The sequence below is a fragment of the Oncorhynchus keta genome, chromosome 24 (assembly GCF_023373465.1).
Source record: "Oncorhynchus keta strain PuntledgeMale-10-30-2019 chromosome 24, Oket_V2, whole genome shotgun sequence".
Lineage (NCBI taxonomy): Eukaryota > Metazoa > Chordata > Actinopteri > Salmoniformes > Salmonidae > Oncorhynchus > Oncorhynchus keta.
The window spans coordinates 44,681,219-44,753,307 of record NC_068444.1 but is presented as its reverse complement, the minus strand read 5'-3'; the positions used below and the strand labels follow the sequence as shown (position 1 = coordinate 44,753,307).

General features: G+C 41.6%; 2 protein-coding genes across 4 annotated transcripts; one reads left to right on the top strand and one right to left on the bottom strand.

The window, feature by feature from the left end:
• Positions 1-15,609: 15,609 nt before the first annotated feature.
• Positions 15,610-34,883, top strand: LOC118357598 (V-type proton ATPase 16 kDa proteolipid subunit c). The gene is made up of 3 exons (XM_035734874.2): positions 15,610-15,886; positions 33,535-33,718; positions 34,022-34,883. The coding sequence occupies exons 1-3, from the start codon at positions 15,814-15,816 to the stop codon at positions 34,224-34,226; spliced, it is 462 nt and encodes a 153-aa protein (XP_035590767.1). The 5' UTR covers positions 15,610-15,813; the 3' UTR covers positions 34,227-34,883.
• Positions 34,884-45,825: 10,942 nt separating this feature from the next.
• Positions 45,826-65,920, bottom strand: LOC118357597 (TBC1 domain family member 24-like). 3 transcript variants are annotated; one of them, XM_035734871.2, is made up of 9 exons: positions 65,836-65,898; positions 62,249-62,298; positions 61,966-62,119; positions 60,263-61,377; positions 58,997-59,155; positions 48,891-48,954; positions 48,383-48,478; positions 46,471-46,738; positions 45,826-46,217 (listed from the first exon to the last, which is right to left on the bottom strand). In XM_035734871.2, the coding sequence occupies exons 4-9, from the start codon at positions 61,249-61,251 to the stop codon at positions 46,054-46,056; spliced, it is 1,740 nt and encodes a 579-aa protein (XP_035590764.1). In that variant the 5' UTR covers positions 61,252-61,377; positions 61,966-62,119; positions 62,249-62,298; positions 65,836-65,898; the 3' UTR covers positions 45,826-46,053. The 3 variants fall into 3 exon arrangements, with proteins under 3 accessions (XP_035590764.1, XP_035590765.1, XP_035590766.1); XM_035734872.2 differs by lacking the exon at positions 62,249-62,298 and having other exon boundaries at positions 65,836-65,920; XM_035734873.2 differs by lacking the exon at positions 62,249-62,298 and having other exon boundaries at positions 65,811-65,913.
• Between the last annotated feature and the right edge of the window lie 6,169 nt (positions 65,921-72,089).

Here is a 72,089-nt window from a genome sequence, read left to right as displayed (position 1 = left end):
TTTTAATCGTTGCTATGGGAACGAAGACATGTTGAAGTGTTGCATTTTGATTTAAGTGGGTTGCTAACACAACGTAAGTGTAACGCAACACTTTTCGTGTTATATCACGCTGAAATCAATAGAACAGGGAGGTAAACGATTGAACAGTGCTACACCCAAAAGGCCACATGGAAGAACCTCTACATGGTTGGTTAGATGAATGGCAGATGTTGATTTCAGAAGGATGCCACCACGGAAAAGGTAAGAAACCACTTTCAGTAAGTTATCCTCACCGAATCACGACCTGCCATAAGATATCAACAGTGACAACAGCTGGCTGCTATTTAAGTCATAGTTGACTGTCAAATCAGTTTATTGGTGTGGCCTGTGACTTTTTACAGAGAGAACTTCCTGAATTATCCATGCCATTTCAGAAAGAAAATTATACCTGCGTTCTAAGTCCTGCGACCCCAGCGCCTATGACAAAAATCAAGAGTACAAAAGATATTGATCGGTTTTAAGCAACCGATTGTGTAATTTTGTTGACTTTTAAACATCACCAATCTGAGGTAAAAACTATGTGCAATTCTCCACAATTTAATGTGGTGAAAACATCTGCTTATGATGTTACCGAGTTACAGTTCGTATGAGGAAATCAGTCAATTGAAATAAATGAATTAGGCCCTAATCTATCGATTTCACATGACTGGGAATACAGATACCTTAAAAAAAAGGTAGGGGCGTGGATCAGAAAACCAGTCAGTATCAGGTGTGACCACCATTTGCCTCATGCGACATATCTCCGTTGCATAGAGTTGATCAGGCTGTTGATTGTGGCCTGTGGAATGTTGTCCCACTCCTCTTCAATGGCTGTCTGAAGTTGCTGGATATTGGCGGGAACTGGAACACGCTGTTGTACAAGTAGATCCAGTTCATCCCAAACAGGCTCCATGGGTGACAAGTCTGGTGAGTATGCAGGCCATGGAAGAACTGGGACATTATCAGCTTCTAGGAATTGTGTACAGATCCTTGCGACACGGGGCCGTGCATTATCATGCTGAAACATGAGGTGATGGCAGCAGATGAATGGCACAACAATGGGACTCAGGATCTCGTCACGGTATCTCTGTGCATCTTAATAGCTATCGATAAAATGCAATCGTGCTCGTTGTCTGTAGCTTATGCCTGCCCATACCATAACCCAGGGATGTAAACAAATGTGTGCACAACATTTGAGAGAAATAAGATTTACATGTAGCTTTATTAATTTTGTTCAGTATACACAGGGCCGGTCCTGGCCGACATAGGAGAGACAAATTGCCGCCCCGGGCAAATTTTGAATGTCAGACCAAAAACGAATGTCCATGGATGTGGAAATTAAGACTAGTCCGGACTACATCAAACAATCAAAAAGACATCCAAAAAGGTGTCAGTACGTGCTTACTAAGATACAGCCTACAGTGTCACACGAAATGACATTTTAGTAATGCCCATCTATGTGGTAGGCCTACCGTTTGTAAAACACCCCAAAAAAGGCAGGTCCAGACAGGACCAAAAAAAAACACATCAGCCTGTGCTGAGATGTAGCCTACCATGTCTGCCTGCCAATATCCTTTTTTGAATGCCCATCCATGTGGTAGGCTCACTGTCTGTAAAGCAGGCCGTTGCATTGGCTTTATTAGTCCTGATTCCTGTGACTAATCAATGTGGCTTTTTAAGATCTGAATATCTGCTACCAAACTTTATCAGGAGTTATCCTGAGCCTATTTGCAATGTGTGGGAAATGCCGAAGTATTCTCTTATTCGCTATGATCAGCTCGTAAAAAAATGATTGATACAAGCTTGAAACTACTGACCATGACAATTAAACCCACGCGTGAATCTCCTGGACAGCAGTTATGACTAGCCTGATTGTCCATTCCATATTGTCCATTTTACTTGTTTATTAACATTTCAGCACATTTTTTATTTGACTGGACACCATTTAGGTTAGGCTATTCGATCTGATTATCCAACATGATGTAAAAAGTTTCCATCTCATTACATTCTATACAGAAAAGGCCACATACTCTTTCTACCATATGTTATATCAGCTACATGATTCATGTTAGATGTCTGTTTCCCTGCCGTTGGGCTCTAGTTATCACATGGCGGTATCAGCGCTCACCAAAAATGTGCAAATGCCACTGGTTGAGATAAATTGTCCTTGGTTTTTGGGCAGAATTGAGAGGTTGCATGTGTTGTTGGAGGTTCGCCTTGTTCAGTTTCTCTGTAGCCCTCATCCATCTGCTGCCATAGATGGCCACCTAATCCTGCCTAATGAGCGGTCCAACCCAGAGTATATGTCCCGTCACAGTGTGAAACACTCTTTAACGAAAATGCATCGTTAACCTGCTACGAAAATCACTTCCGGTCGTAGCTGTATCGAAGTGGCATGAAAGGAGTATGTCCCATGTCACGGTTAACCCATAGGTTAAAGTTAGTTAATCAAATCTTTGGTTACCCTCGATTGCATTGTTGACTTCCTGGATGAACACCTGCAGTTTCATGACCAGCGTTGCCACGTGTGCATCTGCCTTCCCAGGAGCATCCTTCTGCATCTTGAAGGCCCCATTCACCCAGTCCTTCACATCGAAATCATCGTCCAGAAATTTGGAGAAGTCCATTTTGCTGTCTGAAAAACTTCAGATAGCTGGTGAATGCAGGTCAAGAGAACCCAACGCTCTGTGTGTGGATTAAAACAAATTGGACACTGACAGGTTCGATAACTACCAATAACATTAACTATATGGCTGATATATTTATCAAATACTAGCTACATGTATATTACAAGTAACACTCACCATTTCACTTCTAAATGTGACATGCTCATAGACTTCAAATGCAGGTTAACGTTAGCCAAGTCTGGGTGATGAAGATCTGCTTCTTTTCATTTGAAACAATCTCCCCATTACAGGTTTAGAAACGAACAGAAAATAAACAGCCCATGAGAATGAAATGACCATAATAACTAAATAGAGTTTGAGCAAAGCAACTGCCTCCTCCAGAGTTATTTTGAATGGACTAAAACATCTAAAAAAATAAATCGGATTTTCAGTTTCGATGACAGTAAATTCCGGTTTGAGCTCACTCAATGACCTTCCCCTGGAAGCAAATGACGATAAATGGTTCCTATATCGCGTCCCCATTGCAATGATCTCTGCTCGACAATGTATCAAGAGGATATAAAATATTTTATTAAATATTAATTCAAAGCATCCATGAGGTTAACCTTCACCATCAATTATAACATGTGTAGATAAACAAACAAAAATACTGAGGAACGAATTTATTTGTGTTACACTCGAAGTCCCTTAAAAATCAAATCCTGCTTCATGGTGGCCTTTTTTGATGAGGCAGCCGCAAACCAACTAGACAGGAGTATAATTCCCTTATACTTTGCTCGAAAAAAGGAAAATAAATAAACAAATACCCTACCATTTTACCCTAAATTTGTTAAAAACATACCACCCTACTCTAATATTTAAACCTGTCTTGTGCTACTTCAGGCCAAATGCCTGAAAGGGCAGGACACCATCACTCAAGACACCCTGTAACTCTTCTGATGTCAAATCTTGTACACCCAAATACATATCTGCAGCTGCCACCACAACCTCTATTTTCTGCTATTTAAGTCTAGGGACTTTCCATCCCTGCAGTACAGTTGATAACCATTGCAATGAATGGCAAAAGTCCAATATGACTGAAGCACATATCACTCGTTGGCCTATCCCTCTGTGTTGATACAGATCTACTACTCACACGTATCCTCTCAGGATCCCTCCACCATGGTGCCGGAGGGGATGGCTGCCGTTTTTCGGGCTCCTAACCAATTGTGCTATTTAGTGTGTTTTTTCGCATTGTTTGGAATACATTTTTTCCATAATGTTGATTCTACCGTCTCTTATGACCGAAAAGAGCTTCTGGATATCAGAACTGCGATTACTCACCTCGAACTGGACAAACATTTTTTCTTTGAGTCGAACACAAAGGATATAATGTTGCTCCCAGTCAAGGCCCAAATCCCCGTCATTCACATGAAGAAAATAAGGAAATACAGGGGGCGGAGATCGGGGTGACTTGTGAGAATTTGTTGGCGATTGGGTAACCCGCCTCTACCATCCGTTTTATTAGCCAACGTGCAATCACTGGAGAAAAAACTGGAAGAGCTTTGTTTGAGACTATCCTGCAAATGGGACATAAAAAACAGTAATACCTTATGTTTCACTGAGTCTTGGCTGAACGACGACACTGATAATGTACAGTTGGCTCGGATTTCCATGCATCGGCAGGATAGATCAGCTACATCTGGTAAAAAGAGGAGTGTGTGTCTGTTTGCCAATAACAGCTGTTGCGCTATGTCTAAAATTAAGGTAGTCACGAGGTATTGCGTGCCCGAAGTAGAGTTCCTCATGATAAGCTGTGGACCACACTATCTACCAAGATATTTACTACCATAAACCGACGCTGGCACTAAGACTGCGCTCAACTAGCTATAAGCAAACAAGAAAATGCTCATCCAGAAGTGGCGCTCCTAGTGGTCGGAGACTTTAATGCAGGCAAACTTAAACCCATTTTACCTCATTTCTACCAGCATGTCACATGTGCAACTTGAGACCACCTTTACTCCACACACAGAGATGAATACAAAGCTCTCCCTCACCCTCCATTTGGCAAATCTGATAATAATCCTGTCCTCCTGATTTCTGTTTACAAGCAAAAATTAAAGCAGGAAGTACCAGTTACTCACTCAATACGGAAGTGGACAGATGGCACGGATCCCACGCTACAGGACTGTTTTGCTAGAACAGACTGGAATATGTTCCGGGATTCATCCAATGGCATTGAGGAGTACACCACCTCAGTAATCGGCTTCATCAATAAGTGCATCGGCGACGTTGTCCCCACAGAGACCATACATACATATCCCAACCAGAAGCCAAGGATTACAGGCAACATCCGCACCGAGCTAAAGGCTGGAGCTGCTGCTTTCATGGAGCAGGACACTAATCAGTACTCTTATAAGAAATCTATGCCCTCAGATGAACCATCAAACAGGCAAAGCGTCAATACAGGAAGGACTAAGATTGAATCCTACTACACCGGCTCTGATGCTCGTCGGATGTGGCAGGGCTTGCAAACTATTACAGACTACAAAGTGAATCCCAGCCGCGAGCTGCTCAGTGACGCGAGCCTACCAGACGGGCTAAATGCCTTTTTATGCTTGTTTCAAGACAAGAAACACTGAAACATGCATGTGACCTCCAGCTGTTCTGGACAACTGTGTGATCATGCTCTCAATAGCCGATGGGAGCAAGACCATTAAACAGGTAAATCATCTCAAGGCTGCGGGGCCAGACGGATGACCAGGACGTGTACTCAGAGCATGCGGGGACCAGCTGGCAAGTGTCTTCACTGACATTTTCAACATCTCCCTAACCAAATCTGTAATACCTACATGTTTCAAGCAGACCACCATAGTCCCTGTCCCCAAGATAGCGAAGGTAACTTGCTTAAATGACTACCGCCGTAGCACTCACGTCGGTAGCCATGAAGTGCTTTGTAAGGCTGGTCTTTGCTCACATCAACACCATCATCCTGTAAACCCTAGACCCACTCAAATTTGCATATCACCCCAACAGATCCACAGATGACGCAATCTCCGTCGCACTCCCCAACTGACTGCCCGCGGGCCAAATCTGGCACGCCAGCAATATTATTTTGCCACTCAAAGCCCCCAAAATGAATGATGAATATTTTTGTTCATCCCCCCCAAAAATGTATATAGATATATAATGTTTTATCTTGGACCTGAGATGCAAAAAGTCCCAAATGCAATATCCCAAGAGGGAAGTGACCCTACCTAAATAATGCAAAAGTTACAATTGCCCTTTATTCATGAGGAGAGAGAATGCAGGAGACTGTCAACTAATAAAGCAGGCAGCGGACCATTTTTTTTAGGAGCTGAAATGTAAAGCTGCAACCGCAGCGCAATCAAAAGGAGGTGAACAGCGCCTGGTGCTGAAATGTAAAGCTGCAACCGCAGCGCAATCAAAAGAAGGTGAACAGCGCCTGGTGCTGAAATGTAAAGCTGCAACCGCAGCGCAATCAAAAGGAGGTGAACAGCGCCGGGTGCTGAAATGTAAAGCTGCAACCGCAGCGCAATCAAAAGGAGGTGAACAGCGCCTGGTGCTGAAATGTAAAGCTGCAATCGCAGCGCAATCAAAAGAAGGTGAACAGTGCCCAGTGCTGAAAATATAGCTAACTTATTATGCAAGTGGCGCCAACCAACAGATGGAGAAAAACTACACCAGTCGAGTAATTCATTTCAACAATAATCTTGATTTTAATTTGAGTTTACAAACAACAAGAGGGCTTAATTGAAGTCCATTTTTTTTTCAGAGCGAAGGCCCATATAAAATAACTCAACTGGCTGAGGTAGGCTATGTGGCTTAACAGCATCTTTCACAAGAAAAACAAATTGGTCTAATAGAAGAGTCTCGGGACAACCTGCTCCTATAACGATGAAACAAACAGAAAATACTGTCAACATGAGACCTAAAATAGCCATGGATACGCACTAATAATAATAATCATCACAATAATGTTATCAGCCTATTTGACTATTTCTTAAATACTAAGTTACTTACTTAATGGGAAAAGTTGTATTTCCCCTGGACACGATCTTGTGGATGTCGGGTGAGCACGGTGGCGGTTCTAGCTTGTATGGCTCCCTGGGCGAACCCCACCTTCAGCGACCCCCCACCCCCAAAAAGCACCATTCTGCACTATCTGACATTTGGAACAACACACATAAATAATCAATCATTACATTTAAAACTATATAAACATATACAAAAATACGATTCATAAATATAAAAAAGAAATAACAAACACAAAGAAACAAATTGTAGTATACAAATAAAAAATAGAATAGAATTATTACACTATTACCCGATTGTTAACAAAAAACACACGTAAATTTTACAAATCCTATACCACACAAATAGAATAACACACTTATAAAGAGGAGAACCTGATTATTACACTATTGCACTTCAAACAAGAAACACACAAACTAAAGTGCACAACTAATTGCATTGGTACTGTACAAAGTTAGAGGTGCGCTATTTGAAAGATTCCCCCGCTCCGCCTACCTCAGACATCTGAGTGGGAGACCATCCCAAGCAGTAGCCTGCCCAGCTCAAACTAGAATCAGGGCTCCCACTCCGTCAAGGTTAATTGACCCACAGTCCCACGCGGTGACATGATATCATTGACGCGACGTGTAAATGAGCGATAGAAAACCGATCGCACAATTGTCACCATTTGGAATATTATTATATATATTTTTTTATGTTTGTCAGTTGTTTTTAGTTTTTATTATTATGTAAATATTATAAATTTGTAAAAAAATATATATGTTTTTGTCATAAAAAAAAAAAAATGTATGTAATATTTTTTGTAAATGTTTATGTAAATATAATTTAAAAAAATTATGTTTATGTAATTATTTAGATTTTTCATGTTTATGTAATATATATATATATGTTTATGTAAATCTTATAATATATTTATGTTTATGTAATCATTTAGATTTTTATCATGTTTATGTAAAAAAAAAACGTAAATAGTATTCTTTTTTTATGTTTATGTAATTATTTAGATTTTTATATTTTATGTAATAATTATATTTTTACGTAATATTCTTTTTTTTAATGTTTATGTAATTATTCATATTATTTATGTTCATGTAATAATTATATTTTTATGAAATATTTTGTCATTTTTATGTTTATGTAAAAAATGTAAGTAATTGTATGTATATTTTCTAATGTAATTATTATTATTTTTAATGTAATTATTAAAATTTTATGTTTAAGATGTTATTATTTTTATGTTTGTAAAAAAAAAAATAATGTAATATTTTTATGTTTATGTAATTACTATTATTTTTTGTATGGGCGCCTCATGTCGCCCCCGGCAAGATGCCGCACTGGGCGGCTGCCCATGTCGCCTATGCCTAAATCCGCCACTGGGTGAGAGGGATGGGATTTTGATGCACAGGCAGGATGGAATTTTGATGCACATGACTTATGTGGAAGCCGGTTCCTGTTGTGAGTCTTCATTGCGTTCACAGAGGAGGACTCGCATGTGTAAGTCGATCCGAACTTTGTTAGCACGTTAATTTTGCTCTGGAATTCAATCAGCACAGTTTGAATTGCTGCCTCATCCATCTCATCGTTTTCTTAGTGAGGGAGGAGAATTCCTCACCTGGGCGGACTGTAAGAGGATCACGTACATACGCAATTATATCCTTGGGCATGCTGTAGTCTTCTAATCTGGTGCAGAAGTTGTGCCTCAGCTGCTTGATGAAATCTTCCATCACCTCGGTACAATGCTGCGGCCTGGTACCTCAGCCTGTCATTTCTTCAGTGTGCTGAAGTTCAGTAGGCTTCCAGAGGACAAGTACAAATCGAACAACTCAAGCTTCCTAGTAAAGCTTTTTCCACCATGTCCACGACTGTTTTCCCTCTTCCTTGTAACTGCAGATTTAACCCGTTTAAGTGACAGAATATGTCAGCTAAGAAAGCTACATTAGAGAGGAATTCCTCAATTTCCAGAATACGAAGGTGGTCAGCTGCTGCCCTCATTTAGCTTTTTCTGACAAAATCCACAACCTGGTCATGCAGCTCACAGAATCGCTCTAGAGTTTTTCCTTTACTCAGCCAGCACATTTTGTTGTGAAGCAGGAGCTCATGGTGGATAGCCTCCTCTGATTCTGTCACAAGCTTACGGAAAAGACGGTGTTGTGTGCTTGATGTCCCCCTGACAAGTTTGATTATGCACACTACTTTATCCATCACATCTTCCAGCTCACCGTTTAGTCTGGCACACAGCACACTCTGATGGATGAGACAATGCACGCTATTCATTTGTGCGGCAATTTCCTTCATCCTGCTGACCAGGCCCCTGTGTCTGCCCACCAAAGCAGGAGCCCCGTCGGTGACCACAAAGTTGACTTTTCGAATGATAAGCCATGCTGCGTAAACAATTCTTCCAGCTTTGTGAATAGGATGTCCCCGGGGGTGTGTCCTTTGAGGGGACTATGTGCCAGTAGCTCTTCTTTAAAGACAATTCCATGAACACAACAGACATATACTGTACACAAAACTGTGCTACATCGGTGTTGTCAGTACTCTCATCAATAGCCTGGGAAAATTGCTCAGTCTGACTGAGCCTCTCCAGAACAACCCTGTGGACTATTTAAATACCTCTGCGTCTGTGAAGGGCATGCTGTGTTTGGTTAGAACCCAGGGCGCTTTTAGGGAGGCACTTGTGACTTTCTGTTGTTGGGCCAGGCCACGAAGGAGGATTCTGCTGCTGTATTGTAGCTTGTAGTTAAAGCTTCAATTTTCCTGTGTCGCCCTCGAAGGCCAGCATCCCGGAGTCGCCTCTTCACTGTTGACGTTGAGACTGGTGTTTTCCGGGTACTATTTAATGAAGCTGCCAGTTGAGGACTTGTGAGGCGTCTGTTTCTCAAACTAGACACACTAATGTACTTGTCCTCTTGCTCAGTTGTGCACCGGGGCCTCCCACCCCTCTTTCTATTCTGGTTAGAGCCAGTTTGCACTGTTCTCTGAGGGAGTAGTACACAGCGTTGTACAAGATCTTCAGTTTCTTGGTAATTTCTCACATGGAATAACCTTCATTTCTTAGAACAAGAACAGATGGACGAGTTTCAGAAGAAAGTTCTTTGTGTCTGGCCACTTTGAGCCTGCAACCAAACCCACAAATGCTGATGCTCCAGATACTCAACTAGTCTGAGATTGCTTCTTTAATCAGGACAACAGTTTTCAGCTGTGCTAACATAATTGCAAAAGGGTTTTCTAATGATAAATTAGCCTTTTAAAAATCAGCTGTTTCCAGCTACAATAGTCATTTACAACATTAACAGTGTCTACACTGTATTTCTGATTAATTGTATGTTTTAATGTACAAAAAATTGCTTTTCTTTCCAAAACTCAATTTTCTTAACTGCATTGCGTTGTTTAAGGGCTTGTAAGTAAGCATTTCACGGTAGGGTTGTATTTGGCGCATGTGACAAATAAAATTTGATTTGTCCCGTCTTCCTCAACTTTCTTCACTGCCTCCGCATAGAACACCCTCTGCTCTACTCTAACCCTGGTAACCTCAACCTGCTTCTCTCATACATTTCTGATCCCCAGCCCGATGGGCGCCCCTAAATGCTACACGTTCTTTTGTCTCATGCCCTTCTGCACCCCTAGGAACCTCCCTCCTACACACTGCTGCCACAAGCCCATAAGCTTGACACCTGTAACAATGTAATGTATTCGGCACATAAGCTCGTATAGGATAACTGAAATATCCTAACATCGCTTTGTTGGGCAGAGACTCAACATCAAAACTCAAGTGAACAGACTGACCACCTCGGGTAGCCTTCAGCGATTCCACAGCACCCAACTTCTTTTTCACCCACCCCGAAACCACAAATGGAACAGCCAAAAGGCAGGTGTCCAATTTCTCCAAACGAGTAGATAAACCGACGACCAGTGCACCCTACTGGGTATCATGGTTGTGTCGCCGGCGGTAGCTACGTGGCAATTATTTTCTCTCACATGATTTTATTTCATGTAGGACAGCAGCCTACACAAGAAATAACTAATATTGATAACCATCTAGATGTCACCTTGACACATACATGTTGTCTACTGCTCAATGGGGAGGGCACTTTCTACACACCCATTCCTTTCCGAATGCATACTACTTTCCTTTCTACACACCCGTTCCTTTCCGAATGCATACTACTTTCCTTTCTACACACCCATTCCTTTCCGAATGCATACTACTTTCCTTTCTACACACCCATTCCTTTCCGAATGCATACTACTTTCCTTTCTACACACCCGTTCCTTTCCGAATGCATACTACTTTCCTTTCTACACACCCATTCCTTTCCGAATGCATACTACTTTCCTTTCTACACACCCATTCCTTTCCGAATGCATACTACTTTCCTTTCTACACACCCACTCCTTTCCACATGCCTACTACTTTCCTTTCTACACACCCACTCGCCCTTAGTCTGGTCGCCATAGTGGGATGCAGCTAACCCCTATTTCACAACTAGTGATATAGAAATCTACAAACAAGGTGACAGTAAACATGTGGTCCCCAACGAATGATGCAATTGGGCCAATTATTCAAATGTATGTTGCGTGCATTAATGAGAGAGAGAAAAAACAACCAAGTATTTTTTCCCCTCACTGGAAATCTAAACGTAATAGCTCACAATGGACAGGAAGTCAGAACTGACTCCACTGCTTCATAGGGAGATGCAGTTACGGTTTACTATAGCACCCCCTTTGGGCCAATCAGTATAATTTTGTAAATATCTCATCTCCATGGCAAGATGTATCATTGACCCAAGTTTCATAAAAAATAGGGCCAGTGGTGTCTGAGATATTGCGCGCGACACACATACTTACGGAAACATAATCATAGTCCCCCTCCCCCCATTTCATCATGGGAGAAAATAAATGTGATTATTCCTCTTTTTTTATATAAAGAAAAATAAACACATGCCAACGTTATTAATTGTCAACTGTATAAGTATGGAATGTATGGAGGATGAAAAAAAGACAGTAAAGGGAAAAGAGGAATCGCATTTTGATGGCTCCGACGCAAGACGCGTTTGGACTACAAATCATTCGATTACAAGGAGAAAACTAGCGGCGCAACAAACAGAGAAGCCTCTCTCCCAGACAAGCTAAAAAAAAATCAACGCTGATCCTCCTACGAGGGCCCTCACTGCTGTAGAGGACTCTGAGCTCTCATTCTCTGTGGCCGACGGGAGTAGGACCTTCAAGGGTGTGAACACTCGCTTGAAGGGGACGCGGCCTACACTGCATCCCCGGCCGCATCCTCAGAGCAGTGCAGTTGTGCAGTTGCAAGCCGTAGTCTGGCTTTTTTATGTCATTTTTGAGTAATGGCTTCTTCCTTGCTGAGTGGCCTTTAAGGTTATGTCGATATAGGACTTGTTTTTACTGTGGATATAGATACTTTTGTACCCGTTTCCTCCAGCATCTTCACAAGGTCCTTTGCTGTTGTTCTGGGATTGATTTGCACTTCTCGCACCAAAGTACGCTCATCTCTAGGAGACAGAACACGTCTCCTTCCTGAGTGGTATGACGGCTGCATGGTCCTATGGTGTTTATACTTGCGTACTATTGTTTGTACAGATACATGTGGTACCGTCAGCCATTTGTAAATTGCTTGTGTCATGCACAAAGTAGATGTCCTAACCGACTTGCCAAAACTATAGTTTGTTAACAAAGAATTTGTGGAGTGGTTGAAAAACGAGTTTTAATGACTCCAACCTAAGTGCATGTAAACTTCCGACTTCATCTGTATATTCTTTATTCCACTCTATTTTAGTCAATGCCACTCCGACATTGCTCATCCTAGCATTTATATATTTCTTAATTCCATTATTTTAGATTTGTGCGTATTGTTGTGAATTGTTAGATACTACTACACTGTTGGAGTAAGGAACACAAGCATTTCGCTACACTCGCAATTACATCTGCTAAATATGTGTATGTGACCAATAACATTTGATTTGGTACAGTTCTACTACTCACACCACTCCTCTCGGGATCCCTCCCCCTTGACCCATCTACTTTCTTCACTGCCTCAGCATACAACACCCTCTGCTCTACTCTAACCCTGGTAACGTCAAACTGCCTCTCTCTCACTGGACATTTCTGATCCCCAGCCCCATGGGAACTTTTACAATTAACACATACCGCTTCTTTCCCCAATACTAAACATAACTTTGTCTCATGCCCTCCTGTATACTTCTCACACCTAGGAATCTCCCTCCTACACACTGCTGATTCATGCCAATAAGCTTGACATCTGTAACACTGTAATATATTTGGTACAAAAGCTTGCACTGAAAAACGGATATATCTTAACATCATTTTGTCGGGCATAGACTCAACATCAAATCTCAAATGAACTCACAACGACTCGGCTGTTTCTCCACTCACATCACCCTGTCTGTGTCGCACCAAACGACAAGCATCACAAACACCGGGAATCTTCCCCTTCACTTGGTCCTCTTTCACATGTACCGCTACCCCAGTAATCACTCCTTTCAATTGCGCCCTTCTCTTGAGAACCAAACAATTCACATCTCGTTCTCAGTCGTTTGACGCAGAACGCCTGCTCCTTCTGACCAACAGAAACACAAACCATTATCACAAGGCCACTTCGGGTTACCTTCAACGATTCCACAGCACTTAACTCTGTTTTCACCCATCCTGAAATCACAAATGGATCAGTGGAAAGTCCAAGGGTCTTCTACTGTCACAGACTCATCTTTATCCTAACCCTCTGTGCAAGCCTCGGGCTCTGAGAACTTCACACCTACCACCTCCGATACATCGCCCTCATTCACATTGATTTCTCCTCCTGTCTTTAATCTGGTGTCGAGCTCACTCTGCTTAAACTTTCTACCATTCTTCTTCATCAAACCATCTCCCTTTTTTCCTTCATTTTGAACCAATTCAAGCTCACCCTCTTCCAACCTCTCTCTCTTCGACCTCCTCTCCTTCTCTTATCCCTCCATTCCTCCTCCGTAATCCAAGTATACGTCTGCTTACGATAATACTGCACTTCTTCCTACATACATCTCATCCTTGCCCTGTCAAGGTACACCATTCCCCACTCGCTCCCACCCAAACACTGTTTGCCTCCAGCTGCTGTCGCAGTTGGCTACATAAAACAATGATACAAAATAATCACAAATGTTTGAGGTGAAAAAGTACACATTTCCTGACTCATAGCCAATTAGTACTTTTGACAAAAGCCCATTCGGCCGTACACTTTCAATAAAACAACGAATTTGTCCACACTTTGCGGATTTCTGAATCCTGAATCATCAAAGGAGCAGCATGAGGCCTGCATCTAGCAAAATAACATGACCCAATTTTGCAGGTGTTTCAACACACCACTACAGGGAGAGAGAGGGAGAAAGGACTAACTCCACTGAACTTGTTATATTGTTTGGAACCACTTGGAAGTTTATGGATTTTGGGTAAACTTCTCCTTTAATAGATCCGAGGCAAATCTTAGAGCTCTGGAGGGTTACAGTCACGAAATTGCCTCTTGCTTTAAGTATCAAATATCTAAATACGCACGTGCTTTGTGCAAGTTAATCGACCCAATCAAAAGTCATTAGCAACAAATCCTATGAGTGCATCATGAGAGATCTGCATGGCTCAGAAACAATCGCGAGCCCCTAACCACACAATTGTATAGAGCTGAAGGGATAAGATAAATAAATTATTATGGCTGTAGCTCCTCCTTGCCCTCTGATAGACTTGCCATATTGCTTGATCCTATCCACTTTGAATCATGCCCTTGTGACAATGTTTCACATGGTTCCCTATTTTGTGAGTTTCCACTATTCATAAAACAGATGCACAGTGGAGGTCCATGGCTTTTCTCTGATTAACCTCTACTGTCAAGAGACCGTGGCTTGATCTGTGAACATGGATCCACCTTTCTTGACATTAACCAAGACACACGTATATATGACATCATGTGACAAAATGTTCAGGCAGGGGAGCCTGCTGAGTATGCATCACAGGTAGGATATTGTGATCACGAGAGCCTCCTCTCTATTGTGGCAGATTAATTCCAAACGGCCTCCTCAAACATCACAGTAATAAAATTACTGGATCAATAGCCATTCAGCCACCATAGAGAAAAAAACAGAGCACAAATGATCTCCATTCAACTGTGACTGACTTTTATATCCATATTACAAAATCATGTATTTAATTATCAGTGTGAGTGTCAAATTTGGCAGGTAGAAGGGCCTATGGAACGCTAGCTAAGGAAAATGTAGACTACTAAATTACCTGTGATTACATCACGGATGAAGGGGCTTTGCCGTGGCGTGGTTGGGGTTCGCGCTCACCGCCTGCCTGCTTATAAAAAAAGATGTAGAGGGGGAGGGTGGAGAAAGGAGGGTTGGGAGTACTCTGCACAATCTCTCTCTGGCTCACACACTCATCGTTACTCCCATACGGTCCCTGGCTCTTTGAGCCAGCACTTGCTGGGAGCGATACAGTGGGGATTCTCGGCTCCTCGACCACACAATCACTCGCGCTCCACTGCTGCATATCACATTTTACTGTAAATTACCCTCTCATGCATGGTATCCCAGTGCCAAATGCAGAAATCAATTTGAATGATTTCATAACGGCATTGTACAGTTTAGCCACTCAATGGGGAATTTAGTCACTGAATGCCTAGCAAGATTTCAAAGGGAAACCCTGCAGCGGAGCACACCAAAATAGACTACAATAGGGGATTACCTTAAAAAATAATGGACATAATCTAAAAATAAAGCATTTACTTTGAATGGGTTAAATCAGAAATATATCAAATTGTTTATTTGTAATTTAAATCCAATTTGATGTGCTGCAGTAAATCATTATTAGAGGTACTTGTGAGCGCCTCCCCTACATATAGTAGTTGAAGGGGTTTGGCCAGTCAGGTGATATTTTCCGCCTCACCATTTTGTGCTGCTGCTCCGCCGTGTATTTAGCAGAAGATTCGTGACTAGTCCAATTACATCTCTAGTTAGCTACACAGGTTTACATTTAAAGAGCGTGTGGCCTTCGATAGGTGTAGTCGGTAAGCCACTAAGGGGAACCGCAATATCCGTTTGGTATTCCGTGGTCTTTTAAACAGAGAATGTCGTCCGAAAGCCCCGAATACTCTCCGTTCTTCGCAGTGATGGGTGCCTCTGCAGCTATGGTTTTCAGCGGTAATTATCACACAATTCCATTACTATCTTTACCATAGCTACATTTAAATTGTTATGTGTCCATTCAAACCGCATCTCTAATGCCTGAAACCAGCACAGAAACGGCTAGCGTGACAGCGAACGAGCTAGCTAACCCAGCTAATTAGCTACGTAGCAAGTTAACCTAGTTGACTAGCTGCATAGCTAACTTAGCGTATACGCACTTGAGTCATGTATCTGCGTAGTGAATGTAAGTTAGCTTTTTATCGAAACTCGTTCTCATAACTACCCAGTTCAGTAAAAATACTGCCATGCTATCTAATACATATCCTAGTTAGTCAGGTAAAGCTAACGTTTGGTCGGACAGGTAACCAAGGGATGGAGTTGGACGAGAGTCCATGAATTGTCATATGTCACGTTGAGTAGGCTGGACAATACGAGTCTAAATTCACCCAAGGCTGGACATGTCAGAAGGTTGTCTGAGCTGGAACACTAGCCCAATCCCATAGCAAATGACCTCCGCAGAGCCTGTTAACTGGAGTGATGCTTACAGTTCAATTGAGCCTTAATACAGGGATACACCCAAAGATGTATCCCTGTATTTTACCACTACAATCTGTTCTTAGGACGAAACGGAAAAATAACAACTCGTGTAGAAAGTTAACATCCCCACAATGGTGCCAAGTGTGCTTATGTCTGCATAAAGAGCAAACATTTGCTGTTTCTGATCTTGCGATCGACGAAAGCAGAGTACACTGCCCACCCTTATGTAATTAGAAAGACGATATTATCCTGACTAAAATGGTGTCCGACTTGACAAAATCTAAATATACACTTTGCGAGATATTTGGCGAAATGTACCAGCATGCCTCTCCATAGGAAGACAGTGGGGGGGGCACAGCGTTACAAGGACAAAAGGTATTTTGGGGCTAGCAATTGATGATGACAGAGTATGCTGCCCAGCCTTACATAATTATGAAAGAGAAGATTGAAATTGATTCAAAGATATACAAATTGCGAGATATTTGACTAAATAGATAGACAGACAGACATACCTATTTCCCTATAGTAAACAATGGGATGACCTCAGTTCCACAAGTAGTTTTTTGTTAACATTTTACATTTTACCAGCAACGTGGGCAGGTGTCATTTCCAACAATAACAAAGCAGGCATTGTAAGGTAGAACAAACTGGGACTAGGTGAAAAATGTCCTTAAATAAGACAACAACTAGCTAATCAAGTTGCCCAGTATTTTGTTAAACTGTTTCTTTACCAGTAACCACACCTCCAAAATAATGTTTGAAAAATATGTGCGTCGATAGGTCATTTCTTAATTGTTTGCGACATACCACAATTCAATCAGCTTGTTTACAGCTGCACTAGGGTCAAACAACATTCCTTTGATACCCAAGGAGCTGGCAAGAGATATGGCCCTGAAACTGTACCTCACTCCAGGGATGTACTCTGATTTATCCCAACTTTTTACCTTAGCTGTCCCTTACGAAGAGAATAAGCCACAGCAGCCATTTTGGGTTGGCAGTGTCAGCCAATCATCTATTTTGTTGCTCAACGCAATGTGGGCTGTTGCTACTGCTAGCTAGCATGAAGACAAACTGCAGTTTAAGTAAACTTTCAATGTTCTTGGTGTAACAGTTTGGGGTACATGCCTTAATTGAGGTATGTTTTCTGAGCTATATCCACTGTGTCTTAATATACACAGGAATGCTGTCTGACTTTAGTGCAGCTATTAGCAAGCAGGTTGGATCTGCTGGCTACACCAGCTTTGTGCATAGTGCTACTAGTTGTACAACTGAATGCCTTCAACTGAAATGTGTCTTCTGCATTTAACCCAGAGAGGTGCGGGGGCTGCGTTAATAGACATGCGCGCCGCCTGTGGAACAGTGGGTTAACTGCCTTGCTCACGGGCAGTACGACAGATTTTTACCTTGTCAGCTCGGCGATTCAATCTCATTTGGGTCCCAGGCTGAAAAAGTTTAAGAACACCTGTTCTAGACTATTCTGTGCTTCTGACTTTGTGGCAACAGTTTGGGGAACTGTTTCCGCATGATAATGCCCCCGTGCACAAGGTGAGAGACAAACTATTTCGTTGTGGAAGAACTTGACTGGCCTGTACAGAGCCCTGACCTCAACCCCATCAAACACCTTTGGGATGAATTAGAACGCAGACAGCGAGCCAGGCCTAATCACCCAACATCAGTGGCTGACCTGACTAATGCTCTTGTGACTGAATGGAAGCAAGTCTCTGCAGCAATGTTTCAGCATCTAGTGGAAAGCCTTCCCAGAAGAGTGGAGTCTGTTATAGCAGCAATGGGGGGGACCTACTCCATTTTAATACTCATGACTTTGAAATGAGATGTTCCGTGAGCAGGTGTCTACCTACTTTTTGATATGTAGTGTAAATCAGATTGAGCACAAACTGTACCATGTAGTAGGGAGTTGTAGTTTCCAACAACCAATATTCTACATAGTTTAGCTCAGAAAACATAATTGACTACAATGACCAGCATCCATTGCGCACCTACTTGTCCAGACTGAGACGAGAGACCGAGCAGTTTCTTTGATTTATTTTCAGGTAGCGATACCTCAGATTGATAGTTGGTGTTCAGCAGTCAAAAGTATACCTTACTTTGAAGAACTACTAAAATAGTGTTTGTCAGACCGCATAGGCAGCAGCTCTATAGTGATGAGCTGATGACTTGGACTGAAAGAAATAGTTGTCAAATAAGCCTAAATCAAATGTAATATACACAAGTGAAATGTTTTATCGACGTAATGTGATGGTTAAGTGATGAGCAGTCGCTAACATCCATCCGTAGGACTTGAATTGTTTTCTGTGTTACAGCATTCAAACAACATTATTTAAAAAAAATAAAAAAAATAAAGATTGCAATAATATATTTAAATAATCAAACCCGAAACAACCTCAAAGCACCAATCGCTCAGCTCTACCAGTAGGAGAACAAGCTAAAGTGATGAGACAAGACTTTTAGGAATTGCCATCGTTTGAGCCACGTTGTTTGCGTTTTCAGTTGGCATAATGTCAGTGCATTTATTTGATTGCTTGCTCATATCCTGGATGGCCTCAGGGACAAGTGAGGGTATAGAAACAACTGTCTAGTGATCTTGTGACAAACAAGGACAGGGATGGATAAGTGTTTTATTTTTATCATGTTCGGTCTGATGCATTCACTCAAAGCATTTAACAATATGCTACCTCACAGCATCAAATTACCAATCAACTGTGCCTTTGATTGCAAGAGACATGTTTTGGACCATCACTAGGCCAGAATTGATTCCTTATGGTTAATTTGACATTTTTGTACTGAGTACTGTTTTGCCTTATTTAATAATTGTTGAAGTGGCTTTTATCAATAGCCCCTGTAGTCTTGTAGTATAGCTTAGGCTACATGTGGCAAAGCTGGTTGTGTGATGCAGCATGTAGTAGGAAATTGACATGCTACTAAGTTATGTTATAGAGCAGGATTTCCCAAACGCAGTCCAAAAGCCTCTCCCTGGGTGTACGTGTTTTGGTTTTTGCTGTAGCGCTACACAGCTGATTACATTTATCAAAGCTTCATGATGAGTTGGTTAACTCAAAAACCAAAACATGCAACCCTAATATAGAGGGCTTGACCTACTGGGGATATTGAATCGTGTAGCTACTGCTAGGAGCTGGAGGGTATGTGACACTATTTTCTCCTTTACTGTGCTGTGTGGTGGCGGCATGCCGCCTGTCTATTGTAGATAATTCAACTCTGTAATGACTTGTGGTGGAAGGGTGATCCCAGTTGTCTGTTTGCGTTAAATATTCCCAATTTTACTCCTCTTCAAAGCTGTTGCTGGGTGTGTGACCCTCTCACCTAGAGGTTCCTGTCAGGTGAAATTATTGCAAGTAATATGAAGAAACTATTGATTGCACTAAAATGCATTCATCATTTATACCCAATGTGTAGTTACTGTATGTAGGAAACATACTAGCAAGAGGCTAACCTAGCATGAGCCCTATATGTGTTTAGTGCTGACCCAGAGCTCCTATGGGTAGCGATAGCACAGGCAAGCGTGGGTAGCCCCTGTGGCTGGGAGTGATCTGGAGGGGGGACACCGGTGATTTCAGGCCCAGGAGCATTAAGTTTCCTTACAGGAAACGTGAGCCTGCCATCATGCGACGTCACTACAACACCACCACTACCATGATTGAGAAACAAACTGGTAATTTACACATTATCTACTGATTTGTGTATGCATTTGTAAACCATTGCCTATATTGTGCTTCATGATAATTTAAAAGGTAATAATTGTAGACTGGAGTTGATTTTTCTTTGAGAATGTGGTTAATTAAGCACACCCACTGAAACATATGTGAACTGTGCATTATACAGCAGCCTGTGAAGACAGTCTCACACTAATTTCATATTACTGCAGTTCCTAGTTAATTATAGTCTTTCATGTCTTTACTCAAAGTGGGACGTATCAACTCTTGCAAGGTGGAGGCACCGTAATGGAATCACAAATGTTGGTTAGTCTCCCTTGTAGTAGAGGCATCATGAATAGCCTTGGAACTAGGGCAATCCCTGACAACAAATAAAATACAAATCTTGGTCGACCGGGAGTAGTCTGTTCTTTCGACTAATTGTCTACATTTTACAATGCGTTTAAATAACTATATGTAGGCTACTTAGCTTGTCTGATGCTTTAAGCACTGATTAAATACACACATTTTTGACCGACATCGTCCTTGCCAAAACAATACCGACAAACATTTTTACCGACCTTTTTAAGCGCTCTAGTACAGTAAAATAGTTAGACCGCTGCGTCCATGTGTGTTAAGGCACTGTATCTCAGTGCAAGAGGCGTCACCACAGTCCAGGCTGTATCGCGTCCGGCCGTGATTGGGAGTCCCATAGGGCGGTGCACAATTGGGCCAGCGTCGTCCGGGCCATCATTGTAAATAAGAATTTGTTCTTAACTGACTTGCCTAGTTAAATAAAGGTTACACACACCACACTGACAGTTTTGTTGACGTTTACGTATGTCCCCATTACCAGTAGAACAATCAACCTATTTTTTTTCACTTACTTGCTGTTTTGTTCAGTCGTTTCATTCTCAACCAGGATTTATATGGAATGTCGTTTGTGTCAAAGATGCATGTCAAATAACACAACATAATATTTCAGTAGCTATAGTTAACTATATAGCTAGGTGTCATCTAAAATAACCCTACTTTATTAAACAGTTCTTATTTGATTAATGGTTGGACCCATCTATGTGAAGCAAGCCACAATAGTTAGCCTTCAAAATAAAAGTAATCATATTTGTATCATTTGCATCACTGTCAATGACATACTTTTATTTTGAAGGCAAACCGCAAATTCTACTTGTGCCTACTCCTTAGTGTGGCTAGCTTCACAACCCGGTCCGGTCGAGCATCACTAGCCAGATGAAGCTAGCTGAAGTTCAATTTCAATAGGTGAACAACAAGTGGTAACCTAGCTAATACCTACTCAAGGTTTCTTAAATCATTGTTAAGAATAATGAAAATGACTGCAGTTTCAACTGGTCATTGTTTTCAGGCTGGTTGTGTTGGTGCTAGCTACCCCAGTTGTTGCGGTCGAACAAATGAGTGCTTTATTACAATGCTGTATTGTAAATGCATCGTTCGTGGCCAGCGTTTGCTTGTTTGCAGACTTTTTTTTTTTTGTACAGCCTTGACAGTGCTACTGTATCTTTTGATTGTAAAGACCCAAACTGCGTTCCATAGTATGTATGTGGTGAAGCTAATAGCAGTGACGCTATTACTGTGTGACTGAAATCTGAGAAATAGCTCACTTGGTAGTGTGTACCGGTGCTCGACCAGTTGGCGAAAGCCAACATTACCCACGACGGAGACCGGTTGATTGTCAAGGGCAATGAATTCCATTATCTTGGCTTTAATGGATTTCGCCTTTGATTTGTCTCACTGAAAAATTCTGTATTGTCTGTAGGAACTGTATTGTCATTCTCAATGGATGTAAAAACAGACTTTGTTAACTTGCTGTTTTGAGGTGAAGAAAATGTTTATTTGAGAAGCTCAACAATGGTGGTGAAGACCATCAGAAATATTACCAGATCCCCCAAATTTATAGGCCTACATTTGCACGCAGGCCAGGTAGCCTTGGTCTACTTCTATGCATAATCAGGTGTGCGTCATTACTCAACATTGCTTGACATGAGTGCTACAAACCAAAGACTAAATGGAATGAAATAAGCTAAAATGTGTTCCTCACAAGTGTAGCCTAGGTTGTGCGGCCAGCAAGCAACTTGTCTACTCCGACAATGAGAACAGTAAAAGACTGAAATAATATATTGAATGCATTAACAAATGACCCTAACCAAACTAACATTGTAGATTAGAATAGTAAATGTACTATTGGTGATACTGGTGTGCCATCCCTGCGGCTTACGCAATGGATTAGTCCACTGAGACAGGTGTGAGTCAGACGGGTGTCTCGTGTGCCAAATAATATATGTATGGGACCAAACAGTCGACTAAATGGGGTCAGCCCTACTTGGAATACTACCATGGGTTTGAATTTAGCTTTAAAGCAAAAACAATGACCTAATCATTTGATAACAGGTTAGATTTCATTGGGCGCGGTGGCGATGGCTGCTCTGAGTTGGTCATCAGTTGAGCCTGCGTCGTATCGACAGCGTAGTGGCCTGTTATGTCTGCAGCCTCATCTGCGTCAGGCCCCTGCTCTTGGTTGGTAGTCGGTCCAGGCGCTGACTGGCTGTGATGAGCACAGTCGAATCTCTAACCCTGGCAATTTGACTGGTAAACTCACGGGTACACTCTCAATGGCTGCCTGGAATTGTCATGCAATTTCCATAGTAATGTGGCTCATGCATGCAATGGAATGGACTTTTTTTGCAGTCAGTTGAATCAACCAATCACTGCACATATTGATGTACACACTTCCTACTTTTTCTTCCTGCTTTCCTCCTATGGGCATCAAATGTTATGTCACATGCGTTGGAAACAACCGGTGTAGACTAACGGTGAAATGCGTCCTTACGTGCCATTCCCAACAACGCAGAGGAGGAATTAATACACTGAGTAATGATAGACAACTATTTCCATTGAGCGGTAATTCCCCATTGACCTCTTATCTGTTGTATTATCTTAAAGTATTCTTACAGTAGCTTGGTTATGTTCCAGTGTGGAGTTCAATAGAGATTGCATCATCTCTGGATTTGTTGGGGCAGTATGTGAATTAGAGTGGATCTGCCACTTTGTCTGCCATCATGACGTGTGACCGCTGGTGTTGCCGTAGTACGGTCACAGTAACGGCCCTAGCTGTAACATCAACCCTTCTGTGGATAGACTTCCCTACCGTGAGGGATTGAGAAAGGTGCTAGGCTATTACACCAGTCTTCAGGTAAATGCATCAGGTCTAAATAGGGATATATTCCAACTTCATTCATCTCCTCACCAACCAACATCAACATATGTGAACATGGCACGTTTCTATGTTTTGTAGTAAAAAAGAGGAATTTAAGTGTTTACAATGACATTAGTAGACTATTGTTAGGCAATGCCTACTCATAATTGGTTAAAATTGCACTCTGATGTCATTGGAAACACCCTTCACATGTGTTGAATATGAAGTTAAGTTTTATTTAATGCCTCTAATTTGATATTACTTTGTCTTAAAAATGCACTAATGTGTGACACTGCCTCACTTAAAATGTGTGAATCTGTTCAATGGTCTGACAAGGTTGGAGCAGAATAACTTAACCTTGCATAGATGGCATCAGTCTTGTGACAAATAAGTCTGTAGGGGTCTGGCGGGTGGGGTGGCTGGCTGCAATGTGCATATTTTAAGGATTTGCCAGCCACTTCCTCTAGTCTAGAGCCACCGTTACACACAGCTCCAGAGACACTGCCTTGTTTCAGGCTGCCTTGACAGTACATGGAGCTCTCTGGATACCTGTATGAAATGTCTTGAGGCTATATGCCACGGGATGTGTCCTGAAGCATGTTCAAAGGCTGACATAACTAAAATGTTCTTGTTGACTTTACTGTTAACCAAGTAGTCAGTTGGACTGCTTTTGTTTGGTTGGATGCAACATAGCTAGATTGGTGGGAATCCCTACTTTAAGAGATGGATGGTTTTATTGATTCACATTTTATTAGCCACCCACTGAAAGGACATATTTGCTTTCTTCCATGTGAAGTATCTGCAAATTCTTGAAGAACAACGTTGAAATATGCTATTCTCTTTCACTCTGTGGCTGCTGTGCCAATGCTAGGGCCCTATTAAAATCTGCGTTGCAGACGGAATCCAGGCAAAATGCAATTCTGTGATTCCAACCATATTAAAAAAACGTATTGAACTTAGTAGGAAATTCACTAAATGTATTGAACTTACAACATTCTTTAGTTTGCCCCAAGAACGTGAACACAAAGCATCAGTGATTTGTATTTTCCTTAAACTTTCTGAATAGGCAACAACAAAGGAATGCCCCTGTCTGTGTGCGTGATTGTCTACCTCTTTGTGTAGCCATTAACGATGATGCTAATGTAATGACAACCATATTCTGGTAAATGGACAGCCTTTCCCAAAAACCTCTATGTTAGCCACCTACAAAGTTGCCTATGCTAGAGGTCTTCACGGATCCACCTGTACCCGAGCCCCGATCAAGGACCCTAGCTGGGTCTGGAACCAGAATTCTAAATGTCATGGGTCTGGGTCAGATCTGATATGATTGTCTTGGGTATGTGTACTGTTAACTGACTTCATCAAAGCAGCAATAAGCTACACTCATAGAGCCTCTGTCTGTGTGTGTGACATGTTGGGACATCTAATAAATTGATGGAATTGACAGTTAAAGGAGAAGGGTAGGCTACAACTACCAAGAGGTAGGCTGATGCGTAATATTTGAATGGAGTTATTTGTAACTGTAGGATGAGTGGATGCACTGCAGCCTCAACTAAAATTTGCTAGCTTAACTAGTGTCTCCTGGTTTGATGCAGTCAAGACTTACTATGTAATCATTAGATAAATAACCTAGAAATGGCAGCTATTTGTTTACTATAGCGTGAGTCTGCTTAGGTAGTTGCTCTCTACCTCCCTCGTCACTTACCCACAAGCACGGCCCCTACCCCGTCTGCTAGAGCGAGACCTTTCTCTCCCTCCTTTTGCGCCTTATCTGCTCCGGTTAATAAAGTAGCTTAAATGCCATTTCTGCTGCTTCCATCACTGTACGGACAGGGTCTAGATTCGACCATGCCTGGTTTCCTCGGGTCCGTTCAGAATGGGTCTCTATATTTAAATGTATTTATGTCCATTTTGGACCTGTGAATAACTCTAGGCTTTGCCTAACTTGCAAATAATCATGATATCATTCTGCATCAATCCAGTGGCCATTTTGTTTTGCTAACTCTGCAACCAGATGAGTGCTACTGAAATATCGCTATCCAGGCAACTGTCTCTGGCTGGTGCACAATTTGATTTAAAGGGCAACTACACCTGAAATTCTACATTTTGTAGATTTTCCACAGACCTCAAGTGGTCTCCTGGTGTGGTTTAAGCATTGTGGACATTTCTTTTTGTTTAACTTTTTATATATTTTTTAAGTGAGAACCTAGAAAAACAAAATGGGGGGGGGGGAAATGGGATCAAGCAAAACAAAAAAATCAGACTCTGTTCTATTCATTCTGCACACACAAGGACTCACTCATAGAGAGAGAGCATAGTCTAAGATGAATCCAATGTTCCCTTTAGTACTCATGGAGGCTGACCATAGACATTCACAAAGGAGCATCATTGATCCACCACCCATTCCATATTCCCTGGGGTTTGTGGTCAGTCTGCAGTGCAAGAGACCTGTTTAGAGAGATTTAAAGGTCTTGGGAGTCAAACTCTGTTTTAATATTTACACAGTGAATGCAAATCTCCACATGTAACACATCGAACTGGATAATTCACTCCTTTTGGGCATAATTTCTCCTAGGCTATTTGAAGTCTCATTCACATACTGTTATATCCTGGAGCTTCTTAGCACTCCTTGCTGGGTTGAGGCAAACATATGTATCTTGTCCAGTGTCGTCCTTCTTGCACAATGCTAAGGGAAGAGTGGCTCAGGCAGTAGCTGCAACTTAGGTTGCATATTAGACGCTCTGGTCAGTCGTAGCCACCTCAGGGCTTTCAGTTTAGTGTGATCTCACTGCGGGTGACGCATGGCTGACGTGGGAGAAATCTCACCCCCCCCCCGACCACATCCATCCATTTTTAGAGGCCCATGAGAGTATTGATTTTTATCACAACGCTGTTCTGCCTCTCCTGCAGACGTTGGCACTCTGGCTGTCTGCATCCTGGTCTGTCGTTTTGAGCCTCCTGTCGGCGTGCTGACTCTGCATTCTGCTGGGCCTCTATTACATTAGTGCCCTGCTGCTGCTTGTTATGTAAAAATGTTCCCAATTAAATGTCCTATTAATTTTCACGTTCTCGGTTCCGACTTCAGATGAAGCTTGTGGGCATAGAGCAAAGTGGACAATGCTTTTGAGTCTCAGCTTTCTAAACCTGGCTCCAAATAGTTTCTAATGTTTCAGGTGTTAGACCTCGTGAGTAAAAAAATATTATTGGCACGCTGAGGGGTCCGACTTCGGACTAGTCCACTGAATTTTGTGGGTGTTGTAGTGCAGAAAGGGAAACCCGTCCATGTTTGAGTCGCAGCTTATTAGAACTGGGTCCAAAACTTTCTAGCTCAAACGGTTTAGATGTCACATACGTTTTCAAACATAACGATCACAATTGATCAGAACGGGAATTTTCAAGCTGGGAATGTTTTTACACGACACTGGTAACGCTGCCATAGAAATGTAATCTATTTTATTGAGTGCTGCCAATGTGACATCCGATTGTTTCTGTGGCGACTGGTGCTGGTTTGTCCTTTCTGAGCTTCTGCAGGGATGTGACATTCTGCTGGTCTGAAGTCAGCAGCTTCCTGTATGGAGAACCTAATGAGTCTATTCTTCAGGCAGTCAGGGAGGTGGAGTGATTTAGATTTCTGCCACTCTTGCACAGGATGAAAGCCTTTAAAAAAATATATTTTTTTATTTTTTTAAAGCCATTGAATGGACAGGGTTAACCTCGGCTCTCTGTTCCCTGTTGGTATCTATGGGTTGAGGTGGAGAGAGTTTGCCCTGAACCGTAGCTGTTAAATGGAGTGAGTGGTTTGAGATCTGCAGTCAAGCTCATTTTCAGTGTGGGAGAACATGATGCTGGTCATTTCCTCATACACAAGAATTTCCCAGCTGTAGCTAATTTGCCCTTAGACATAGTCTATGGAGTTGTGAAATTGTTACCTAATTGATTTCAGTTCCTCCATATTGCTCAACTCTGTATTCTACTCTATTTGTACATTTCTCTAATCACAGAATTAAATTGTACATAATTATATCATGGTATTGTTGCGTACTCCCGATTGGCTTGAAGGGCATTCTAGAGCGTGCATTATTTCCCTATAACTTACGGTATATTTGCACGGTAGAATTCAATGGCTGTAGTACATTTTTTAAATGTTTTATTTGAGCTGCTTTTTAAAGCAAAAGTCTAATTGAAAACAGTGTTTATCGTTGAATTCGATTTTTGTAATTGCAAGTTGGACTGATGGTTTGGTTAACTAAACTAGCAAGTCTGTTTGTTAGGTACAGTAGTTACCGTGGTAACCTATCTAGTAAACTTACTTTTGGACTTGTAGTGAAGCTAGTATGTGGACACCTGCTTTTTGAAGATTCCGTTACAAAATCATGGGCATTAATATGGAGATGGTCCCCCCCCCTGCTGCTATAACGGCCTTCACTCTTCTGGGAATGCTTCCTACTAGATGTTTGAACATTTCTGCGGGGACTTGTTTGCATTCAGCTACAAGCATTAGTGAGGTTGGGCACTCTGCGTTCCAATTCATCCCAAAGGTGTTCGATGGGGTTGAGGTCAGGGCTCTGTGCATGCCAGTCAAGTTCTTCCATACAGATCTCGACAAACATTTTTTTTTAATGTATGCGTGCACATTTTTAGCAGATGTTATTGTGGGTGTAGCGAAATGCTTGTGCTTCTAGTTCCGACAGTGCAGCAATATTTAACAATTTCTTACAACATATACTCTACACACAAATCCAAGTATAGAAATGGAATTAAGAATCTATAAATATGGATGAGTAGCATAGAATACAGTATAAACATATGAGATGAGTAATGGAAGATATGTAAACATTATTAAAGTGTCCAATGACTTCAAGTCTGTGTATATAGACTGCTGCCTGATGTGCTTGAGAGAGTTTCTATTTTTCAGTCTCTCGGTCCCAGCTTTGATGCACCTGTACTGACCTTGCCTTCTGGATAATAGCGGGGTGACCAGGCAGTAGCTTGGGTGGTTGTTGTCCTTGATGGTCTTTTTGACCTTCCTGTGACATTAGGTGCTGTAGGTGTCCTGGAGGGTATGTAGTTTGCCCCCAGTGATGTCTTGTGCCGACAGCACCACCCTCTGGAGAGCCCTGAGGTTGTGGGCCATGCAGTTGCCGTACCAGGTGGTGATACAGCCAGCCCGACAGGATGCTCTCAATTGTGCATCTGTAAAAGTTTTAGGTGACGAGACAAATTTCTTCAGCCACGTGAGGTTGAAGAGGTGCTATTGCGCCTTCACCACACTGCCTGTGTGGGTGGACCGTTTCAGTGATGTGTACGCAGAGGAACTTAACTTTCTACCTTCTCCACTGCTGTCCCATCAATGTGGATAGGGGGGTACTCCCTCTGTTTCCCAAAGTCCACGATCACCTTTGTTTTGTTGAGTGAGACTGACACCACACTCCGAGGGCCCTCACCACCTCCTTATAGGCTGTCTCGTCGTTGTTGGTAAGCAAGCCTACTACTGTTGTCTGCAAACTTGATTGAGTTGGAGGCATGCTTGGCCATGCAGTCGTGGGTGTACAAGGAGGGCCTTGAGCTTGGAGGATACTATGGTGTTGAATGCTGAGCTATAGTCAATGAACAGGATTCTTACATTGGTATTCCTCTTGTCCAGATGGGATGGTGAAGGTGATTGCATTGAATATGAACCTATTGGGATGGTAAGCAAATTGAAGTTGGTCTAGGGTGACGGGTGAGGTGGAGGTGATATGATCCTTGACTTGTCTCTCAAAGCACTTCATTACAGAAGTGAGTACTATGGAGCAATAGTCATTTAGTTCTGTTACCTTTGTATTCTTGGGTAAAGGAACAATGGTGGCCATCTTCAAGCATGCGGGGACAGCAGACTGGGATAGGGAAAGATTGAATATGTCAGTAAACACACCAGTCAACTGGTCTGCGCATGCTCTGAGGACGCGGCAAGGGATGTTGTCTGGGCCGGCAGCCCTGCGAGGGTTAACGCGTTTAAATGTCTTACTCACGTCGGCTATGGACAAGGAGAGCCCACAGTCCTTGGTAGCGGGCAGCGTCGGTGAAACTGTTATCCTCAAAGCAGAAGGTGTTTAGTTTGTCCGGAAGCAAGACGTCAGTGTCCGCAACGTAGTTGGTTTTCCTTTTGTAGTCTGTCTGTAGACCCTGCCACACACGTCTCTTGTCTGAGCCGTTCAATTGCGACTCCACTTTCTCTATACTGATGTTTTGATTGCCTTGCGGAGGGAATGGGTATTGCCATATTCCCAGTTGCCTTGCCATCGTTAAATGGGGTGGTTCACGCTTTCAGTTTTGCGCGAATTCTGCCATCTATACACAGTTTCTGGTTTGGATCGGTTTTAATTGTCGCAGTGGGTACATCTCCTATACACGTTCTGAAAAAACTCAGTCACAGTCTATGTATTCGTCAATATTTATTTTTCGGAAGCTACCCAGAACATATCCCAGTTTGCGTGATCAAAACAATCTTGATGTGTGGATTCCGATTGGTCAGACTAGCATTGAATAGTCCTTAGCAAAGGGTACTCCCTGTTTGAATTTCTGCCTTTTTGAAGGGGAGGACCAAAATTGAGTCATGGTTTGATTTGCCTAAAGGAGGGCGAGGGAGGGCCTTGTATGCATCCCGGAAGTTGGAGTAACGGTGATCAACTGTTTTTCCATCGCGAGCACTAGATTCAATATGCTGATAGAATTTAGGCAGCCTTTCCTCAAATTTGCTTTGTTAAAATCTCCAGCTACAATAAATGCAGCTTCAGGATTAGAGGTCGACCGACTAATCAGAAAGGCGGATTTTTAACTAGGGTGGATTTGCAGTTTTCATAACAATTGGTAATCTGCATTTATGGCAGATTACATTGCACTCCATGAGACTGCATGACAGGCTGACTACCTCTTATGCGAGTGCAGCAAGGAGCCACGGTAAGGTGCTAGCATTAAACTTATCTTGTTTAAAAAAACATAATCACCAGTTAAACTAGTAATATCCTCAACCATGTGTAGTTATCTAGCTTGTCCTGCGTTGCATATAATCGATGCAGTGCCTGTTAATTTATCATTGAATCACAACCTACTTCACCAAATGGGTGATTTAACAAGCGTATTTGTGAAAAAAGCACAAATGTACCGAACCATAAACATCAATGCCTTTCTTAAAATCAGTACACAGAAGTATATATATTTTAAACCTGCATATTTAGTTAATAATATTTCCTGCTAACATGAATTTCTTAACTTATGGATCAGTGGGACGCGAGTGTCCGGTGAAATTGCAGAGCGCCAAATTAAATGACTAAATATTTAACTTTCATGAAATCACAAGTGCAATACATCAAAATAAATATTAACCTGTTAATCCAGCCGCCATGTCAGATTTCAAAAAGGCTTTATGGCGAAAGCAAACCATGCGACTATCTGAGGACAGCGCTCAGCACACAAAACATTACAAACCGTAACCAAGCCAAGTAGATTAGTTACAAGTCAGAAATAGTAATACAATTAATCACTTACCTTTGCTCTTCATATGGTTGCACTCACAAAACTCCCAGTTACACAAATCTTGGTGGTTCGATAAAGTCCCTCTTTATTTCAGTAATCCAATGGCTGAAATGCAGACAAATTCCAAATATCTGTAAAGTTCGTAGAAACATTTCAAACGATGTTTATAATCAATCCTCAGGTTTAGTCTAAAGAATCAATATTTCAACTGGACAATAGCGTTGTCAATATTAAAGAGAAACAAAGACGCTCTCTCGGGATTGCGCACCAAACAGGTTGAGGATTTTCCATTGGCCTCTCATTGAAACTGCCCATTCTTCAGAATAAAGACCTGAAACCATGTCTAAAGACTGTTCACAGCTAGTGGAAGCCATAGGGTACAGAATCTGGGTTCTATCTCTTTAAATGGTGGATAGTCTTTCAATGAAGAAACACCCATTTCAAAATAATAGCACTTCCTGGATGGATTTTCCTTAGGTTTTTACCTGCCATTTTTGCCTGCCAGTTCTGTTATACTCTGACATTATTTTAACAGTTTTGGAAACGTTAGAATTTTCTATCCAAATCTATCAATTATATGCATATCCTAGCTTCTGGGCCTAAGTAGCAGGCAGTTTACTTTGGACATACTTTTCATCCAAAATTCCAAATGCTTCCCCCTAGCCCAAAAAAGATAAGTAGGCAAATTGTGTCTTCTCGAGTTCATTGCACGCAGAGTCGTGCAACAATTTGGGCCGCCTGGCTCGTTGCAAACTAATTTGCCAGAATTTTACATAATTATGACAACATTGAAGGTTGTGCAATGTAACAGCAATATTTAGACATATGAATGCCACGCATTAAATAAAATATGGAACGGATCTGTATTTCACTGCAAGAATAAACATTTTGTTTTTGAAATGATAGTTTCCGGATTTGACGATATTAATGACCCAAGGCTTGTATTTCTGTTATTATAATGAAGTCTGATTTGATAGCGCAGTCTGACTGAGCGGTGGTAGGCAGCAGCAGGCTCGTAAGCATTCATTCAAACAGCACTTTCCTGCATTTGCCAGCAGCTCTTCGCTGTGCTTCAAGCATTGCACTGTTTGACTTCAAGCCTATCAACTCCCGAGATTAGGCTGGCAACACTAAAGTACCTATTAGAACATCCAATAGTCAAATGTATATGAAATACAAATGGTATAGAGAGAAATAGTCCTATAATAACTACAACTTAACTTCTTACCTGGGAATATTGAAGACTCATGTTAAAAGGAACCACAAGCTTTCATATGTTCTCATGTTCTGAGCAAGGAACTTAAACGTTAGCTTTTTTTACATGGCACATTGCACTTCTCCAACACTTTGTTTTTGCATTATTTCAACGAAATTGAACATGTTTGTTTATTTGAGTCTAAATTGAATTTGATGTGTTGTATTAACTTAGTGTTCATTCATTATTGTTGTAATTGTCATTATTACAAATATATAAAAATCGCGGCATCGGCTTTTTTGGTCCTCGAATCGGTATCGGCGTTGAAAAATCATAATCGGTAGACCTCAACTCCGGATATATGGTTTCCAGTTTGTCCAGTGAGGGCCGTCGTGGTATCGGCTTGAGGGATATACACGGCCTTGACTATAACCGGACATAATACGGTTGGCATTTGATTGAGGAATTCTAGGTCAGGTGAACAAAAGGACTTGAGTTCCTGTATGTTACAATTTCACCACGAGTTGTTAATCATGAAACGTACACCCCCTTCCTTCATCCCGGAGAGCTGTTTATTCCTGTCGGCGCGATGAACTGCGAATCCAGATTGCTGGACCAACTTCGACAGTATATCCCGAGAGAGCCGTGTTTCTGTGAAACCGAGTATGTTACAATTCCTGATGTCTCTCTGGAAAGAAACTCTTGCCCTGAGCTCGGCAACTTTATTATCCAGGAACTGAACTAATTGTCATGCTGAAACAGGAAAGGGCCTCACAAAGCACAGAATTGTCTAGATTGGCATTGCGCATGGTGATCTTAGGCTTGTGTGCTGGTGCTCAGCCATGGAAACCCATTTCATGACGCTCCTGATGAACAGTTCTTATGCTGACATTGCTTCCAGAGTCAGTGTGGAACTCTGTAGTGAGTGCTGCAACCCGAGTATTTTTACACGCTCCAGTACTCGCCTTTCCTGTTCTGAGCTTGTGTGGCCTACAACTTCGCGGCTGAGACGTTGTTGCTTCTAGACGTTTCCACTTCACAATGTCACTTAGCTCTGAAGCAGAAATTTGAAGGACTGATTTGTTGGAAAGGTGGCATCTTATGATGGTGCCATGTTGAAAGTCACTGAGCTCTTCAGTAAGGCCATTCTACTGCAAATGTTTGTCTATGGAGACTGCATGGCAGTGGCTGAAATACCCAAATCCACAATCTTGAAGGGGTGTCCATACTTTTGTGTGTATATATAGTGTACTTCAGTGGATGTTAAACATTTCTGTCAATTTAACACATTTTTAGTGGCAAATGTATGAAGGGGATAATCAACTCAGGGCTCTGCGTTCTTTGGTAAATGTAACTCCTTGGAAGGTCAGTTCCACTCAGTTAGCGTGTTGTGGAACACGCCTTCCACATCGCTCATTGTTTTCCATAGAACGCATAGCCCCTTGTAAGGAATAATCAACGTGTTGAAATATTTACTATAGTATTAACTCAATGGATCTATTTTTCTTCCCCCCCCCAGCCTTGGGAGCAGCCTATGGCACGGCTAAGAGTGGAACAGGGATTGCTGCCATGTCAGTGATGAGGCCAGAGCTCATCATGAAGTCCATCATTCCAGTGGTCATGGCGGGTATTATAGCCATCTACGGCCTGGTGGTAGCGGTGCTCATCGCCAACAACATCTCCGAGAAGGTCACCCTCTACAAGTCAGTCTGACATCTCCCACCTCCATTTATTTCTACAAATTGTCTCCATTTGCATTTCCCCTCAATTCCTAATACTTCTAACAGGCTCTGAGGCAACTGGTCCATCAATCCATTACACCTGACATTAATATTAGATTAAATCTATATACCATAAAAAAAAAATAGTTTTGTTGCTAATATTTTGTTAGTAAGATGAGATGTTTTCAATTAAAGACTATTGTCATTTGTTCATTCGGTATCACATAGTAACCCTATCCACTGTATTGATACTATGGTAATCCCCTGTCCCTCTCTGTGTTGTAGGAGTTTCCTTCATCTTGGTGCTGGGCTGAGTGTGGGCTTGAGCGGGTTGGCAGCTGGCTTTGCAATTGGTATTGTAGGTGATGCGGGGGTTCGGGGCACGGCGCAGCAGCCCCGGCTCTTCGTGGGCATGATCCTCATCTTAATCTTTGCCGAGGTCCTCGGGCTCTACGGTCTCATCGTGGCCCTCATCCTGTCCACGAAATAAACCACCAACCTCTCCACCAATCTGTCTTATGTTGCTGAAGGAGGAAAAAAATAAATGGAATACTGGATAAAAAAGTAAATGAATGACAAAATAATGATATAATAAAAAATGGCTCCATAAATATGGTCTTATCTCTGCAATGTGTACAGTTGTCCCAATTTGATAGTCAAATACAATGTAGTGATTTAGTCTGTCCTGTGTGTTGCAAAATGTATGAAGATCCCCCCACTGGCTTACAGCCTCCATGCTTGCCAGGTTTCTTGCTGGTTTCTGCCTCTGGTCTTAGAGCTGACCAAAGGGCCCCACTGCTTTTTCTCCTCCTGCATTGATTTGGCTGTTTACATGATTTCTGCATTAAATGTCTGAGGATCTATTTGTAAAGGAAAATATGTATGAACTTAACGTTGTTTTATTTATAAATGTTTACATGGGGCAAACATCTTTAATTCCCCATGAATTCTATAGATTTAATGCACTGTGGGTTAACTGTGTGGTTGGAGTTCCTCTGGATGTATTATTTGGTTTAAGATTGCCTTTAGTGTGTGGCTGGTGGAGTGGGCGTTGTGTAACTGTATTTCAATCGGGATAAACATGGCAGTGTTTCGAATGTGTTCATGTAGTATCGCTGTTTGATTGCATTAAAGGTTGTTGCCCAGTGTTGGTCTCACGTGTAATTTTCAAAACATCTTCTCTCCAGCTTCATCCCTGCTTGTCTGTAGATTGTTCACCACACATCGCTTCCAGTAAACATGCGTGAAGTTAGATTTTGGTTGAAAATTCCTTGTACTGTGCCATACTTGCTTTACCATAGTGTAATTCAAATGGGTAGCCAGGTGATGTTTTGGTATAGGAATGTTTCACAGGTAATATGCCTAAGATATGGGTTATTGTCAAGGTGATGTTGGTAGAAAAAAGGGTACCATTGAGCTCAATTCATTGTTTTAGAAATCTTCAATTCTTTATTAAAAAATAACCTTTATTCAAATTAATTACATCTCACATTGTGATCACTTTTACGTAAAACAATCCATTAAAGGATGTGGCGGTTTTATTGTACTTTAGTTATAAATCCTGCTTAACATTCAGCATCCAGAGAAAGTCATTCTTCATACAATGGCTAATGCCTCATCAAATATTCACCTCTAGAGACTACGCCAGAGCAGCTGAGAACTTTAAAACGGTGGGTGGCCGTCCTCTTGCCTCTGACCACATGTTCGGTGGTCACTTTCAAATCATTTCCCAATGATTCTACATGTTGAAACCCCACCAATCAACATAACGAATATTGGATGTGAGTAATACTGTTCATATAATGGGTGTCAGTCATTCCAGGGAGTCTAGTGCCAGCTGGTTTTTCCTTTCATCTAACATCTAGACGACCAGGTGAGGGGAGTTCCTTAATCTATCACGTATAAGGGAGGAGCAAAAAGCCACAAACTCAGCCCTCCATAGAATGAGTTTTACACGTGGTTTATCCATTAACATAATCTAAACGTGCTGGCAGTTGGCTTGTAATGACAGTTCTGCTCTTGATTCAATATCAGCACACTTTCTCAGACTTGAAGTGTTACGTGGGTAGATTTCTGAAGCACATATCAGTCGTATGACAAGATCCAATGTAAAAATGTATTGTGAAGTTGTACAAAGGCTCAATGCTACAATGTATTGCTATTGAATATGCAATGTCCATTGCATGCTCAGGGATTCTGTAGGCTTGTCAGGAGGGTCTGTGTAAATGCTGTTGATGGCACTGAAGGTGGCACTGTCTGGATTAACTCTTTCCTCTTTCCTTTGGTACTGAGCTGAGGGTCCAGGGGAACCTGAGGCCTCCCAACCACATGGCAAACAAACACACATTAGCAGCGAACACACTGGCCTACTCTATAAAACACACTACGGTATGTCTTCGAATTCAGCACCTGAAAATATTAAGCACTTCTAATATGGCATGTAAGTCTACTACATACGCCAACCCAGTAGTCTTCACACAGTCAACATTAGCCAGTCAATAGTACACCGTTCTCTTAACCTCTCCATCAACAGTCATATAAATACTGTAGTTGGCTGGGAACAAGGCTGCTGCAGAAGATGTGGTTTACTACTTGGGGAATTAGGTAAATTAGCTGCTTTTTTACTCAGTGATAGCTTTCAACTCGTATATAAAGCAGGTGATCATTGAGTGTTAATGATGAAATGGTCAATAATCTGCTTACTTTGACTGAAATGTATCATCTCTTCCCCTGGGGCGGCAGTTAGCCTAGTGGTTAGAGTGTTGGATGAGTAACTGAAAGGTTGCAAGATTGAATCCCCAAGCTGACGAGGTAAACATATTTTGTTCTGAACAAGGCAGTTAACCCACTGTTCCTAGGCTGTCATTGAAAATATGAATTTGTTCTTAACTAAAATAAAGATCTTACAAGCACTCCACTGCAATGAAGACCAACAATTTTATCAGTGCAGCTCTACTGTAAAATGCCTGCTAAATGATGACAAGGGCCGGAGTCGGTTGGATTAGAGCAAGGTTCTCAAACTGGTCACATGCAGGATGAATTTGGCCCACGGGTGATTTTCTAACCAAGGCCCTTCTCCCCCAGTTGCTCAGTTTGGCCCGGGTGGCCAGCTCTAGGAAGAGTCTTGGTTGTTCCAAACTTCTTCCATTTAAGATTGGTGGAGGCCACTGTGTTCTTGGAGACCTTCAATGATGCAGACATTTTTTTGTACCCTTTCCCAGATCTGTGCCTCGACACAATCCTGTCTCCGAGCTCTACGGACAATTCCTTTGACCTCTTGGCGTGGTTTGTGTGGGACCTTATATAGACAGGTATGTGCCTTTCCAAATCATGTCCAATCAATTGAGTTTACCACAGGTAGACTCCAATCTAGTGTAGAAATATCTCAAGGATGATCATTGGAAACAGGACGCACCTGAGCTCAATTTCGAGTCTTATAGCAAAGGGTCTGAATACTTATATAAATAAGCAAAAAAAAAAAAAAAACATTTTCAAAGATTTCTTAAAACCTGTTTCCATTGATCATCCTTGAGATGTTTCTAGATGAGTCCACTTGTGGTAAATTCAATTGATTGGACATGATTTGGAAAGGCGCATTGTATTGTAACAAGTCAAATAAAGATTTGTGTAAACTGGAAGTGTGACTTCCTTCCCCAATGAATTCTTTAGGCTGAAGTATGTTTTCAGTTATCATTTATTCTATACCAAGGCAAGATGAGGCTGAATGACAACACCACCACACACAACTGCAACGCAAGTCATTCATATCATTAGTACATGACTGCTATCAATTAAAATATGGATTTCTTGGCTGAATGAAGGTTTTTATTAAACCTTCAAAAAGGGACACACCTCCACAATGAAGGGAGTTTATCAAATAAAGTAATTGACATTAAAAGCAATTTACTACATCAGTTAGAGTAACAGCCTCTCCCCTTCATTTGCTTAACTTGGGGAATGGGATGGAGAACGGCATAGGCAAGATGCAGTAGATGGTATCGAGTACAGTATATACATATGATATGAGTAATGTACGGTATGTAAACATAAAAGTGGCATAGTTTAAGAATCTAGGGGGCACTATTTCCATTTTTGGAAAAATAACGTCCCCAAAGTAAACGTCTATTTTGTCAAGACAAGATGCTAGAATATGCATATCATTGACAGCTTAGGATAGAAAACACTCTAAAGTTTCCAAAACTGTAAAAATATTGTCTGTGAGTATAACAGAACTGATATTGAAGGCGAAAGCCTGAGAAAAATCCAATCAGGAAGTGGCTCTTATTTTGAAAGCTCTGCATTCCTATGCGTCCCTATTGAGCAGTGGATGAGATATCAAACAGATTCCTTTTTCTATGGCTTCCCTAATGTGTCTAGTGTCATAATACATAGTTTCAGGCTTTTATTTTCAAAAATGAGCCTGAACTTCAACATTGCGTCACTGGACAGCTGAAGTCTCTCAGAGTGTTTTGTGCGTAAAGGACAAATGTGGCCATTGCTTCTCTCTATCCTACTAAGAAGCGGGGTGAACAGGCAGTGGCTCGGGTGGTTGATGTCCTTGATGATCTTTATGGCCTTTCTGTGACATTGGGTGGTGTAGGTGTCCTGGAGGGCAGGTAGTTTGCCCCCAGTGATGCGTTGTGCAGACCTCACGACCCTCTGGAGAGTCTTACGGTTGTGGGCGGAGCAGTTGCCGTACCAGGCTGTGATACAGCCCGACAGGATGCTCTCGATTGTGCATCTGAAGAAGTTTGTGAGTGCTTTTGGTGACAAGACACATTTCTTCAGCCTCCTGAGGTTCACAGGTTCACAACGCTGTCTGTGTGGGTGGACCATTTCAGTTTGTCCGTGATGTGTACTCCGAGGAACTTAACTTACTACCCTCTCCACTATTGTCCCGGCGATGTGGATAGGGGGGTGCTCCCTCTGCTGTTTCCTGAAGTCCACGATCACCTCCTTTGTTTTGTTGACGTTGAGTGTTGAGTTATTTTCCTGACACCACACTCCGAGGGCCCTCACCTCCTCCCTGTAGGCCGTCTCGTCGTTGTTGGTAATCAAGCCTACCACCGTAGTGTCGTCCGCAAACTTGATGATTGAGTTGGAGGCGTGTATGGCCACGCAGTCGTGGGTGAAGTAAGTGAATATTTATTCGCTATTTGTGAATTTATGAAACCTGTGCTGGTGGAAAAATATTTTGATGTGGGGCGCCGTCCTCAAACAATTGCATGCTTTCGCTGTAAAGCCTACTGTAAATCGGACAGTGCAGTTAGATTAACAAGAATTTAAACTTTCAACCGATATAAGACACTTGTATGTTCCTGAATGTTTAATATCCATAATTTGTATGATTATTTATTTGAATTGTATGCCCTCCAGTTTCACCGGAAGTTGTCTAGCTAGCGGGACGCCTAGCCTGAAGAAGTTTTCTAACTTTATTCATTAAAGGAAAGCAGTTACACATAGTCAATTCAATTTGGTAATATAATTGGTCTGATTACTTTGGATTGTGGGGCAGTTGGATCACAAAAATGTCAACTACAGTTGTTGCGTGTGAAAACTTTAATAAAAAAGACAGTACAAAGTGAACTTCTGGAAGTTAGGAAGCAAAGCAATGCTGAATGAATAAGGAAACATAACTCATTAGGGTAATTTTTGGGGAAAATAAATATGATTGTGCATCTAGTGATGACAGCTCTTTAAAATATTTTTGTGGTAGTTGAGGTTCAAAAGGTTCAGAGCCCTTCCCTTTTTCCACATTTTGTTACGTTGCAGCCTTCTTCTAAAATTGATTAAATTAGAATTTTTCCTGATCAATCTACACACAATACCCCATAATGGCAAAGCGAAAAAAGTTTTTTAGAAATTTTATCAAAGTATTAAATATAAGTATTCAAACACTAATTTCATTGGTCATCCTTGAGATGTTTCTACACTTGATTGGAGTCCACCTGTGGTAAATTCAATTGATTGAACAGGATTTGGAAAAGCGCACACCTGTCTATATAAGGTCATACAGTTGACAGTGCATATCAGAGCAAAAACCAAGCCATGAGGTCAAAGGAATTGTCCTTGGAACTCCGAGACTGGATTGTGTCGAGGCACAGATCTGGGAAAGGGTACAAAACATTTCTGCAGCATTGAAGGTCCCCAAGAACAGTGGTCTCCATCATTCTTAAATGGAAGAAGTTTGGAACCACCTAGATTCTTCCTAGATCTAGGCTCCCAGCCAAACGGAGCAATTGGGGGAGAAGGGCGTTGTTCAAGGAGGTGACCAAGAACCCGATGGTAACTCTGACAGAGCTCTAGATTTCCTAAGTGGAGATGGGAGAAACTTCCAGAAGGACAACCATCTCTGCAGTACTCCACCAACCAGGCATTATGGTAAAGTTGCCAGACAGAAGCCACTCCTCAGTAAAAGGTACGACAGCCCACTTGGAGTTTGCCAAAAGGCACCTAAAGACTCTCAGACCATGAGAAACAAGATTCTCTGGTCTGATGAAACCAAGATTCAACTCTTTGGCCTGAATGCCAAGTGTCACGTCTGGAGGAAATCTGGCACCATCCTTATGGTGAAGTATGGTGGAGGCAGCATCATGCTCTGGGGATGTTTTTCAGAGGCAGGGACTAGGAGACTAGACAGGATTGAGGCAAAGATGAACTGAACAAAGTAGAGATTCTTGATGAAAACCTGCTCCAAAGCACTCAGGACCTCAGACTGGGGCGAAGGTTCTCCTTCCAACAGGACAACGGCCCTAAGCACACTGCCAAGACAACGCAGGAGTGGCTTCGGGACAAGTCTCAATGTCCTTGAGTGGCCCAGCCAGAGCCCAGACTTGAACACGATCGAACATCTCTGGAGAGACCTGAAAATAGCTGTGCAGTGACGCTACCCATCCAACCTGACAGAGGTTGAGAGGATCTGCCGAGAATGGGAGAACCTCCCCAAACACATGTGTGCCAAACTTGTAGAGTCATACCCAAGAAGACTTGAGGCTGTAATCACTGCGAAAGGTGCTTCAACAGAGTACTGAGTAAAGGGTCTTATGTAAATATGATACGTTTTTTATTTGTAATACATTTGCAAAAATTCTCCCTTTTTAAAATCAATTTTATATATGGCTGTAACGTAACAAAATGTGGAAAAGTCAAGGGGTCCAAAGTTAATATTGAAATATCTGGTCTGAATACTTTGATAGACTATTTTATAAACATTATTTTGGATTTTGGGGCAGTCAGATCACACATTTCATCAGAAATAACTACACTCAGACTACCCTTTTATTCACTCTCCTGCTAGTATACCACAGTATTTGTCAGTCAGATCACACATTTCATCAGAAATAACTACACTCAGACTACCCTTTTATTCACTCTCCTGCTAGTATACCACAGTATTTGTCAGTCAGATCACACATTTCATCAGAAATAACTACACTCAGACTACCCTTTTATTCACTCTCCTGCTAGTATACCACAGTATTTGTCAGTCAGATCACACATTTCATCAGAAATAACTACACTCAGACTACCCTTTTATTCACTCTCCTGCTAGTATACCACAGTATTTGTCAGTCAGATCACACATTTCATCAGAAATAACTACACTCAGACTACCCTTTTATTCACTCTCCTGCTAGTATACCACAGTATTTGTCAGTCAGATCACACATTTCATCAGAAATAACTACACTCAGACTACCCTTTTATTCACTCTCCTGCTAGTATACCACAGTATTTGTCAGTCAGATCACACATTTCATCAGAAATAACTACACTCAGACTACCCTTTTATTCACTCTCCTGCTAGTATACCACAGTATTTGTCAGTCAGATCACACATTTCATCAGAAATAACTACACTCAGACTACCCTTTTATTCACTCTCCTGCTAGTATACCACAGTATTTGGAACATGTAATAATAGAGTACAGAAGACAACGAGGCATGGTGAAGTTGTAAATACATTTCAAAAACAAACGGATCACAACAGTTTGGATGACAGCAGGATTTTCTTGTCCTCTCTGGGCTGGAGGGGGATCAGTGGAAGAGGGACCCACTGGCAGGAGGGGCACCCCTTCACAGCCCCCAGCGAGTTGAATTTGAATCTACTAGAAGTTATAAACATAGAAAATGTATCGAATTTGCTGGAAATGTTCATGACATGATTTTGTCTGATTTACGTAATCGGACAGGGACACAGAAGATGTGGATTGTCCTTCAGACTTGTTTAGGGAAGAAAAGTGTGTGTGTGTGTATCTGTACGTGTGTGTCAGACCAATGTTCAAATACTGTACATTTAGCGTTTCTCAAGCCAACCTGAAGTGTCAGATGGGTGGGGTTTGCAATTCTGGGACGATTCCATTGGTCCATTTGGCCAGGCATGCTCAATCAAGCAAAGTTACGTGTGTGTGTGGGGTGGGGGGGGTTGGGGGAGGTAAATGGAGCCCCGAAACCCTGGGCTAATGGACAAACGCAACACGCAACCAATGACAAGTTAGAAATACAGAAACTTCCTCTGTTAGTTTCCATAGCTGATTGTCCCTCGCTCCCTTCACTGACCCATGTGCTCTTCTGCGTGCGAGAATCCATAGCTCAGTTTGGGCTGTTCAATGACGAGACATGAGAGAGCTGTTAGCTGACGTTAGAGCTAGCTACTTTTCATCACTATAAACTCTGACAAACAGCTGTTAGTAAAAGTCAAGACTAAAACAGCTGTCATTTTTGCAGATAATTCTGTTCTGATTCCAGACTTGAATAGCAGAGAAGTAGACCAAGATGTCCTACCCTCTAAGTTTATCTAAAGGGCTGTGAAAGTTGTCAAAATGTCAGTGTTTGGAAAAAGTAAAAGACAAAATAATAATAATTATGCGGTTAATGAAACAGCTGTATCATTTGATTGGTACCAGAGAAGTAGAGGAAGATTTCATATGCACACATTTTTTGTCTAAGTTGTTGGGAAAGTGGTCGACATTTCAGTTATTTATAAAAAAGTTTGACATATCCTCTATGACACAGTTAATAATACAGCTATTGTTTGAAAGGTAGAATATATTTTTGTTAAAGCAGCGGATTTGTGTCAAGTTGCATTGTTGCATTAACAGTGAATGGAATGTTGGAAGTGATGTCACAATGTGACCTTTCGACTGTTGAGGAAATCCCATCAGTGGATGGAGAACAAAAAGCTTTATAGTTAATTTAAAATTACATTTCAAAAAGTTGTATGTTAGCAACTCCATTCAGACCAGTCTACACAAAGTTTGAACAGAATTTCTATCTTAAACGGTGTAAGCTGAGTAGTGTGCAAAATAATTCTAAAAAGTATATCAAAGATTTAAAGTGGGGACTTGCTTCATTAGCACCATTAACTTTAAGTCAGAAATATGTGGATTTAAAAAAAGTGGCTGTTTTCATAAGCCACATTAATAACAACATGTATATCCAGAAATCAGTAGATAATATGTAACATATGTGAGAGGAAAGCTGAACCGCTGGACTTTGTCACATAATCACCTTTGCAGACTATTTCATTGGAATTATCACATACCGGTATCTCTTATCTTGCCATCAGTATATTAACAAGTTGATTTCAAATTGTATTTTTTGCTAGAGGTTACATTTACATAGATAGCTATGTTTACCAAGCCAACTAGGCAAGTGTCCTAGATATGGTATGATAATAGTAAGACGGGCTAAAAGTTAGATTCTGGGTCAATTGATTGCGAAAGGCATCTGACAAGTTTATTTATGTGACAGGGTTCAAGAAACTACTCCCCTCCTTTCACCCCATAGTCAGAGTAAGAACAGTAGGGTTGGTAGGGGCACATATGTAAGCAAATCAAGCAAAAAAAAATGAAATGATTGAACAATAAAACATGACAGAGACAAATGTCACTTGTTTAAAAAGTGTATTACTTTCACATGTACAGTTGAAGTTGGACGATTACATACACTTAGGTTGGAGTCATTAAAACTTGTTTTTCCAACCACTCCACACATTTCTTGTTAACAAACTATAGTTTTGGCAGGTCGGTTAGGACATCTACTTTGTGCATGATCAGTAATTCTTCCAACAATTGTTTAGATTTTTTCACATATAATTCACTGTATCACAATTCCAGTGGGCCAGAAGTTTACATACACTAAGTTGACTGTGCCTTTAAACAGCTTGGAAAATTCAAAAAATGATGTCAATTAGCCTATCAGAAGCTTCTAAAGCCATGACATTATTTGAGTCAATGCAAACTCAATGCCTCTTTGCTTGACATCAAGGGAAAATGAAAGAAATCAGCCAAGACCTCAGAATAAAATGGTAGACCTCCACAAATCTGGTTCATCATTGGGAGCAATTTCCAAACGCCTGAAGGTACCACGTTCATCTGTTCAAACTATAGTAAGCAAGTATAAACACCATGGGACCACACAGCCGTCATACCGCTCAAGAAGGAGACGAGTTCTGTCTCCTAGAGATGAACGTACTTTGGTGTGAAAAGTGCAAATCAATCCCAGAACAGCAAAGGATCTTGTGAAGATGCTGGAGGAAGCAGGTACAAAAGTATCTATATCCACAGTAAAACGAGTCCTATATCGATATAACCTGAAAGTTCGCTCAGCAGAAGCCACTGCTCCAAAACCGCCATAAAAAGCCAGACTATGGTTTGCAACTGCACATGTATTAATGTCCTCTGGTCTGATGAAACAAAAATAGAACTGTTTGGCCATAATCACCATCGTTATGTTTGGAGGAAAAAGGGGGAGGCTTGCAAGCCGAAGAATACCATCCCAACCGTGAAGCACGGGGGTGGCAGCATCATGTTGTGGGAGTGCTTTGCTGCAGGAGGGACTGGTGCACTTCACAAAATAGATGTCATGAGGAGGGACAATTATGTGGATATATTGAAGCAACATCTCAAGACGTCAGTCAGGAAGTTAAAGCCTGGTCGAAATTGGGTCTTCCAAATGGACAATGACCCCAAGCATACTTCCAAAGTTGTGGCAAAATGGCTTAAGGACAACAAAGTCAAGGTATTGGAGTGGCCATCACAAAGCCCTGACCTCTATCCTATAGAAAATGTGTGGGCAGAACTGAAAAATTGTGTGTGAGCAAGGAGGCCTAGAAACCTGACTCAGTTACACCAGCTTTGTCAGGAGGAATGGGCAAAATTTTAAAAACTTATTGTGATTAGCTTGTGGAAGGCTACCCAAAAACGTTTGACCCAAGTTAAACAATTGAAAGGCAATGCTACCAAATACTAATCGAGTGTAGGTAAACTTCTGACCAACTGGGAATATGATGAACAAAAATAAAAGCTGAAATAAATCACTACTATTATTCTGACATTTCACATACTTAAAATAAAGTGGTGATCCTAACTGACCTAAGACAGGGAATTTTTACCCAGATGAAATGTCAGGAATTGTGAAATTGAGTTTAAATGTATTTGGCTAAGGTGTATGTAAACTTCAGACTTCAACTGTATGAGTAGCTGTAATTTGTCAATCAATACTTCACTGGAGGACTTTCTTCAATACAACACAGATATTCAATGATATACAGTTGAGTCTGCACAAGAACGTACATATTCTGCAATTTTTTGGATGATATTGTTTGTAGGACGGATAGAGAAATAGAAAGACAGATGAATACTGCATTACCGACACAGATAGCTTTACCACAGATGGTGCAGCTAAATGATGAGGGACGTGGATATGGTCTTCATCTCACCTGATAACACTATCAATAAAAAAGTCAAATAACAATATTCACATACTTTACAAAGGGGTCCTCTCTAATGTACTGCTGTGCTCAGAGCTAAGACATCTGTTGAGAATATGGCCGCACAACAGCCATACTTCAGCAGTTCTGACAGCTGGGTAGACTGCCTGTCGATATAGTGAATACAGGCCTTATAGGCCTGCTTACCACCATTTTGGCGGTTGGTTTGGTGCATAACCAGATCGCACAAATTAAGGAGTAGATATAAAGTGAACACTGAAATGACGTTACTTGAGTGTGTAAAATGACGACATTTGATCATTCCAGAGAACAGAGCTGCTTTTCGCCATCAAACCCCTCAATGAGAGTCAACAAAAATAGGAATACAATGTAATAAAACATCTGTAAAAAAAAGAATCACAAATAAAAACACTTTCAGAATATGATACTTGTTTTACATGAATAAATACATATATTTCACATTTATGTAGAGTTCAATGGATGAATGAATTTGCTGGACGGAAAGTGGTTTGTTCTGATACTGCAGGTAGCTTCATCAGGCCCTTGGTGGGATGTGTGTGTGTGTGTCTCGAACTGTGAGTGTCTATCTATCTGAGGCCATGGTGTCCTTGAAGCCCCACACCTCCAGCAGGGCCACCTGGAAGCTCTCGGTGGAGCAGAGCGGTGGGTTGTCAAAGGTGGTGCAGCGGGCTGTGCGTCCGTGGTTTAGCTCACTGTCGATGTACAGCGCGTTGCCCTCGCCTCCCCCTGGCAGGAGACGGAACAGCAGTTAAGATCATTTTCCTGTCTTATCTCGTTAAGTGAACTGAACAATCGGATTTATCAATTAAGGAAGAGAGACGCTGGGTGAGAAGAAGAAGAGAGGCACAGGCAAGGGCCACAAGGATTTTCAGTTAGTTTAATTGTGGCACTGTCCTTATCAATGACTGATATAGACCTGAGAACATCTTACTCACTCTGGCTAGTTTGATCGATTAAGAACAAGAAGGACTCCACTCACCCACTATGATGGAGTCAAAGTTTCCCGCCATGAACATGGAGGTGTTCCTGGAGTTGAGATGGAAGTGTCGGGCTGAGAGGAAGGGCGACAGGCGATCAGATGGGTCAGAGGCTGGCCTTCCCACGGGAAGGCGGTTGCCGTCCGAGTTCTGCTTGTCGGGGGGAGCCTCGTCCTCGGCAGGGACCTCGCTGCTCTGACCCTTGATGGTGGAGGCTAGCTCCGGGTGACGGATCACCACCCACTCATACCTCTCCATCTCCGGCTTCAGCTACACCGACAAAAAAACGGGAGGGATGCTCACGTTTGTGGGTTGATGTTCATCATTAAAATATAATTACTTGAACAGGAATACTCTTTCAAGTCAATGTTGTGTGGAGTGACTGGTGGCCATATTCATTACATCTCTATGATCTTCATACTGGAGGGGTTACCTTGAATCTTTCAGACACAAGCTGGACACTGAATACTGTCAGAATTGGTGCTTTTTCATTCCCTTGATCCCTCCCCAGTCTCTCTCTCTCTCTCTCTCTCTATGCATGTCTGATAGAACTCGATCCTTATCTTATTGTATGTGGTGTCAGGTGAGGGCCTTATCAGGTGGCATTGTACTGTTAGGCTCCAGTTCCAGGACTTTCCGTTGAGTGTGTGTGTGTGTGTGTGTGTGTGTGTGTGTGTGTGTGTGTGTGTGTGTGTGTGTGTGTGTGTGGCCACAGGCAGACCAACAGGGCACACAGCTGCGCATCATCCACACCACAACAGTTTAATAATTCACGCTAGGACTTGGAATTTAAGCTATTTCTAGCTCCGGTACACTCAGCAAAACCTCTCTAAAGTTTACATAACATTTTGTTATATCACTCATTTTGGATCTGATATGCTTTTCTGTTCAGTGGGTGGAGGCCTGACTTGTGATAAGGAGACTAATTATTGTGACGGGCTATTACAAAAACTATTTGTAAGTCTTGCCCCCTGGTTCCCACTCTTTGTCACTTCTTTGACAATTCTGAGGATAAATTACACTGAACAAAAATATAAAACATAACATGTAAAGTTTCATGTTTCATGTTCCATACGCACAAAATGCTTCTCTCTCTCAAATGTTGTGCACAAATTTGTTTACATCCCTGTTTCGTGAGCATTTCTCCTTTCCCAATATAATCCATCCACCTGACAGGTGTGGCATATCAAGAAGCTGATTAAACAGCATGATCATTACACAGGTGCACCCTGTGCTGGGGACCATAAAGAGGCCACTCTAAAATGTGCAGTTTCGTCATACAACACAATGCCACAGATGTCTCAAGTTTTGAAGGAGCATGCAATTGGCATGTTGACTGCAGGAATGTCCACCAGAGCTGTTGCCAGAGAATGTAATGTTAATTTCTCTACCATAAAATGGCAGAAAATGTCATGTTAAATTCTCTACCATAAGCCGCCTCCAACGTTGTCACAACCGCCGTCGTCTGGGCTAGCAGTTTTCTGATGTAAACTTTGTGAGCAGAGTGCCCCGTGGTGGCGGTGGGGTTATGGTATGGGCAGACATAAGTTACTGACAATGAACACATTTGTATTTTATCGATTGCAATTTGAATGCACAAAAACACCATAAGTGATCCTGAGGCCCATTGTCAGGTCCATTTTCTTTAAGTTATCAGGTGACCAACAGATGCATATCTGTATTCTCAGTCATATGAAATCCATAGATTAGGGCCTAATGAATTGATTTCTTCATATGAACTGTAACTCAGTAAAATCAATGAAATTGTTGCGTTTATATTTTTTGTTCAGTATATATGGGACGCTCCCAAAACATGCTACACCTCAAGAATAATACATAAAAGCAAAGAATGGTGGGTTCACATAGCCTAATTGGATGAGAAAATTAAAGTGAATAGGGAAATAGACAACTCACCCTGAAGATGAAACATTCTCCGGTCCCAAAGAAGCTGAGTTTGTTCCCGCCTCGCTTGCGCTCCTCCCAATCTGTAGAGAGGAAGGCTCCACATACCTGGATAGACAATGCAGGGTATGGTGACAGGGTGTATTACAGTAGCATCAATGGGAGAAGTGGGATAGAAAATAAAAGGAATGTTAGAAGGCATAGGAGAATAGGAAAATAGGGATAGGACAGTTTGAGACAGGGTTGCACCCAAAAACGTGTTTTATTCCGTCACAAAATGCTTATTATTAGAAGTAGACAATGCATACTGTACATGTATCCATATATCATTAAATGATCAGTCTTTACCATGTCAATATGATTGAAAAACTGACTCAACTGTAGATTTAAAAACACTTGATCCTCCATGCCATAATCCTGTGAGCTCGATAGTTACTTGTCTATTGCTGTGGATGTCATTATGTTGCTACATGAGGGGGTAAGGGCACACACAAGACGTAAGTGTGTGTAAGGTCCCTACGTCAGATTCACAGGTCCGGATGAGTAGCAGAGTGGGCTCATAGCCTTCGACATGAGCGTAGAACCTGGGACAAAAGGAATGGACAACCACGATTACACATCACATCACTTACAGTCTGGCCATGCATGCGTGCAAGTATCTCGATGAAAAACACAAGCTACCCGTTATCAATCATGTTGTATCTTAAAGATGAGAAAGAAAAAAAAAGAAAGGGGTACCTTTTCAACTGAAAATGCAACAAAATGACATTTAGCCTACAGCATGATACATTCCATAAGTGTTTTAAAGTCAGATTTAGATGAATAGTCAGATTTGTTTTAGAATCATCCTGCAGTGACTCTTTGGTCAATTATTTCTATGTAGCGTTACTCAGAAAGTTAAACCATTCCCTATTGAAAAACCAAATGTGTCAGAGTCTGAAAGATCAGCATTTTTCACTAGCTAGTCTTTATAGCCACCTAGTGATGTACTTTGGATAGCTCTGACCGACTATACAACGACAAGGATAAGGGCATTGCTGATTCATAACTGAACCTTGCCTAATAAATCAGACTTTGATACCAATTCTTGCTAAACAATCTGAAAACAAAAAAGCACTGCAAAAATCATGGACATTTTCCTTACAAGACATTCAAATTACAATTGAACTTACTCTACTGGTTGTCTGTGCGGTTGGTCCTTCAGCTGCTCCTAATTTGAGTGAAACTATCCACAGGGAAATCTTGTTTACCCAAAGCGCCGGCACTGAAGATAACATTTCTATCAACTGGCACAAAACCATGTGAACATCAGTTAGTATACATGCATCGCGACCATGTACCTCCGTCTGTTTAATAATACTGTGGATATTTTGTCTCAACTTTCAACCAGCCGAAGCACCAACACCACAGATAATCTGTAGAGTAAGTTCAAATATATTTAACAATGGCAGGAAAATTAAACCAATGCATGGATTAATGTCATACCTTGTCCATAGACTGCTTACTGGATAAGGAAACCAATTTGTCATTTGGGTGAACTATCACTATAAAGTCCCAAAATGGATGTAGCCTACCAATTGCGGATTGCCCCTTTATGGTAAGGTAGCCGAGACTGTGGGGAAAGGTACAGAGTAAGATAAGTATGATAAACTGGGTAAAGTAGGAAGTGAACCAATGAGGTCGGGCTTGGCGACATTACAGCATAGCGACGATAATATTGCATATCTGCGGTGATATAGCCTATAGGTGATATGAAAATGTTGCTATAATCATGAAAATGTACCATGGCTTTATTAAAAAATAAATAAAGTAACCTTTTTAACTAGGCACGTCAGTTAAGAACAAATTCTTATTTACAATGACAGCCTACACCGGCCAAACCCAGACAACGCTGGGCCAATTGTGCGCCGCCCTATTGGACTCCCAATCACGACCGGTTGTGATAAAACCGGGATTCGAACCAGGGTGTCTGTAGTGACGCCTCTAGCACTGAGATGCAGTGCCTTAGACCGCTGCGCCACTCAGGAGCTTTAGCCTTGAAGTATGATGGTACTACCAGGGTACTGCAGTTGTACCAAAATATTACCATGGAATTGCACCATTTATACCACGGTATAGATCGGATACATGGAAATACCTTGGTTTTAACCTGCATTATACACAGTGTACATAACATTAAGAACACCCCCAATCCCCCTTTTCCGTCAGAGTAGCCTAAATTTGTCGGGCAAGGACTCTACAAGGTGTTGAAAGCGTTCCACAGGGATGCTGGCCCATGTTGACTCCAATGCTTCCCACAGTGGATGGATGTCCTTTGGTTGGTGGACCATTCGTGATACACACAGGAAACTGTTGATCATGAAAAACCCAGCAGCGTTGCAGTACTTGACACAAAGCGGTACGTCTGGCACCAACTACCATACCCTGTTCAAAGGCACTTAAATCATATCTTGCCCATTCACCCTCTGAATGGCACACACACAATCCATGTCTCAACTGTCTCAAGGCTTAAAAATCCTTATTTAACCTGTCTCCTCCCCTTCATCTACACTGAAGTGCATTTATCAAGCGACATCATTAAGGGATCACAGATTTCACCTGGTCAGTCTGTCATGGAGAGAGCTGGTGTTCCTAATGTTTTGTATACTCAGTGTACATTCTACCATGGTAACACACAATTATGATATATAGTACAAACAATTATCATATGGTACCATCTTTATTAATTGTGTTACCATGGTATAATGGAAGTATAATGCATTAAATAAATACCCCCCCCCCAAAAGGTCAAAAGGTGGTTGATCCTGCCAGTAGCATATGCTTGTCTCAAAGATTAAGCCATGCAAGTCTAAGTACACACGGCCAGGACAGTGAAACTGCGAATGGCTCATTAAATCAGCTATCGATTTATTATATTGCTGCATTTATATACCAGTTATATACTCTTTCTGATAAAGAGGCATTCGTCTAATATTGTTGGTCCTAGTTTGTCTAAAATCAAAGAAAAAAGGAAAGATTTGCTGTCAAAAAGGGGTAAAACTTTCTGTATTAATAGTACAGTTTCTTACTGATGTTTGGGTTCCCCTATGAGATATATGGCAGCCTAATCTTTGGCCTTTTGTAATCATTTATTTATAGTCAAGGGGTGTTATGCATGTTTCGGCCCGCAGAGGGAGCCGCTCACTCTAGTGGTTGCTTCACGCACTCTCACTCACAAATGATTTTAAACCTTATTTTCACAGTGAGTGAGTTATAAAGCATAGGATATGAAACACCAAGTTTAGTGGAGTGTAATGATATTATTGTTATATTTTGACTACGTTTTGATAGCTTATGAGTACTGCCTTTTATAAATTAAACTAATGTCGGCTAACATTAGCTCCAGTCAAGCTAGCGTGTTGTAGTCATGGTGACAGAGGGCTCCAACGAACGTTCACAGTGTAAAACAAAAGGAAACATTTTAACAGAAGTTATAAATTGAACTATGGTTCTACGAATACCTGGAAGACCGTCAATACGGTCGAAAGTATGGATTATATTCCTCGCGCTCCGTGCAGGTCGAGTATTAATAACAACAGTCACGCCGTTGACGTGATAGCGTGGGAGGGCGTGCCTCGCGGTTCATATAAAACCCGTTCTTAAAGAACAGGTTAACAGCTGTCTGTGGCTTATGGGTGATCAAGCTCTAGCCTAGCTAAGGCCGCATGCAAGACAGTGAGTAGTGAGGCACAGCTTTCTTCTGAGTCAATGTGATCAGAGCCTTGGAATGACTTCTCAGACCCATCCATAGCGTTGACGCTGAATGGGTCCACAACATTGGTAGGCACTTCCCTCGCCATGTTGGGCGTGTCATCATCCTGTTCATTAAACTGCTGGGTGGATGCCCGAGTGAAGAGCAGGTCATCATCACGGCTAAGCCGGCCAGGACCAAGCCTGCTGAGGAGTGATGGACTCCATCCAAGCTGGAGGGGTGCTCTCATCTTATCTATGAACAAAGACAGGGCTCTAACTCCTCTAGATCCACAATGTGATAGGGTGCAGGCCAGGCAGCAGGCTGTTAGCCAGCCTGCCAGCTTGGCACAGTCAGTGTAGTCAGCTCAGCCATCCCCATTGAAACCTTGTCTGTGCCTCGACCTAGGTTGGGCAAAACTAAACCTGCCGGTGTTCGCCTTAGCAATCTCACTGGAATAAAGACCTCCCCCATTCCTGCCATTATTGAAAGAGATCGTGATACCTCACATCTCAAAATAGGGCTACTTAATGTTAGATCCCTCACTTCCAAGGCAGTTATAGTTAATGTACTAATCACTGATCATAATCTTGATGTGATTGGCCTGACTGAAATATGACTTAAGCCTGATGAATTCACTGTGTTAAATGAGGCCTCTCCTCCTGGTTACACTAGTGACCATATCCCCCGTGCATCCCGCAAAGGCGGACGTGTTGCTAACATTTACAATACCAAATTTCAATTTACAAACAAGAAAAATGATTGCGTTTTCAACTTTTGAGTTTCTAGTCATGAACTCTTTGCAGCCTACTCACTTTTTATAGCTACTGTTTACAGGCCTCCTGGGCCATATACAGTGTTCCTCACTGAGTTCCCTGAATTCCTATCGGACCTTGTGTAGTCATGGCAGATAATATTCAGATTTTTGGTGACTTTAATATTCACATGGAAAAGTCAACAGACCAACTCCAAGAGGCTATTGGAGCCGTCATCGACTCAGTGGGTTTTGTCCAACATGTCTCCGGACCTACTCACTGCCACAGTCATACTCTGGACCTAGTTTTGTCCCGTGGAATAAATATTGTGGATCTCAATGTTTTTCCTCATAATCCTGGATTATCGGACCACCATTTTATTTCATTTGCAATCGCAACAAATAATCTGCTCAGAACCCAACCAAGGATCATCAAAAGTCGTGCTATAAATTCTCAGACAAGCCAAAGATTGCTAGATGCCCTTCCAGACTCCCTCTGCCTACCCAAGGACGTCAGAGTACAACAATCGGTTAACCACCTAACCGTGCGTAATATCCTCGATGCAGTCGCACCCCTAAAAACAAAAAACATTTGTCATAAGAAACTAGCTCCCTGGTATACAGAAAATACCCGAGCCCTGAAGCAAGCTCCCAGAAAATTGGAACGGAAATGGCGCCACACCAAACTGGAAGTCTTCCGACTAGCTTGGAAAGACAGTACCGTGCAGTATCGAAGAGCCCTGACTGCTGCTCGATCATCCTATTTTTCCAACTTAATTGAGGAAAATAAGAACAATCCTAAATGTATTTTTGATACTGTCACAAACTCTCTTTGACGAAAAGATTTTGATCATTAGAAAGCAGATTACTCCTCTTTAGATCTGCATATTTTTCCAAAGCTCAGTTGTCCTGAGTCTGCACAACACTGACAGGACCTAGGATAAAAGGAGACACTCAAGTTTTTTAATACAATATCTCTTGACACATTGATGAAAATAGTCATGGCCTCTAAACCTTCAAGCTGCATACTGGACCTTATTCCAACTAAACTACTGAAAGAGCTGCTTTCTATGCTTGGCCCCCCTATGTTGAACATAATAAATGGCTCCCTATCCACCGGATGTGTACCAAACTCACTAAAAGTGGCAGTAATAAAGTCTCTCTTGAAAAAGCCAAACTTTGACCCAGAAAATATATAAAACTATATCGGCCCTTACCAAATCTCCCATTCATCTCAAATATTTTAGAAAAAGCTGTTGCGCGGCAAACTTACTGCCTTCCCAAAGACAAAATGTATACGAAACGCTTCGTCTGGTTTTAGACCTTATCATAGTACTGAGACTGCACTTATGAAAGTTACTTATAAATGACCTTTTAATGGCGTCAGACCAAGGCTCTGCATCTGTCCTCGTGCTCCGAGACCTTAAGTGCTGCTTTTGATGCCATCGATCACCACATTCTTTTGGAGAGATTGGAAACCCAAATTGGTCTACACGGACAAGTTCTGGCCTCGTTTAGATCTTATCTGTCGGAAAGATATCAGCTTGTCTCTGTGGATGGTTTGTCCTCTGACAAATCAACTGTACATTTCAGTGATCCTCAAGGCTCTGTTTTAGGATATCTGCCAACACACATACTAGCTGTTGGACTAAGTCAGCACAAGACAAGGATGCCTGATATACTCTAGGTAGGGATAGGTAGGGGAGAGCTGTCACATAGCACAAAACTCACCCTCCAAGGCTCCAACCCACAGGTCAGGCTGTTGGTGACTGAAAGTAAGCACAACTCAAAGTTTAGCTTATCCTACTGGAAGATGCAATCCAAAAAAACAGGAGCAGCGGAGCAGTCAACTTGCACGATATGGCCAAGCGAACTTTGTGAGCAGAAATAAGAAAGTGAGTGTTTCATATGAACCGTGGGCACGTCCTCCCACGTCACCGATATGACTGTCATTATTACCCGACCTGCACGGCGTGCGGGGATATAATCCATACTTTCAACCGTACTGACAGTCTGAAAGGTATGAAGTTGAACTTGACTGTTAAGGATATGTCGAGATAAGACAATACCTTTTTACAAATTGTTTTTTAGAATGTTGGCTATTTAGAAAGGTAGAAGAGTAGTCAGCTGAATGAGAGAGAACCAACTAAAACTGTACCGAAGAGAGAAGCACCAGATAAATGTATTGTTTTAAACCTTATCGTCAAGGTGTCAGTCTCCATTCTTCTCACCATAACCTATCTAGGTCCCAAGGTTTAATGGTTTAATAGTAGGGCACACTACTAGACCATGTGTGTCGTGGTTTTTCACTATGAGCTAAAGGGGTTTAACCTTTTGACGAGTAAGTTCTAAATATTAATAATGGCCCTTACAGCGAGTTCTTTTTGCACGCGGGACCAGTATTCTATGCTGCTGTTCTAGAATTTGATTGTTGCATTTTGCCACGATTCTCTACATCCCTCTTTGTATCAATACCGCAATGTCTGCTTCATAAAATGTTCTTCCTATAGTAGTAGCAGTATGTATAGTGTTATTGATAATTGTATAATTAGTATTATCGTCTATATTACATCTATTATTATCTGAAAGAGGCTTTGGTATTAGCCTGTCTGAGCGGCTGTGCATGTGAGATAGGGCCGGAAACCTGAAGGCGCTAAATCTGGTGTATTTGATACAATAGTTGCATACAAAAAGTGAGAGCCGGGTATGAGCAAATATTACATATGTCGACCATGGCTAAAGCCTGAGAACGGCTGGCATCTTAAACACTTTTTCTTCATTTAAAAAAAAATGTATGTAATTTATCACCACTGCACATGTAGCCTACAGAGGCCTGCCTCGTCACCAAGCGAGGAAGATTTCACATCAAATGCAGTGAGTATTATGGCTTGGATAGGTTTTAGCCTGGTCGAGGCTGAGGATAATGAGAACAGAGTGGTGGACAAAGTCATGTTAGCAACAAAGTGAGGTACTTTGTGCGTGCAATCAGCTATATTGTATGCAGAACGTGGCATGAGTGAAGCGAGGCTGTAGATACAGTTGAAATCGGAAGTTTACATACACCTTAGCCAAATACATTTAAACTCAGTTTTTCACAATTCCTGACATTTAATCCTAGTAAACACTCCCTGTCTTAGGTCAGTTAGGATCACCACTTTATTTTAAGAATGTGAAATGTCAGAATAATACTAGAGAGAAAGAAAACCGTTCCGCTTTTTCTTTCTATCATCACATTCCACAGTTGGTCAGAAGTTTACATACACTCGATTAATATTTGGTAGCATTGCCTTTAAATTGTTTAACTTGGGTCAAACGTTTCAGGTAGCCTTTCACAAGCTTCCCACAATAAGTTGGGTGAATTTTGGCCCATTACTCCTGACAGAGCTGGTGGAACTGAGTCAGGTTTGTAGGGCCTCCTTGCTCGCACACACTTTTTCAGTTCTGCCAACACATTTTCTATAGGATAGAGGTCAGGGCTTTGTGATGGCCACTCCAATACCTTGACTTTGTTGTCCTTAAGCCATTTTGCCACAACTTTGGAAGTATGCTTGGGGTCATTGTTCATTTGGAAGATCCATTCGCGACCAAGCTTTAACTTCCTGACTGATGTCTTGAGATGTTGCTTCAATATATCCACATAATTTTCCTAGCTCATGATGCCATCTATTTTGTGAAGTGCACCAGTCCCTTCTTCCTTACTGAATAGCCTTTCAGGTTATGTCAATATAGGACTCGTTTTACTGTGGATATAGATACATTTGTACTGGTTTCCTCCAGCATCTTCACAAGGTTCTTTGCTGTTGTTCTGGGATTGATTTGCACTTTTCGAACCAAAGTATGTTAATCTCTAGGAGACAGAACGCTGCATGGTCCCATGGTGTTTATAATTGTGTACTATTGTTTGTACAGATGAACGTGGTACCTTCAGGCGTTTGGAAATTGCTCCCAAGGATGAACCAGACTTGTGGAGGTCTACAATTTTTATTCTGAGGTCTTGGCTGATTTCTTTTGATTTTCCCATTATGTCAAGCAAAGAGGCACTGAGTTTGAAGGTAGGCCTCCAATTGACTCCAATGATGTCAATTAGCCTATCAGAAGCTTCTAAAGCCATGACATCATTTTCTGGAATTTTCCAAGCTGTTTAAAGGCACAGTCAACTTAGTGAATGTAAACTTCTGACCCACTGGGATTGTGATACCGTGAATTATAAGTGAAATAATCTGTAAACAATTGTTGGAAAAATTACTTGTGTCATGCACAACTTCAACTGTATAATGGGTTATCATAAACTATGGAGCTAGACAGGATTATCCAGGTTTATGCCTTGGTGCCATCTACGGACTACTAACTATACAATATATTCCTAGGAGAAGTCGATGTAATGGAACAACCCAAACCGTGGTCTTTAGTTTACAGTAGTCTACAGATTTGGTTAAAGGTTGTTGGCTAAGGCTATTGAAATAATCAAATCATATTTTCTCTCGCCAACAACCATTTGGTCAAATGATAAAACATAATTGTGAGAATGCATTACAAATCAAGGAATACCAAAAATCGATTAAACTTTTTTTTTCTGTTATATTTCAGAAACGGAGCCCAGGAGTCCATTTCCAGGTTTTTTTTTTTTTAGTCAGTTTATAAACCCCACTAAAATGGTTTCATACATTTCTGGCAACCCTATTCGCACTACGGCTAGGCAGGAGGCTTGTATTTGGCTGATGATCTGTGAGGTGAAAGGATTTTATTTGCTTTGTGATTGGTCAAAAACTGTAAACAACTCGTCAAGTCATGTGGTCCGGTTCTTGTAAACACTGTAACAAGCACATGCAGATTTGTTATAAACTGAAAGGTGGCCAAACTAAGTTGATATTTTCCGGACAGCCATCTTTGACTTGGTTTATTTGTGTCTTTTGCCATGATCAAAACAACTAGGAACTGAAAAATACAAAGTAAAATCATGACATCAGTGATCTTCAGGTCGGAAAGTCAGAGCTCTAGAAAGAGGCGCAGAGTTGGAATTCCGAGTCGGAGCAACCCCCCCAAGTTCCCGGTTGTTTTGAAATCACTGAAGTCTGAGATGTCCAAGTTGTTTTGAATTCGGCATTATAGTTAATGGCATTCTGGGATTAGGGAGTTTTAACTTGTCTGTCAAACAAACACGGCTGCCATCAAATAATTTAGTTGCTGTTCTTTTCTAAAAAACATTATATTAGTCCCTTGTGCTCACCAGAGATGTGGTACATTGTAAACAAGTCTAGCTGTTAGGTCACTTACATCATAATTTGCAAATACATTCATTAAAAATCCTACAATGTGATTTTCTGGATTTTTTTTCTTCTCATTTTGTCTGTCATAGTTGAAGTGTACCGATGATGAAAATGACAGGCCTCTCATCTTTTTAAGTGGGAGAACTTTCACAATTGGTGGCTGACTAAATCATTTTTTGCCCCACTGTATTTCAGATCATACGCTGCAGGGTCCACTCAACAATGATCACAAATATGTGATCGTTCTCATCAAAGGGTTAAGAGGGTTCCCTAGACCTACGCTTTGCTATTGCAGAGCGAGTAGTCAATATTACATTATGTGAGTACCATACATGACTATGTTTTTGGTCACTTTACCCAAAGAATTGTGTGACACAAACCATCATGAACAACTACCATGCTTTCACGTTTCACTATATGCTACTAGTAGAAAACCATAGTAGTTTTTTCACTGTACTACCATGGTGCATCTTTGTACCATGGTAGTACAATGAAAATATTATGTTTTTTTTTGTTACTACCATGGCAGAAAAATACCTTGGTATTTGCACCCGTACCATGGTATTTTCTGCATTGGTAGTGACAAAAAAAAAACATGATAGTGCTCGTATTTTCCCCATTGTACTACCATGGTCCATTTTTGTCAGGTTAGCTTTTGTTTCCGTGCAGGCTGAATAGTCTGTATAGAAATGTAGGTCCATTATTTCTAGTTTTCATTTGGTTTTAGTCAATTCAAAGTAGATTGAGACCTGTTCCCCCTAGGAAAACACCTGTGGGCCACATTGGATCGTTACTTGACACCCTTGGTCTAGTGGTTAGCCTCGGCTGCAGGATAAAGTGGCTACAATGAGACTGGTAAAGTGGGCAGAAAGTACCTGTTGAGGCTGCAGCCATGGGTTGAGGTGGTGAAGAGGAGCTGCGGTTCGCATAGGGCGAAGCGCTCGGGGATCCACGACCAGATGTCCTTCATCTCCTTGGCGCTGACTACCTCCGAGGAGAAGGTGTCCGGGTTCAGAGCCAGCTGCACGGTCCGCCTATCGCCATGGTAACCGGGCAGGAAGGAGAAGACTACTTTGTTAGTGACACATAAACTCCTGATTGGAGAGTCAAAGAAGTGTTTGTACAGTATGTAGGGCCACGACGTTGTGGTAATGGAAGGTTCATAATGGTATTTTCCAAGCTTGTCTGGGCACATCATGGTTGTTGTTGTTGGAAATGTACAACTCTTGACCTAAAAAAGGGCCACAGCGTGAGCTGGAAATGATCCAACAGCACCTAATTCAAACCTCTCTAACAAGGTGATTGGACCAGCTAATCAGGGACTTTAATTAGGCCTACTCAATTGAGCGGTGAGGAGAAGCAAAAGCCTGCAGAGTTAAGGTTTGACTATGGTACAGTGTATTATGTCCAAATCTTGTTTCCTGGTCACTTAGATTAGGATACATTACAGAGAATATGGCCAAGGTTCCTAATACAATTGATCACTAATGAGGGAGCTCAGCTCAAGTGTTAACAGGTAATGAGAGAGAGTGGAAAGAGAGAGAGGGAGGAGACACCTACCTCGGGCTAACAGAGCCAAGTTCATGGGAGAATGGAGGAGCATGAGCAGTAGACGACACATGGACACGAGAGTAAAGGTGCAAATGGAAGAAGACGGTGGAAGGCAAAAAAATTAACAGCAAAGGGAAAAAAGAGAACAAAAAAGGTGCACAGAAACTATGAATAGAAAGGTGAGAAATTAAATCAACGACAAAAAGCAAGCCAGAGCCACAACACGAAAAAAGAGCAAGCAAACTAAAAACAGAGAATCAATTAGACAATCCAAATGCTTTTAGCAGCAAGTCGTACCAGCTTTATATAGCCAGGAACAATGGCCACCTCTCACTGGTGGCTAATGAGGTCATGCACAGTTGTGCAAGTGCCTGCCTCTCATCCTGATTTGGTTTATGGCTTGTTGCCCTTAGAACCATGTCTAATGTTTATTTACGCTGCCATTAGCTAAGGCGCTACCATGGCATTAGCAGAAGCACTGGCATCCATTGCTTCTGACTTCCATTAATTTGAGTTGTAAACTGTTATTTTTTTAATATGTAAATTAGACCCAATTAGAACTGATGCTGTCACTAGCCCTGCTCACTCACCTCTTCTGTTTGACAGTGATGCCCTTCTGCTGCAGCGATTTCTCGTTGGTTAGCTGCAGGAGAGTGATCTCTTTGCGACTGAACAAGCGGATAGAGAAGGCCTTCTCCAGCAGCTTGTCCGGGGTGATGTAGGAGCCGATGGCCTTGACGAAAGCCTGGATCTCTGCCTTGACCCCCACAGAGTCCTGTTTTTGGCACTCTGATTGCTGTGTTCCATCCCCGGCCTTCTGCTTGCGGTAGAACTTGAGCAGGGCCAGGGCAACGCGGTACAACACCTTGTATCCTTCCACCAGGAAGACGTCTAGGACCCTTGCCACGTGGCTGAAGGGCAGGTCACCTAGCACCCAGCGTTGCCAGTCCGAGTACACCGCCACCACGTCCTGCGCTGTAGCCACTATGAGCTTGTGAGCTGCCGGGCAGTACTTGTTGGCCAGGTCGCCAAAGGTCATGAAGCTGGACTCATAGGCCAGGAAGGTCTGGTCTACAAAGCGTTGGCCCGGCTCATTGCAGGCCAGCAGACGGCTGATGTGCTCGAAGCACTGCGCCTCATTGGCACTGAAGTGCAGCAGGAGAGCTGTCATCGCGGGCAGCGCCGGGCAGTGCGAGATGTCCGGGAACTGTCCCTCCAGACAGGAGATGACCCGGTGGACGACGGTCACTGCGTCTGCCATGAGGCAGTAGTGCGGCACAGCGCTGCCGTCCACAAAGTCTGGCAGTGGGATGGAGGACAAGGCTTTTTTACCTGTGTCGTCGTCCATGAGGTCGCGGTAGACCTCGGCATCGGGTGTCACGGTTCGACAGGGGATTGCCTTAATGAGTTGCTGGTAGACCTGGGCACGGAGCTTGTGGTTCTTGGACCAGTAACCCTGCCTGGCCAGCTTTTTGAGCTCCACGTGGTCCTTAACGTCCAATTTGGAGGTGCCACTGCTCTTGGCCATGTCCCCCATTTGGGTCCAGTCCACAAAGCAGCCATAGTCCTCCTCAGCCATGGCTGCATTAGCTTCTGGACTGCGGCTGAGGGGTCTGGTCTGGAATATAGCCTAGTCTAACTAGCCTTCTGTGCTCCTCACTAAAGATATGTCAAGGGTGTGTTTCTCAACCGCCCATGATGTTCACTGTATGTGAGGGGTAGAGAGGAGGAAAGAATGAGTTTCTGTAAAAATAACATATTGTTTTGCTTGACATTTATCTCACTGCTGAAGCACCTGCAACAACCAAGTCCCGATCCAGGCTAACTGCTCCCTTGAGTGTACCCATGTCTCTCCCCTCTGACATGACTGGCTCTCAGTAACTCTATCCACTGCCTAAGACCGTGAGTCAGACAGCTTACATGTTTGGTTGTCAGTGGTTATATGCACAAAGGAGTGTTTAAAATCCGGTGGCAGTAAAGAGGAAAGAGGCAACTCAAAAGCAAAATGAAGGAGTGCAAGGCAGCATACAGAAACAAGTTAAACAGGTTTTCTAACAAGGCGAAGCCTGACAGGGGCTACAAACCATCACAGGCTACAAACCAGAGACATTGTATGACCTTCAAAAATGACCTTGCTTTTGCAAATTTTTTGAACAGTTTCTATTGTAGGTTTGATGTGTGATTTTACATCACTGCAGAAAGTGGCCTTGGACAGTATAGACAGCATACCAGCTGTTGGGTATACAGATCTCTGTGAATGGCATCAAGCAATACGTTCAACGTGTCAACTCACAAAAACCTTATGGTCCAGACGGCGTCAGCAGCAAGGCACTTCAGGCATGCGCAGACCAGCTCACATTACCGTTCCAGAAGCTGTTCCAGCGGTCAATGAACACTGGGATAATTCCAGACTTAAGGAAGAAGTCGCTGATTACCTAAAAAAATACCTAAAACAAAACAGGCCAAAAGAAAGTAAATGATTTACAGTAATCTGTACCTATGTTTTGAAAAAAGGATTCAAAAACTAAATTCTTTCTGGTCTCTCATCCCAATTAGACTCAAACCAATTCACCTACCATGCCTCCAGGAGTGTTGATGATAAGTTACTGGTCATGATGAACAATATCTACAAACATATAGAAAAGGCAAACAGCCTCGTGAAAATTGTATTCATTGACTTCAGTAGCGCGTTTAACACCATTCAACCCCACCTACTGGTGATAAGCTGGTGAATTTGTGTGTCAACTCTCTATTGATCAAGTGGATTAATAGGTTCCTTTGTGAACCGTACTCAACAAGTGAAGTTTTAACTCCGCCATCTCTACATCTACAACGGTGAATATGGGAGCCCCTCAAAGTTGCCTACTGTCACTGATATTGTACACAAACAATTGTCAAGCCTCTGACGCAAGCCACACTTTTTTATATGTAGATGACACAACTGTTGTGTGTTTCCTCCACCCAGACCAAGCCTCTCTTCAAGGTTTTGACAGAGAGACGGAAAAATTTGTCCAGTGGTGTCAACCCAGGAAAATCATATGGTCCGGACGGCGTCAGCAGCAAAGCACTTCAGGCAAGCTGTTCCAGCTGTCACTGAACAGTGGGATAATTCCAGACTTATTGAAGAAATTCCATGACTGTGCCTTTGGAAAAATAAAGAAATTGCAACAGAATTTTTACGCAAACTGAACCATTTGAATGTTGACCGCGATATCTTACATTTTCTATAAATCTTTTCAACACTGATACTGATTATTGGAGGACCAAAAAAAGCAGATACAGATTAATCAACCAATTTTTATTTTATATATATATATATATATATATATATATATATGTAATAATGACAATTAGAACAATACTGAATGAACACTTATTTTAACTTAATATATTACATAAATAAAAACAATTTAGTATCAAATAAATAATGAAACATGTTCCATTTTTTCCAAATAATGCAAAAACAGTGTTGGAGAAGAAAGTAAAAGTGCAATATGTGCCATGTAAAAAAAGTTAACATTTAAGTTCCTTGCTCAGAACATGAGAACATATGAAAGCTGGTGGTTCCTTTAAACATGAGTCTTTTTTTATTCCCAGGTAAGAAGTTGTAGGTTGTAGTTATTATAGGACTATTTCTCTCTTTACCATTTGTATTTGATATACCTTTGACTATTGGATGTTCTTATAGGCACTATAGTATTGCCAGCCTAATCTCGGGAGTTGATAGGCTTGAAGTCATAAAGAGCTGTGCTTCAAGCATTGCGAAGAGCTGCTGGCAAACGCAGGAATGTCCTGTTTGAATGAATGCTTATGAGCCTGCTGCAGCCTTTGATATTTGATAGACTGCTCTATCAAATATCAAATCATAGACTTAATTATAATAAACACACAGAAATACGAGCCTTAGGTCATTCATATGGTCAAATCCGGAAACTATCATTTCGAAAATAAACAGTTTATTCTTTCAGTGAAATACGGAACCGTTCCATATTTTAGCGAACGGGTGGCAACCCTAAGTCTAAATATTGCTGTTACATTGCACAACTTTCAATGTTGTCATAATTATGTAAAATTCTGGCAAATTAATTACGGTCTTTGCTAGGAAGAAATGGTCTTCACACAGTTTGCAACGAGCCAGGCGGCCCAAACTGCTGCATATACCCTGACTCTGCTTGCACAGAACGCAAGAGAAGTGACACAATTTCCCTAGTTAATATTGCCTGCTAACATTAATTTATTTTAACTAAATATGCAGGTTTAAAAAAATATACTTGTGTATTGATTTTAAGACAGGCATGGATGTTTATGGTTAGGTACATTGGTGCAACGATTGTGCTTTTTTTCACGAATGTGCTTTTGTTAAATCATCACCCATTTGGCGAGGTAGGCTATAATACGATGATAAGTTAACACGCACTGCATTGATTATATGCACTGCATTGATTATATGCAACACAGGACAAGCTAGATAAACTAGTAATATCATCAACCATGTGTAGTTAACTATTGATTATGTTAATATTGATTGTTTTTATAAGATAAGTTTAATGCTAGCTAGCAACTTTACTCACCCCCTTCACTCAAAATCCATAGATATGGGGACTCTTTTACTCCAACAGCCATTAGGCTGTAATAATAGTCTGTTGGTCCCTCGAGTATACAGCATATTACACTTTCACTTTAAAATGTGTAGCTACAGCACTTTGAATAAATTATTTTGTGCATTTTCTGTGTTATGTTTATATACAGTCTTTTTAAGCACATAACCAAATGATAATAAAGTTGATCTGAATCTCCCTGAAGGTCTTGCTGTCAGCAGTCAAACACCATTAGCACAAACTAGACTGGTTCTTGTAACAATCTTTTGACAGGACATGGCTGGGCTCCCTCCAAAAGGCATGGACATTCTCATCTTCCATTGTTATGCATTGCTAGCCTGTATGAAGCCACAAAGCTATTTCACAATGACATTTGATGTTGGCTACAAATATGCAAACCACACTGGCTATATAGGTTAAGTTTGCCCAGACCTGAGACATGGCTATTGACTCTGAGATGGAGTCTCGTGACATCTACACAGCCATGTCATTGTTTAAAAGTTTATGGTTCTAAGCAGAAAAATATATATTGTATGCCAGATGATTAACACTGGCCAATGGCCACCCTTGACAGAAACGGATAAAATTGTTGAACTGAACAACACTAGCTATTGCTAATATGGGATCATATTGGCTCAGATGCAGATGAGCACCAGCTAAAAATAAATTGGCTATACATTTCTGCTATACATTTCTGCTATACATTTCTGCTATACATTTCTGCTATACATTTCTGCTATACATTTCTGCTATACATTTCTGCTATACATTTCTGCTATACATTTCTGCGTCTTGCAGAACCAATGAAAACAGCCATATTTCAGCACACCTTTCTGTATGGGGAGTTTGTAGGGTCAGCCAGCAAGGGACTGATGATACCCATGACCTTAATGCGATCACGCCAGCTAGTTAACGTTATCTGGCGATTTAATGTGACAGGCGAGTGTGGAATTTACTGCAAGCTCAATGGCACGACAAGGTCCCGACACCACACTTCTGCATAGCAACCTGGCTATGTGGCTGGGTAAGCGATTGCCAAGTACCTCAACTCCACGTTGAGGTACTTTATTGAAATCATAGTGGAGTTGAATTCGGTTATTTGGCCAGTTAGGACCTGCGGACGCCGTGAAAGCTGGTAAATGGTAGCTGTCTCCTTTGCAATGGGGACAGGTTTCTTTCATTCCCGGTTTTAGCCATTGCATTGGTCCGTTGTCTTGGCAGTGTTTTCACCAGGTCAAGACATAACATTAGCTAGCATAGCTAGCTATATCACCTCAAAGAATTAGCTACGACCATGCATAGTTTTTGCTTTGCAAAACGCAAAGCTTTTCCTTCAGAGAGAGAGAGATAGTTAACTGGCACCTAGCTAACTGACGAGGTTGAGACCAATTCTACTTCTCACTCTATCGAAATTGTTTGCTGTTGGGCGTTAAACTTGCATTACGGGCTAACTAGCAAATAGTATCATGGTACATAAAGGCAAGATGACTGCTAATTTGTGTCAATAACCGCTAAAGAAACATCAAGACATGAAAAATACCTGTCAAGATGTGAAGTACTCCTACCTGGTTTGTTCGTATGTTGGAGCAGCGTTCATATTTGGCAGTTTCGGACATGCGCAGTATCCCTGCTTTTGTCACGGTCCCTGCGCATGAGTGTCACGATCCATCTGGCGGAGAGTGAGAGGAATGTAAATGCAATGTTGTGTATGCCTTTTTTTCTTTAAGCTTTGTTACATATATAAAAGTGCACTGACATCTGCTGTAAGTGGGGAGAAAGCTTTATATATATATATATATTGGTTTTGTTGTTGTAATAACTATATTATAATGTGGAAGGATAGTAAAATAACCATTAGTCTAAAATGTAAATCTGATTACCCAAAATTATAGTGCAAAAAATGCCACTGCCGTTCCAGGCACCTCCAGAGTTACTGTGAGGGAGTCAGTTGGGAGTGGTGGAATAGAGGCAATATCATCTGATTCATCAAGCCTTGTTTACAGGCCTGGATGGCTGACAAAGTAGTTAAGTGCACTGGAAAAGGACAGGAAGCCACCCAGGCAACTTTAACAACACCATGCTTTGTCCTTCTACTCAAAGCACCCGCCCAAAAACCACAGCCTAGCACATGACAGTTATTACAGATAACTCAATTAGGCCATCATTACCCCTCCAATATGATTCTGGCCTTTTTACTTCGTGTTCCATTTCCTGTTCTATGTGGTTCATGTCTTCACTTGGTGTTCTTGCAGCAACAACAAGCTGACCCATAGGCCTATATGTGTGGGGAGACTTTAAAACAAATAGCCAAATGTCCATGCCATAGAAAGAGACTCCATCATGTTTTTCTGAGAACCTTAGTTATACTGTATTTTGTGAAGGATTATAACCCATTCATATGACTCGCAATGATGACATAGGGAGTACTGTTGTGGACAGTGTTTTCTATCTGCTCGTTGTATAATGCTATTAGTTCTATTATTTATCTACTTTCTTTCCCTCTACATTGTTGGGAAGGGCCCATAAGTAAGTATTTCACTGTTAGTCTACACATGTTGTTTACAAAGCATCTGATGAATACAATTTGATTTGATGTGTGTTTGCCTGTCTTTTCAGGTCTACCCTGTCCTGTCTGTCTCAAAACCAGACCTACTATGGCCATAGATTTGTTTAATGAAGCCTTTGTTTACATGTCAGCTGCTGTCATCGGTCCGACAGACATGACTGTAGGCGTGGACAGCATTCATATCATGTGAGGTACACTAATCCATTGGACACTGATTATATGGCGCTCAGGGTACATTTAGTGCTGTATACAGTGCCTTGCAAAAGTATTCATCCCCCTGGGTGTTTGTCCTATTTTGTTGCGTTACAACCTGTAATTTAAATAGATTTGTATTTGTATTTTATGTAATGGACAAACACAAATTAGTCCAGATTGGTGAAGTGAAATTTAAATAATAACTTGTTTAAAAAAAAAAATAATTAAATTAGAAAATGGAAAACTGGCGCGTGCATATCTTTTCACCCTCTTTGCTATGAAGCCCTTAAATAAAATCTGGTGCAACCAATTACCTTCAGAAGTCACATAATTAGTTAGAAAACACACAGGTGGACTTGATTTAAGTGTCACATGATCTGTCACATGATCTCAGTATATAGACACCTGTTCTGAAAGGCCCCAGAGTCTACAAAACCACTAAGCAAGCGGCACCATGAAGACCAAAGAGCTCTCCAAACAGTTCCGGGACAAAGTTGCGGGGAAGTACAGATCAGGCTTGGGTTATTAAAAAATATCAGAAACTTTGAACATTCCACAGAGCACCATTAAATCCATTATTAAAAAATTGAAAGAATATGGCACCACAACAAACCTGCCAAGAGAGGGCCACCCACCAAAACTCACAGACCAGGCAAGGAGGGCATTAATCAGAGAGGCAACAAAGAGCCCAACGAGAACCCTGAAGTGTTAACGTTTTTAAAGGTATATAAATTGTCTTTTGTCTGTAATGTCTTTTTAGTTATGTGTTGGACCCCAGTAAGACTAGATGTTGCTATTGGTGTTAGCTAATGGAGATCCTAATAAATAACACACACACACACAATTTTTATTCAAAACAATTGAAGAAAGTTGAAGCTCATCTAATGTATTTAGATGACTTGCAATAGTAACCGGAAGGTTGCAAGTTCAAACCCCCTAGCTGACAAGGTACAAATCTGTCGTTCTGCCCCTGAACAGGCACTTAACCCACTGTTCCTAGGCCGTCATTGAAAATAAGAATTTGTTCTTTAACTGACTTGCCTGGTTAAATAAAGGTAAATAAAATAAAATGTATCAGTTCCACATACATGTCAGTACATACACACAACAAGTAAGTCACATGGGGGAGAGGCATTGTGAGGTATTGCTTTATTTGTTGTTTGAAACCAGGTTTGCTGTTCACTTGCACTATATGAGATGTAAGGGAGTTCTGTACGTTTCCTTGAATTTGTTCTGGACCAGCGGACTGTGAAAAGACCCCTGGTGGCATGGTAGGGTGTGTGTGTGTCAGGGCTGTGTGTAAGTTGACTGTGCAAACAATTTGGAAATTCCAACACATTAATGTCTCTTATGAAACAAGAAGTGATGCAGTCAGTCTTTCCTCCTCTTAGCCAAGAGAGACTGGCATGCATAGTATTCATATTAGCCCTCTGATTACATTGAAGAGCTAGACGTGCCGCGCTGTTCTGGGCCAGCTGCAGCTTAACTAGGTCATTCTTTACAGCATTTGACCATATGATTGGACAATAATCAAGATTAGATAAAACTAGAACCTGCAGAACTTGCTTTGTGGAGTGTGGTGTCAAAAAAGCAGAGCAGATATCTTTTTTACAGACAGACCTCTTCCCATCTTTACAACCATTGAATCTATATGTTTTGACCTTGACAGTTTACAATCTAGGGTAACACCAAGTAATTTAATCTCCTCAACTTGTTCAACAGCCACCCCATTCATTACCAAATTCAGCTGCGATTCTGAATTTAGGGAATTAATTAGTTTTAGAGATGTTCAGGACCAGTTTATTACTGGCCACCCATTCCAAAACAGAATGCAAATCTTTGTTAAGGGTTTAAGTGACTTCCTTAGCTGTGGTTGCTGATGCGAATATGGTTGAATCATCAGCATACAAGGACAAAATAGAAAAGAGTAGAGGGCCTAGAGAGCTGCCCGGGGGTACACCACACTTTACATGTTTGACATTAGAGAAGCTTCTATTTTTAAAAAACGGAGTTCTATTAGATAGCTCTAAATCCACGATATGTCAGAGGTTGAAAAGCCATAACGCATACATTTTCTCAACAACAGGTTATGGTCAATAATATCAAAGGCAGCACTGAAATCTAACAATCTTCTTATTATACATTTCTTTCAGTCAATCATAAGTCAAATGATTTCCCTATTGAGTACACATGGCTGTTCAAATGGCTTTATAACCTTTTTAATACAACACTTAATAGGAGTCTACACAGAGTAACAAAACAAAAAGACTAAAGGATAGGGAGAAAGGGCCTGGAATATTGCCGGAGTTTGTTACCTTTATCAGTCTCATTAACTTTCAATAGGAAACACAAAGCCATATGTTGAACCATTTTACGCCTTGTCAAAATTGTGACTATGAATATGGAAGAAGGTCAACATTTTCCCATCAATGTAAATGGAAAGTATGATCAAACTATCCATGATGCTGTGTTTTGGACTGAGTAGTGACAAAGTTCTGGTGGGCTTGTACACAAGGAAAACAATTATTTGAACCGATCTAATTTTCACTTTTGAAAACAGTGAAGAAAAACAATTACAAGATGTAACATCTCTTTGCGTTTCTTTCCCCCAATTATTGCACTATTGACTGATAATAACTCTTATTTATTCAATTGTACGTTCGTTCTCCTGTTTTGACAGTCAGGCTCACCTCTTGACTCTGTACGATGGGGTTTGCACTGCGACCCTGGAGGTAAGGGCTAACAATTGATCCCAAAAGCCAAACAACTGATTAAGACTATATATCCTGTGTAGGACTACGGTTTACTTCTCATAAGTGCACACACCTGATAAGTGTATTCTCTGTGTAAGTGCATTGTATCTCTGGATATCTGCATGTGTTTATTGCATGTTTGTCATGCCAGTTACATTTATCAGGGGTTGACTGAATGTACAGTATATCCTCCACTGAATGTACAATACGTACATTTACATTTTAATCATTTAGCCGATGCTCTTTTCCAGAGCGACTTACAGAAGCAATTCGGGTTGTGTGCCTTGCTCAAGGTCCAAACAACAGATTTTTCAGCTAGTTGGCTCAGGATTCAAACCAGAGACATTCGGTTACTGAACCAACGCTCCTAACCACTACCTGCCATCCTATGAATGGACTATGATGTGGACTGACCGGTGTACCCAACACCTGTGGACTACCTGTTCTATCACATGGTCTCAAACTCTTTGTCGCTGACAGACCTATAGTGGATGTTGAGAAACAAAAAGACCGGGCTAGTCGTTGAGTGTTCTTTGACTAATGTTTCTGTACGGAGACCTTAATTCATCAATCAAGTACAAGGGAGGCGCGAAAACCCTCAGAGACTCGGCCCTCCGTGGAATGAGTTTGACACCTATGTTGTATAGGATGTAGGTGTGTACCCTGAGAGGAAATGCTTGTAAAAGGAAGTAGTTATAGTTTATTCAATATAGTTCTTTGGGTGTTTTTGCTAAATCGCCTATTAATTGTGCCATAACAAATAGTTTATTTACTTTCTCTCACTCTTTATTTATTTTCTCTAAACTCTATTTACTCTATGTTGGGTGTATAAGTCATCCACAAATCAATTTGATCCAGCCGAGAACGCCATAGTTTCATACAAGGTATCACTATTGGGGCCAAGTAATGTGTTTTGGCATACACTAGAGCATTGTATCCCAACCCTGGTCCTCGAGTACCCCTAACAGTACATATTTGTATTGTTGCCCTGGACAAACACACCTCATTCAGCTCATTGAGGGATTGATGATTAGCTGACAAGTTGAATCAGGTGTGCTTGCCCAGGGCTACAATACAAACCGTGTACTGTTGGGGGGGGGGGTACTCGAGGACCTGGGATACACTGCACTAGAGCACAGTGTACAAAGAGTGAAGCACTACACATGATGATGTCTTACAGTAAAAGGTGTCCCTCTGACTAATATGAAAGGGCAGTGTTAGGGAGAGAATGTTTAAATCTGACCTCAATATGACTTGAACTGGAGGTGATGTCATCAATTTTAGTCAAGGGACAGCGTTGCCCGTTATGGCGTCTGTGTAAACATTCACGTATGTCTAGGATTGTGTGTGTTTCTGTCTATCTGTGTGTTTGTGAGCATGTGTCAGTCCTGCATGTGTATGTGTGTGTGCGCGTGTCAGTCCTGTGTGTGTGTGTGTGTGTGTGTGGGACCTTTCTGAGTCCACAAAGCCACGTGAGGATATCGTAATCATGTGAAAATCTCCAGTTACCACTCCAACAATATTTGAATGTCAGGAATTATGACTCATTGCCATCACTATCTGTCCTAAAATAGGCATGTTGGACATTTCAGTTCCACTGTCAAATGATTATTCTTCGCACTAGGTGCATGTTTAAATGAATGACCATAATCACTCTAGCCAACTAGAATAGATGTCATTACATAACCTGTGTATGATGCAATCTGGTATTTTATCCTAGGACATGGTCTAATTAGCGATGCCTTTTACAATATGATGTGTGTACAGGGGATCCATACAGGGGTCTTCGTTTGGAATGTTTGCTGGATGACATTATGGAGTCATGTCTCAGAATTCAGTGTATTTCTCACTGTGCCATATAACATAGACTGCCTGGACTGTGAAAAAGGACATGAATATTATAATTCAAAGGATATGCACTACTTTACTGTGCAATACAACATGTTACCAGAACACGGATGGGATTTCCCCCTGACCATATGACATGACCAAAAAAACAGAGACTCAGGTCACATGGTAATGGAATACACCTTGACTCTACATATATAATATCAACTTCCTGTACTGTCAATTATCCCCCAGGTAACCATGGTCACAGCGTGTGCAGACTGGCTCTATGTTTGGAGGCTCTGAGCTCTCAGGTGCAGTGGCTAACGAGGGAGTGAGACGCTCCCCAACCTGCTAAAGAGGCTCTCACCATCCTTCTGCAGAAGTACACCTACACTCCTAAAAGTGTGGCTGTGTGACAAACTAGTTCAAATAATCTTATTTGATATAATAATTTCACACAGTTGGTGCGGTCCGT

Bases quoted from the DNA above. Each gene is read 5' to 3' on its own strand.
- LOC118357597 (XM_035734872.2), bottom strand. From the start codon at position 61,251: ATGGCTGAGGAGGACTATGGCTGCTTTGTGGACTGGACCCAAATGGGG. The intron at 59,156-60,262 runs GTGAGTGAGCAG...CCATGGCGATAG, and splicing joins ATCACTGTCAAACAGAAGAG to GCGGACCGTGCAGCTGGCTC. The intron at 48,955-58,996 runs GTACTTTCTGCC...CTTTTGTCCCAG, and splicing joins CATGGCTGCAGCCTCAACAG to GTTCTACGCTCATGTCGAAG.
- LOC118357598 (XM_035734874.2), top strand. From the start codon at position 15,814: ATGTCGTCCGAAAGCCCCGAATACTCTCCGTTCTTCGCAGTGATGGGT. The intron at 15,887-33,534 runs GTAATTATCACA...TCCCCCCCCCAG, and splicing joins TGCAGCTATGGTTTTCAGCG to CCTTGGGAGCAGCCTATGGC. The intron at 33,719-34,021 runs GTCAGTCTGACA...TCTGTGTTGTAG, and splicing joins GAGAAGGTCACCCTCTACAA to GAGTTTCCTTCATCTTGGTG.